The following is a 69,544-nucleotide window of genomic DNA, read 5'->3' on the forward strand; positions in this document are numbered from 1 at the left end:
TGGGAGAGGCAATGTATTGAGGGTAGAGGGATAATTTCGTTGAGCAGCCAGGATGCAAAAGGCTTTGTTTTCCTGCTGGTTCAAGATCCATAAAAATATTTGGAGCAGGGAACAGGGAAGCAAGCCATTCTCCCCACCTTGGGACAGAGCATTCACCTGAGTAAAGGATGCCCCACTACCCTCGGCCCCCATGAACACTGCAGCCTCTTTGAGGTTTCCCGCTGCCACTCCCTAGGAGCTGTGGGAAGTGTGTGCTGAAGGGAGTCACAGGGATGGTTAAAGCTCCATCTGATCTGGGGAGACTTTCCTTAAGCCCTTCCTCCTCTGAGATCCCCCAGAGCCTTCATCTCTGGTTGCCATGTGGGGGAAATAGCCATGTTGAGAACCTAGGTTGGAACATAGGCCTGAGTGACTCAGAATCATCTGGCTATTGGACATTCAGGGAACAGAGATGAGAACAGGCCAGCATGGCCTCTGAGCTGAAGCTTGGATGGACCTGAAAGGTGATGGTGGGAGAGGTCAACATGTACAGGGGCCTTCAAGTTAGAATGAAGAGATTCTGGAATGACTGAATACAGACGCTTGGGAGAAGCTCCCCCCCCCCCCCCACGCTCTTCAGCTTTCATCCAGATTGGGAAATCTAGCAAATCCCTGAAATGTCCCCCAATGTTCCAAACCTCCTTCCATCATACAGATGAGAAAACTGAGCCCAGAAGGGGAAAGGGAACAAACGTTTGTCAGGTGCCTGATGCGAAGGGAGTTCAAGAGGCTCTTTAATTAGCATTGCTCACCAGACCCTCACAGCAACCCTGACACAGGCAGGGAAGGGATGTTTACTTCCATTTCACAACGGAGGAAGCACACTCAGAGTCAGGACCTGTCTTAACCCCAAGTCAGCACTCTCATTCCCTCATCATACTTGCAGCCTGGGGGAGGGACTGGCGGCTGGTTGAAACGTTAATTTATTTGCAGTTGATTTTCTCCAAGAAATGAACTTTTACGTTTTTTATTTTGAACTACTGGGGGTAATGCTTTACTCAGGAAGAAATTCTCATGGTGAAAGTACAGCTAAATCTTTTAAGAAGTTTTACAGAATTAGTTCTCGTTTTAAAAGAGACTGGCGGCATTTCCCCATACAGAAAGGGGATTTTTAAAAAATTCCTTCCTGGGATGGACTCTCGGTAAATAAAATTACACCTGCCCTGCTCGGCCTCCCCTACCCGGCGCTTCCCGACCTGCATTCCTAAAATACAGCGTCGGAAGGCGCTGAGCCCCGCCCCCTACTCCGGCAACCGCCCCTCCCCCTCTCCTACCACGCCTGCGCAAAACTTAGCTCGTCTCCACCCTCTCCCTGGGTTATCCATAGGACGCAGGCGCAGCCCCGCCCCCTCACGCCCCTCTTAGGTCGGGCCCGCCCCTCGAGCCTAGTACCGCCTCTTCCGCGTTCTCGGTGGAGCGATCTGCAGGTAGGGGTGCGCGCGACCAGCCCCGCGGGGAGTCAACTGAGGAGAAGACCGGACAGCCAGGTACCCCTGCCAGTGAAATGGGGCGGGGGGACCTGTGAATGAATCGCGTGCCCGGGACAAAGCAGTTAGGGCCTTCAGAACGGCCCGAGGTCACGACCCGTTTCTGCTGTGGGGGGTGGACAGCCAAAGCGGACGCTTCTTTAGGGCTCTTCTTAGGGCTCGGTCTGAGACCTAGCAGGGCGCCGTCTCTGATGAGCTGTGGGCGCAGCATGCGTGTCCGGTCCGGGCTTAGCCAGTGCCTGGGGTCGGGGCTTGGTTTGTGACAGGTGTCGGAGGTCGGAACTCAGCCTGGGGCCAATTTTCGAGACTCAGTCTCTATCAGGCTGTATGGCTGGACTCAGGCAGTCCAACATCATGAATAGTTTTTCATGTGAGGAATATATCATTTCTGTATACTACCCTGTTTTAAAGTTAACTATTTTCACTGAAAAGTTACTGACATATGCGGGTTGCTGTACAGTGGGGAGAGAAAATTGTATCAGGTGTGGTCTCTCTCCTTAGGGAGTTTCCAGGCTGCCTGTCAGATGGGCAGTAGCAGATCAGAGGCCAGCAAGGGGAACAGGATAGAAGTGTTGGAAGTGCTTGACTTTGGGTCAGGCAGTCTTGGGTTCAGATCTCACCTCTGCCACGTCCTAGCTGTGTGTCCTTGGGCAAGTCATTTCTCCTCTCATAGCTTCAATTTCTCCTATATAAAAAGGGCATAGGATGGTCATTGTGAAGGTTGAATAGGATTACATGAGTCACCTAGTATGGCACCTGTCATGAAATGGGTGCTGAATACTTGATGTGTGAAACAGGTGTGATTTCTAAGAATTAAGTCATTTTGGATTGCGGTACTTTAGAGAGGCCCTGGGAGAAGAGCTAAGGTGACCTAGGTCTTGAAGCTTCAGTGGGATTTATAGGTGGAACTGACCTTGCAGGCTGGGTCAGTGCTTATTGACCATTGCCCATGTGCCCAGCATGGTTCGTGCATATCGGTTCACGGGATCCTCAGCCATTGACCAAGTGCTTTCAGCCCCTCTAAATAGGGCTTGGCTGGAAGTGATGTAAAGAGGAGGATCTAGGGTTGGTTTTTTATGTGGAGCTGGGCCAGCTGGTGCCCCTCCCCAACTTCTCCCACATCAGCTCTTCCCTTTCTGTGATCCGTAGGGTTAATTGTGTTCTCGACTTTGGGAAGCCTGTTATGCTAGCTGATTTTGATGGTTAGAGGGCCTGGCAAAGGAACACCTCTTAAACTCAGATTGCATGAAAGTGAACCATGGCAGAGAGAAGCACTGTGAACAGGAGCTGTTGGATTCCAGCACATGCTTATAAAACACGTGTAGTCTCCTGTTACATGATCCCATAGTAATCTAGTAATTTGATTTCTCTTGCATCCTTTTCATGGGTGCCCATGTGATCTTCCTGAGATGTATTGTATTATCTCTGCTCAGAAGCCTTGGTGGGCCTCATTGTCTATTACATAGAGTTTGAACTCCTCAACCTCATGGGCCGGTCCCTCTATAATCTAGTCTTCTGCCCTGTTTCCCTTTGTTCTCCCAAACCTGCACCCTGTGCCCCAGGCAAAATAACCTAGCTTTTTTTTCCCTTCAGACACTCCCTTTGTTCCCCATGTTCCTTTGCCTATATTCCCTCTTCCTAGAGTTCCGCCTCCTCATCTTTCAAGGCCTGTGTCTCATGTGACCTGTTAGTGAAACTTCTCTGATTGCCCTGCTGGATTAATTGCCCCCCTTCCATCTTCTGTAACAGAGGCTGCACCTCGAATGTAGCTCTGATCACAGTCTGCCTTGGGATATGTCACCCCATGTGTACTCTTGAGTACATTGGTGGAAAGGGACCGTGTTGTTTCATCCCTCCTCTGCCTGGCACATAGTAGGCCTCTGCAGTGTTTGTGGTTGAATGAGTCAGTCTCATTTTTTATTTACTCGCTTTAGTCTTTGTTTTATGAGCTTTCAGGTTCAGAGTGGGCCTGTGTGTTCTTCCTTTTCTTTGTGCCTAAGGAGAACCCTAGTTTAGATCTGCGATGCTCTAATTACAGACATCAAAGGCAAGAAAGTGCAGGAATTCTGCACAAGGCAGGATTCTTTGTTGCTACTATTGTTTTCAGACTCTTGTCTTGCCTTTGCTGTGAGTTTTGTTGGAAGGAGGTAGTGCTCTGTTCAGGAACCTGCACTGAATGTGATATAGTTCACAGGGGAAAGTGCACAGGTGGTTTACTAATCAGTTGTCCTGCCCTTGGCCTTGGCCTTGGCCTTTGCCTTGGCCTCTCTCCTCTGGGAACCAGCAGCTACAATTTTTCCTTGCCAATAGCTTCAGCATCTGGAACAGAAGACTCTGTTGATCATAGAAAAATATACCCAGTTGAAGGTAAAAGGGGCTTGGGAACCATCTGGTTCTACTTCTTCAATTTTACAGATGGGGGAAGGCCTGCAGAGGGGAAAGGACTTGATCAAGATTGGACAAGACATCAGTCAGTGGTGGAGATAGTACTAGAAGTGAAAAGTCTTGATTCTTTTTCCAGGCTAGTACATTGTTAATATAATATCTAACATGTATTGAGCACGCACTTTGTGGCAGATACTGTTTTAAGTGCTTTGTATGTAACATCTCAAAACTCTATTTTGTAGACTTGGGAACTGAGGCAGCTAGAAATCATTCAGATCTACTTTTGGATTCCACAACTCTGCTTTTTTATATGATTTTAATGGCTGTCATCTCCTAACCAGTGGAGTGGAACAATTCTCCAAAGAGCTTACTTCCAGATAACCCTACCTCTATGAATGAGAGATGTCCTGCCGGCCATGTCTGCCTGCATCCTGAAGAGATACCTCGAGAGGAATCAGAGTGTGTTGAAAGAATGGATGAAGGAATGAAGCAAACCAATCTATTAGTGGCCCTTAGTTTAGGAATACTAGTATACTTTAAAAATTGCATATTTATCAAGTCAGGCAATAAAAGCAGAGTTTTAGAATAAACTCAGTCCAGGATCTTTCTGTAAAGATCCCCAGTCAATGGTGGCAAAGATTCAATTCAATACACACATATTGAGCTCTTGCTATGTACAAGACCCTGGTATTGAGAAATACACACAGAGGAGAACAGCACATTTCCTGCCCACCTATAAGTAATTGTCTTCTCAGAGCCTTCTCCCTCCAGTGTAGTTGGGAAGATAGATAAGTACATAAATAACTGAAATCAGACTGACTATAGTAAATGTAGTAAAGAATGTAAACAAAGTAGGAGTTTGGGAAGAGGAGAAATCAATCCCAACATGACCAAAGAGGGTCTAGGAAGGATTCCTGAAGGTGGAAGATTTATGCTGGGCCTTGGAGGAAGTGAGAAGGAGCCATTTGAGCGGGGGTCTGGAGAGAGATAAAGAGAGAGAGAGAGAGAGAGAGAGAGAGAGAGAGAGAGTGAGTGTGTGTGTGTGTTGCAGGAGAGGAATGGAGATGGTGAGGAAGGGAAATAAGCTGAAATGGTGGATTGTGGCCAAAATGGAGAGAGGGGTATGGGAAGAAAAACACTGACATTTATCCAGTCTCTACTCTGCTTTGTGGCTAACAGTATGTTAGATGCATTACACACTAATTTATTTAATCCTCACAATCCTGTAATATGGAGATATTTAGACCCAATTTAAAGATGAAGAAACCAGACCTCAGAATGATTAAAGTGATTTACCCAAGATCAGGTAACTAGTGAGTGACAGAGCTTGGTCCAGACCTGTGAGTGTTAGATTCAGAGACCCATGTTCTTTTCCTTATGCTGCAAGGCTCCAAAGGCCAGCATTAGGGATATATTTACTCTGGCTACAGAATGGAGGCTAGTCTGGAGCAAAGAGTGTCTGAGAATGGGGTCATCAACGAGGAAGCTGTTGGAATAGTACAGTCCAGGCTTAAACTGTGGACTACTGATCTTGTATGGAAGCTACCTGGTCTAAGACTGCTTGATTGGTTTAATATATGAGCATTTTGGCAGCTCCTGTAGTACCATTAAACAGTGCGTTGCCATCTTAAGTAACAGAATCTTAGAATCAGTCTACAGAGGCTGCTGGCACCCTGATAGTTCAGGCACAGACTCTGATGTGAGATTAGCAATTCATTATAACAGTATCTGGGGAGGAAGCCTATTTGGCACATACTGTTCCTTCATTTTCTCACCCTCACATTCAACAAGAATCTATAATGGAGGAAAGAGGACTACACTTGCAGTCAAGAGGCTGGCATTCAAGTCCTTGTTCTGTTCGTCATCATCCATGAGTCTTTGACCTTAGCTTCATTCTTTGGAATATGGGAGTGTTTTTGGTTCACGTCTGAGGTCTCTTCTCTTGCTAATGTCTTGTGTTGCTTTACTCTTCCTGGCTGGGGGCAGTATAAGGAAATAGCTGAGAATATGAACCTGGACTCAGAAAGTATAGGGTTTAAATTGCAGCCTCTCATCCTTCTTAAAAGGAGACAGTAGTTAGGTGTAGACTCTAGAGTTGAACTGCGTGGTTTTGAGTCCTGGCTCTGTCACTTGCTAGCTGTGTGACTTGGGCAAATTATTTTACCTTCCTGGGTCTTAATTTCTTCACCTGTGAAATAGGGATACAGATATTACCTACCTTTTGAGATTGTTATAAGGATTAAGATAGCTTATGTTAAACACTTAGCACAATGCTTAGCACATAGTAAGTGCTCAATGAGTGGTAGCTTTAATAGTAATAATATGAACAATTATTATCAATATCCAGTTAGGTATTGTTTTTGTGGAATGTATATTTCTTAGGGCCATTTTCCCTACTGTCTTATTCTAACATTGTTGCCTTCTTTTTCTTTCCACTGTCCCATCAGGAAAATTTGAAATACAGCCATACCTCGTTTTATTGCACTTTCCAGATGTTGTGTTTCTTACACATTAAAAATTTTTTGGCAACCCAGTGTTGTCAGACGATGGCTAGCATTTTTTAGCAATAAAAAATTTTTAAATAAAGTATGTACTTTTTTTTAGACATAATGCTATTGCATACGTACCAGACTACTGTATAGTGTAGGCATAACTTTTATATGCACTGAGAAACCAAAAAATTTGTGTGACTTGCTTTATTACGATATTCACTTTATTGCCATAATCTGGAACTGAACCCGCAATATCGCCAAAGTATGCCTGTACTAGATTGTTCCATCACTGGATTGCTAAGTGTGATATGACAGAGTGTGCCCGCAGGAAGAGGGGGCAATGAAAAGTCAGTGGCTCATTAGAAAATCTTACCCAACTTGTATTTTCACCCACCTGTTCTCCACAACAAACAGGAACAGGGCAGCATATTCATTTCCTTTTGCACAGCCTTCGACAAAAGTGCTCATCAAAACCCTTCCAATTCACTTGCCAAAAAGTACAGTAACAGTATCTCTGGAAAAGTGGTGCCTAACTTGGTTCTTCTTTCTCTCCAGCTTAAGCCGCTCTGGCCTTAACGTAAGCCACTTTTTCTTGTTCCATTTTCCATGAATATGGAAAAGTTCCTTCTGATTATAAAGGGAGGGTGAGAGCAAGACTTTCTCATGAAACCTTTTGTATACCTAAAGCCAGAATTGAGTTAGGTCTCCTCTTCTCTTCTCCAGGCTAAACAGCCTTGGTTTCTTTTACTTCGCTCTTAAAACCTATTTTCCGTTGCTTGGATCACATTGGTCGTGCTTCTTTTCTTTCTCTTAGGTCTTTCTGCTTCTTGGCAGTGACCCAGACTGTGCTTAGTCAGCTAATAAAGAGTCCAACTAAAACAGTTTAAGGGCAGAATAACTTCAGCTATTTCCATTCACTCATGAATATTTATTAAGTGTTTGGCCCATGTCAGACACTGTGCTAGGTGTAGGGGACCCAGAGGTAGATCAGACAGAGTGTCTGCCCTGTCCCTAGCTCACAGTCTAGGGGGAGATATATAATAAAATGTTTCAGGTGCTGGGATTGAATTATGCACACATGTGGGAAGCTGGAGATTGTTCAGGGCAGTTATGTAGAAACTATCCATTTCACCTCGGTTGTAGGTCAGGACTTCTGTAGAGGAGGGTAAGATATAATGCAGGAGGGGTGCCCTGGGCAGGAGTGCAGAAGCCCTGAGTGACAGCATATGAGCTTGGTTATTCCAGAGACAGTGGATATCCAGCAGAGGTGTTGGAGCAAGGAAGTGCCAGGCTCAAATCTGGCCTTTTGGACCAAAGAGAGAGGTGTCACAAGCTTCTCTCTCCCCCACTGATGGCTTCTGTCTTAAAAGTGGTATGATGGACCCCTTCTTTTTATACTTGGTTTTTTGCTCTAAAACTTCTGTAGAGAGACTAATTCTTGAGCTCTGGAAAAATTCCATTTCCTATACAGCAGGAAATTCATGAATAATTGTGAGGGAGTTGGGTGCCTGGGTGATATAAGACCTAAGTGACAGGCTAGTCTGTGTAGACTTGGTCTGGCCACATTCACCCTTTCCCATTCCTCTACCAGGAGGTGGTATACGAATGAGGAGAACATTCCAGGGCTCATCTGGGTATTAGGTAAGGAATGCTGAGAAGATACAGGCAGTGTGAGAGTCAGAAGTTCTTTCTGAGGAGGAGGAGGAGGAGAGGCCCAGCGGAATTTGGAATGGCGTTGGAAGGAATCAGGGCCAACCAGGCACTTAGAATTCTGGGGCCTGTCTGAAAACCTCCAAATTCTATCTCTCTGCCTTTGTTCTTTGCTCTCAGTCTTTTCCCTCCTGTTGCTCAGTTGTGGTTTACAGAGTAGCTGGATTGCTTTCCAGGGCCACAGCTGATCTGGGGAAGCCATATCCCAAGCTAGAATAATAATTACAATTTATTGAGTGCCTACTTATCTAAGCCAGACATTGTACCATGAACTTGGTTTGCATTAGCTCATCTAGTTCTCACAAAATCCCTGTGATGTAGGTGTTATTGCTCCCATTTTATAGATCATGACAGTGAAGCACAGAGAGGTTAAGTATTATGTCCAGTGCTACCCCATTGGTACATGGTAAGGCCAGACTCTGAATCTAGGCCCTAATGGCTCAAAAGCTCATGTACTTTCTACCTCTCCAGCCCTGGAGTGGCCCCAAGCAGCAGAATAACACAGAGTCCATAGAGGAATTCTGAAGGTTGTTTTTTGCTGTAGGCCTCCTAGAGGTAGAAATGAACAGAGAGGGTGTGTATGTGTTTGTGCACACGTGCACATGTAGAGGAATGGAGCTGGTGAGGAGAGGAAATAAGCGGGGTTGGCTCTAGGGCCTGCAGGCCATATCTGGCTCACCACCTGTTTTTGTATGGACTGCAAGCCAAGAATACTTTTTACATTTTTAAATGGCTGGGGGAAAAGTTCAATAGAAAATTAATATTTTGTGACATGAAAATTATATGAAATTAAAATTTCAGCCTCCAGGAATTAAGGTTTTTTTTTTAAATATAGTCACAATCACTCATTTATGTATCATCTCTGGCTGCTTTCACTCTGCAAAGGCAATATATTGAGTAGTTGTGACAGAGACCATATGACACACAAAAGTCTAAAATATTGACTGTCTGGCCCTTTACAGGAAAAAATTAGCCACCCCCTACTATAGGCAGCAAGAAGGGACCAAGGAGTTTCAACCTGTAGCAAGACTGAAGACAAGGAGTTAAAAGTCAGGGTGTTCAGGGTTGTCCCTGGAAGCACCATGGCCATAGGAGAAGGAGTGTAACCGGAGCTTCTTTGGGCCCTGGAGATGGTTCCACTGGGCCATAAAGGTTTGTTTGAGAATGAAAAGCACAATAGGAAGGATTATTCTATGTGTTAACATTCTCTGTTGAACAATAAAGAAATATTTTGTGGGTGAGTAATTCATTCACATATTTACTGGAGCCCCCTCTTTTTGGTGCTGGAAGTGCAAAGTTGAATAAGATTTGTCCTTGCCCTTGAGGAGTGTATGGCCTCATGGGAGAGCCACATGTGCATGTGTACTGCCAGCTCTGAGTATTATAATGGTAGATGTGGTTTCAATTAAAATGCTGGACAAAGGAGAAAAAAGAGTCAGGGACTATTCCTGTAATTTGTGGGACTGCTTTCAGTAATTTATGATGGGCCTGGAAGGATGAATAGGTGTTATTTTTCAAGGAGCTACATACCAGGCTGAGGGAAAAGCCTGACAGTGGGAATATTTGGAGCTTATGGGGTTGGAGGAAAAAGAGACATTAGAAATGATTTAAAGATTCTGTGGCTGGGTGACTGGCAGGATGATATAATCTGATGGAGAAGAAGAGAAAGGAGAAAGAAGGGGGTAGATAGGGATTGGGGCAAGTCCAGTTTGGGACATGTGATTTGAGGAAATGGTGAAACACATCCGGCTTCCAGTCAGAAAGCCATTTTAGAAATTTTGGCACGAGAGCCCAGAATTCAGATTTAAACTGCATTTTCAGAGCTTTTCCATTGGGATAAGGGGAAGTACATATTCATTTCGTAGAGACATTGGCGAATCAACTTTGACATGTGATAACTAGAACCATGAGATTAAAAATAGCAGTAAACATACAGAAAATGAAGCCATCAAGCGAAAAACTAGCAGTAGTTAAGCATTTGGCATAAAACCTTGTTCCTGTTCATGCCACCTGCTGCTCTCAGCATCTGCTTTACCTTTCTGACTCTGCTGCCTCCTGCCTGTGAGACTTGGAACGCACCACTAAGAGATGGAGCCAGAGCTCATTCATCTCTAAAAAACACGGACAACAGAGAAGTGGCAGCTTTTACCTTCCACGTGAGGCTCTTCAGTGAACAGAGGTGTCCATATCTGTCATCCAGGTCCAGTTATGCCTTTTTGGGTCTGGAATCCCACAACAGAAGCATAGTCTGAAACCTTTTACTCAGACCCTTGTTAAATCTTCAAATGGTTTGTGTCAGCATTTGAAATGCTCCAATGTCTGAATTTAAAGACTGGGGAAACCTGTGATTGCCTCTTCTTACTGGTGTGACATGTAGATTTGAGAAACATAGGTTGATCTTTATCTTCTCTGGTCATTTTTTTTTTTTTTTTGAGTCAGCATTTTTACATCCTTTCTCTTTCTGCTTTCCCAAGGTTTTCATGCCAGGTATGATGAAGCAGAGGCCATTGGAGAGCTGAAAAATGTCTGCTACGTACAGAGGCCGCTGAAGCACTTCCTGTAGCTGAAGACCGCAGCCCCCTGGCAGGAGCATTATTGCATTTGGAATTTCAGGTTTACAGAGGATTCACTTTGCAAAGTTGGGCAGACCTATAGGTACGACTGGCTGCACATTTCACTGAACCTTTTAGATTGCGTCAGGTTGAAATTGCAGGTTCCCACGCTATCCGAAAATAGAAAGCCTTCTTAAGCTGAAGTGGTGTAAAGCAATTACCTTAGGACCCATCTTACTAATGGATGCACAAAGTAAGTGGAGATCAAGCACAGATGCTCACAGTCACAGTTCAAAGCCCTGGCAGCTTGACGCTGAGTGTAGTTCCTCTCACTGCTCGGGCGTGGCTGCCTCTAGAATGTTTGCTGCAAAGCAAATGCTGCACCCTATTTCACTGCTGCCCTTTTTCATAAAAATGAAAATCTTCATATTTCTTGAAAACAGGTTCATACTAACATAGGTCTTTTGTAAAAGCAAAGTTGTATAAAATGAACTTTCCAAAAATGAGGGAGACCTGTATCTGATATTTCCAGAGGAAGGGGCAGGTGGGAGAATCTAATATTCAGTTGGGCAGCTAGGATTAGCTGGGCTGCCTGGCAGTTACTGGGTAGGAAGGAGCACATTTCTACCAGAATAAATGGCAGAGAGGGTCGTAAGGAACACCGTGCAGTAAGTAAAACATACTTACTCCCTTTTATTTAAAATATAAAGGTAAAACTATATCATAACAAAACAAAATCAAATACAGGGGAAGTATAAGAAGTGAAATTCTGTACCCACCCCAATTTCGTTCTCCCAAAGTAACTGTTGTTAATAGTGGCTTGAGATGTATCTTTTCAAGTTTTTCATTTGTTTTTTTGTTTTTGTTTAGTATATGTGACATATATGAGGACATCTTGAAGTGTTCTGTATGACACACTAACCTGAGGTTTCATCACGCCTGGCAGGGTATAAACAATGCCTCGTTTGTAGATTGCTTCGGATGAGGACTGGGTGGGAATGATCTGTGATTTTTCATACCTTGCTGCTTTATCACCTTCCTTCATCTGACGCTTCCCAGTGGCACAGACTTTCCCTGCTCTCCAACCCAACCAGCTTCCCTTCCTGAATTCTCCCCCTTCTTTGATGGTACTGCTTCTCTTCTGGTTACCTGACTTTGGTTAATAAACATACAGTGAGATCCCTCTCTGTGCCTGGCTCCATACGAGGCAGTTGGGATAGAGAGAAACTAGACCTCGTGCCTTCCTTCCACGAGGATAGTGGTCTTTGGCTCCTCCATCATCTCCAGTCATTTCGCAAGACCAGGACCAGCTTTACCTCTGTGGCTTCATTCCTTCTCTCCGTAACACCCCTCGCCTCTTTCTGTTCCTTTCTATCCCTGCCTCAGTGACACGCCTTCCTTTCTTCCTCCCCATTGTTGCCACAGCCTCACTTCCCTCCAGTCCCTCTCCTGCCTCCAGTTTGTTCTGTCATCACAGCTAGTTTGATGGCCCTAAAGCACAGCTCCAGTCCTGCCCAGTCCCTCCCCATTGCCTGGCACAGTGGTTCTCTGCAGACCCTGGGAGCCCTTGAAACCCTTTCAGGGTATCTTCAAGGTCAAAATTATTTTCATAATAGTGCCAAGATGCTGTTTGTCATTGCAAAGCAACAGTGGGCAAAACTGCTGGTGCCTTCACGTGAATCCAGGGAGTGGCACTAAACTGGGCTAGTCGTTGTGTTCTTCATCATGTGATTGCAGTTTTTTTTTTTTTTTAAATGCCATTTTCACTTAAAAGTATCCCGGATGAAGCAATAAAAATTACTAATTTAATCTCAACCCTTGAGTACGTATTGTTTTAATATTCTGCATGGCACTGTGGAAATGTTTGTAAAGCCCTTCTGCTGCACACAAAGGACCACGCTTGTCGCGAGGAAAAGCACCTGTGAGATTGTTTAACATGAATGCTGAACTAGCCACTATTTTCATTTTTCCCTGAAAAAGTGACTGACTGACGGTGAGCTGGAAAGTAGACAGGCACCAAATGTTGGAGGGCCTTGTAGGCCATAATAATAAGCTTGGGTGAAGTAACTTCAGCCTGCCTTTTTCAGCTGTTTATACTATCCTGCTCACACAAATCCTGTCCTTTACTCCTGCCTGCTATTTCTTTCTTTTTCTTTTTCTTTTTAATTGAGGTACAGTTGACATACAATATTATATTAGTTTCAGATGTACAACATAATGATTTGATGTTTGTGAGATGATCATCACAGTAAGTCTCCTTAACATCCATCACCATACATAGTTACAGAATTTGTGTGCGTGATGAGAACTTTTAAGATCTACCCTCTTAGCAACTTTCAAATATACAACACAGTATTATTAACTCCAGTTGCCATGCCGTACACTACATCCCATGACTTATTTTATAACTTTTGACCCCTTTCACCCCCTATTTCTCCCACCCCAGCACCTGCCACCACTGGCAATCACCAGTCTGTTCTCTATCTATGAGCTTTTTTTTCCCTTAAGATTCTACATGTAAGTGAAATCCTGTGGATCATACAATATTTGTCTTTCTCTGACTTATTTCACTGATCCTAATACCCTCAGGGACCATTCATGTTGTTGCAAATGGCAAGATGTAATTCTTTTTTATGTCTGATTAATATTCCATTTGTGTGTGTGTGTGTGTGTGTGTGTGTGTGTATATCTCACATTCTTTATCTGCTCATCCATCAGTGGATACTTGGATTATTTCTGTATCTTTGCTATTATAAATAATGTTGCAGTGGACATGGGAGAGCAGATATCTTTTGGGGTTAATGTTTTCATTTTCTTCAGAAAAATACCCAGATGTAGAATTACTGGATCAGATGGTAATTCTGTTTTCATGCTTGCTGTTTCTTAAGCACACACTTCCTTTACCCGCTCCACCTTTCCTCTTCTCATTCCTTCCACCAGGAGATGCAGCGGCAACTCTGAAGGCTGCTTATGGTCCCAGGATCATAAAAGGGGAAAAAGATGGGCCTGAATCTAGAACTTTTGCCTCTGGAAATATTACCATCCCAGCCCTGTTTGAGGCCTGTTGTGAATCACCACCCCGCTGGCACCTTAGCAGGCCTCATACTGCTTTCACTGTGGCTGAGTGAGACACTGCAATCTATAGAATGCCGCCCAGCCCCACTACACACTAGACTCTGGGGCAGACCTGTGAAATACGTTAGCCCCTTGGAGTCACACTCACAGACTGTCCGTTGATCAGGACGAGCTGATTTCACAGGTGGCTCCTTTCATCCATCATGCATTAAATTTGACTAGCTTCTGTCCTTTCCTTGACCTTGTCACCTCCATAGTAATGATGCCATCAGAAACAAAATCAGCCATCTCATAGGTCAGGCTACTAATGTAGCCTTGTACCTGATACGAAAACTGCCATGAAATAACGTGGTTGGCCTGGCAGGTAGCTCATCCTACGTAACAGTCCAGAACACAAAATACAGAGCCATCTCAGAGCCAAGAGGAGAAACTTCTGATAAATTAGATTTTGGATTAGTATAATAATGGTAATGTGGTAGTAATTCCCTTGTATTTACATACGCTGGAGCAGTGCTGCTCAGTCCTTCTGACATCATAGCACACAGAGAAAATGACATTGTTCAGCCTGATGAGAGGATTGGTATCTCACAGAACATCAGTGGGGAAGCTCTGTGCTAGGGTTTCCAAATTAAAAAGCATTCTTACAGGTGCCTGGCTAACTCTGACTGGCTGTCCCCTTCTGCCTGTCAGCATGAATGTTTAAATATACTGTGATGGTTAAAAGCTTGAATTCTGAGCCAGACTGTCTAGATTTAAATCCCAGCTCTGCCACTAAACTAGCTATGTGATCATGGGCAAATTACTTAATCTCCTTGTACCCAATTTCTTCATCCGTAAAATGTGGACAGTAATTATACTTACCTCATACAGTTGTGAAGATTAAATAAGTTAGGCTATGTAAAATGTGGCATTTGCAAAATGCTTAGAACATTGCCTGGCATGCGGTCAGCACCGTGTAAGTGAGTATGTACCAGAACCCCTAGGACTACTGCTTCAGGGAAGTGAATGTCCTGGGCCAGTCTCCCCAGGTCCCTCCTCACTTTCTCCTCCTCTGCCTCAGATTTCTTAGTCTTGGTCTCTTCCTTAGGAGTGTCCATCCCCCTCTCTTTCATTTCCTCAGTCTCCTTTCATTTTCTCGGTTCTCCATTTGTTGGGTTGCTCAGTCAGCCGCTGACTGAGAAGGCAGCTGAACTGGTAACTATCCTCATCAGCTTACCATCACTACTCTTCCTTCTCTAGAAAGCACTAGTGACCGAGGGAACAAACTCTCACGGGCTGGAAAGTGAATCACCAACCTTGAAAAGAACTCGAGGATGGTTGGGAGAGGAGCATGAACTAAGTTTGCCAAGCTGAGTTAGCCAGCAAAGTCATGTTCCTGGGGAAGAATGATCATCATTGATATCACATACCAGACGTAGGAGCTGGTACATTCTCTATAGGCTTTACTGAAAGAAGGAGAACAGACCTGGTGCCTCTGAGGGTAATGTGGCTCATGCGACTTCATGGGGAAATGGCCTAGTTCTTTGAGAAGGCAGGCTTTGGGGTCACCTTGTGGGGTAAACAGTGGATCAGTACTTGCATGTCAGGAATACCTGTGGCTGTTGTAGTCCCACCAGGAGAGGCCCCTCGGCCCCGCCTCATCTTCTCTGCAAGTCCTCCGGGCCCTCTCCCCGGGCAGGAGCCAGGTCGTGGCTGGATCTGTGTCTTTAACTCCTACTGCACTTCCAGCACAATCAATACCTGTTGACTAACAGGTTTTACAAAGAAAGGAGAACATGCTTCCCTACCCTTATTTGAATGGAGGAAACAGGATAAACTTATGCCTAGGAATGGAAACACATGTATTGATGATGATGATGACACTGTGGTGAGGAGACTGCACAGATCTGCCCCTGCTCACTCCTTCGCTGAGTGAGACACTGCGATCTGTGTAATGCCGCCCAGCCCCACTACACACTGGACTCTGGGGCAGACCTGTGAAATGCGTTCACTTATGCCAAGCCTACAAGCCTTCCCCGTCAGCCGTGAGCTTCCTCTCCGGGTCCACCTCTGCTGATACACAAGTGGCGGGCCCCCAAGCCTTGCCCAAGAGGCAGGCAAGAGCTGGAGGCAGTGGACGTGCTGGGAGTCTCCATGCCAGCTGGGGTCTATCTGAAAACATGAAAGAAGTGCCCCCTCCCTCCTCTGAAATAGCAGACACATGGCCCAGTCCTGTGTCAAAGACCTGGCTTCTTGCTAAAAAGTTAAGAACCTTTTGGGTCCTAGGGCTTTTTTGAGAGGGAGTTTATCAGGAAATTTATAGGCTGAATAGTTTTACTGTACGTTGCCTGCAGGGCAAAAGTGTCCACATTTCTTTCAGTGTGTGCACTTGGTATTTAGAGGGCCTGGGTGACAGGCCTGCAGCTAACACCGAGCATGCGCGTCCTTTCATAGCATTTTGTTTCAGTGCATGTTTTCTGATGCCTGATACATGCCTGACATGCGCCATAACTTACAGGAGATGCAGAGGTGGCTGGACAACAGTCCTGGCCTTTAGGACACTGGGGAGAGCTCAAGGCCAAATGAAACCAGTGCTCTAGTACAGCTGCTGGCAGGGCGCTTGGAGCACCAGCTTCTAGTTCTGTACAGCAACACCACATAGATTTGCATAGATTCCCGAAGTGTTTGCACAAACCTTAACTCATTCTAAGGCGAGAGGTCTGGGGTACTTTTGAGATGGACCCTGATGCCTGAAAGCAGTTCTTAGGCTGAGGGAAGGAGGTGAGCCAAGGACAAGCTTGACTGTGGAGACTTGCTCCCTGAGGAAGCCTTTATCAAATGATTGCACGTCTAATAAGCGAAGGTCTCACAGACCCTGCTAGTGGACAGTCGGTGATGAAATAGAGTGTAAGGACAGGCTACAGACAGAGAGCTCTCAACCCGTTGGTAAGATTATTACACATCTCCATCCCCCTACCCCATGTAAACAAGGATGTTAAGCATGTTTTTTTCACGTCACTGTCTTCCTACATTTTTTCTTCCTAGTTTCAAAAACAACTCTCCTACAACAAGTTTGATTTCCAAGGAAAGTGCTAACCATTTGTCCCTTCTGGCGTGCCCTCTTCCCTTGAAATCCATGCAGAATAGACCAGGTACTCCATCTTTTTGTGTGCGAAGCCATAAAATCTAATGCTGTGTGTGTAGCAGTGCTCAGAGGTCTGCCGCTTCCACAAGAGGCTCCCTCGGCCTTGTTGCGGTGAAGACCAAGTATAAATTGCAGCTAACAGGGCTTTTGAGCTCAAGTCGTAAGTGTGTCTGAGCATCCCCCGTGAACGGTACGCTGCTGGCTCTCCTGCTGCTCCTCTCCATTGCTGCCTTTGGGCTGTTTTGCTTGTCCTTTGGCCCTCCTTCAGAGTGTGGGCAGGGGAAGGGAAAAGAGAAGTGAATCCCAAATCCATCCACTCTGCACTTGGCCCGCAGTGCCCACGAGAAGACAGATGTGGCAGGGTTGCCACTGAACTGCACACAAGGGCAGAGCTAGAGGGAAAGTGGTCCCTCCTTCTCAGCCTGCTGTCCCAATGGCCAGTACCCTCTTCCTGGGCTCCTGAAGATGAGTGGCCCTGTGTTTTATCTCTGTAGAATTTCTTACTGTGTGGGGCGGCTTTTTTCCTTTTAATTTCCCTTGGTGAAGTTGGACCCTTGGGTGTTGATGTTGAAGTTCAATCTTTGAATTCATAGTGTGTTGCAGTCCCCAGATATGTCTTGTGCTTGAAGCTGTTGGCTACAGTAATATCTTGAGATCCTCTGTGTTTTCCTTTTATCCACGTGTTTATCTGTTTTCTGAAGTGTAAATGAAAGTCTGCTGTCATCAGATCCTAAAAATGGAAGGAAGCAGGCACCTCAATTGAGCTGTCAGACACTTGGCTGTTTAGCCAGGCTTTCTGGACTGTGGTGTCGAAACGTGCCATTGTTCTGTGTGCTTTCTCCTAATGGCTGTGTGTACTTGCTTCTGAGAACAGCGTACAGTAGACACACCAGCTCTAATCAATCTTCCTGAGCAGACTTGCCATTTCTCTGATCGTGTTCAGCCAAGGTCCTTGGAGAAGAGAGAGGGCCTTTCCCCTCAGCGGGCAAAGAGCCAGCTTCCATTTCCAAATCTCTCAGAAAAAAAAAATCCAGCAACCTGGAGCCAGTGTTTATTGAAGGTTGGTCTAAAAGTATCTCACATCGTATGCCCCATCAGCGCTCGAGCGCCTCTATTTTAGAAGGATGTAAAGGTTTAATCACCCTGGTGGGGATTTAGACCCAGAGACTTCAGAGAAATCTTATTATTTCTAACTGCAGGCAAAGAGTATTAAGGCTCCTCTCTGGATCAAGGGCATGACATGTTCTGTGAGTAATTTATCTTTAACAGGGGAAGGCCCTTACCAGAGTGTCTTAGAAACAGAACTATGATTGGGCGCTGGTTCATTATTCCTCCTTTTCTCTTTCCCCCTCTCAGTCTCCTGCTTATTATTTCTGTCCCTACCCTTCCTGCCCAATCTGCTCAATGTCTGAATGTCTGCCTCACAAATCCTCCCTTTAACATGGGGAGCCAGGTGCTTGCCAGCGAGAGATAATAATGTTTTTGCAGTAAATGACCACAGCCGGCAGCCTGGGGTAGGCCCGTTAACTACAGGCTTACGAATAGACCCTACCTGCATCCTCTCAAACAAGGAGCTGCAGAAGGAGAGTATGCTCTGGGACTTACAGGCACTTAAGTCTGTGCCCTTGGACATGAAGTAATTTAGGACCATCCTCTTTAGAACCAAACCCACTTCCTGCCCTGTTGTACCTTCACAGAGGCAATCTCCACTAAAGGCCTTTTGAATCACTATGAACGCCCACAGGGACGTTACTGAGCATGTGATCTCATTTGCATGGACATCCCCACCACCACCATGTCCCAGATCCCCCACCACCACTGCTGTACCAGACCCACCTCCCATCTTGCTTAGCTCCCTGGGTCCAGCCTTTCTGGTGCTGAGGCTGGAGGATGTCACAGGTGGGATTCTGTGAATGGATTCATTCTTCTGTTTGGGGACTACAGTTTGATGGCAGATCTAAATCCATGTGCTAATGAGCTTGGTTACAGCAGGCTTCTGCTATCCTCTTTTAATCTAGCCCGTCTGTCTGAGTTCCTTTCCACAGTTAATGACCTCCTATAATGGTTTTGCCTTTAGTTTTGCCTCCTGGGTCAAAACAGATCAATAGTCCTCACAGATATTTAAAAACCATCAGTATAAAACTCCTGGGTATCCCCCCACCTTTTTTCCTTCTGGGTGAGCTTATAGCTTGATCCGTACAGTGATATTTCCCTCACGTCTCCTCTTTTCTCCCAGAGATGGGCAGCAGTGAACCCGTTACCATTGCAGAAAGTGACAAGCGGAAGAAGAAGAAGCGGAGGGCCCGGGCCACTGACTCCCTACCAGGGAAGTTTGAAGGTTGGTACCCTGTTAGGTCTCTTAGCTCCAGTCTGTGGCTCCCCAGGCATGGGAGGAGCATCCTGGTGGCCCATGGGTGTAGGTCATATGATGCATCATCTTAGAACCACCTTCCTAGTTATCTGTGTGACGTACATGAGAAATAGGGGTGAGAGAATTTATAGAAGAGAGAGAGCATGCAGAGATGGGAAAACCCTCAGATGTTGCACAGGCCTCCTCTGAATGGTCTGAGCACTTCATCAGGGGACAGAAAGACCAACCTTCAGAGTCACACACGAAGCAAGATCACCTGGTGTGTTTCAGCCCCTTTTCAGTTGTGATCTTTCCCTCAGCTGTTCCTGGAGGGGCTACTGAGGGGTAGAACAACCATGTAAGAGGAAGAGAGAATACCAAGGGCCATGGCTGCAAATGAAACTTAAATCTTCTGTAGGCAGAGAACTGACTCCTGGAGACTGCAGCGACTTACGCTGTATGAGTTTGGCTCCACCTTAAGACTGCATGTTGTGTTCAGGGGTTATGATGTTGGGTTATCAAACATTTTGAACCCTCTGTGTGAGGCACCAGCTCAGTGCTGGTCCTGTTATCACTGGGCACGTGATGGGATGAAGTGACTCCCTGGACACTTCTGCGAAGGACTGCAAGGATCAGTAGCTACTCCTAGGAGTGACTGAGCCTCCATCTTTTTGTTTCTTTCACTGTGAGACCTGAAATAGCTTCCGCTTACTGCCCCCCTTTCCAACATTGCAGGCACACTAGTGAATTGACTATTTTGTAGAGTGGTCCTAATAAAAAGCCCTTTGTGAGTCAGGGATATTGAACCTCCAGCCACCAACCTGTCCTGACATGTGCAAAGGCCAGTACCTAAGTGTTCATTGTGAAAGAAGCATGTCATTTAAAATACTTAAAAACAACAGCATGCTTTCTAAAAAGCAACTGTGAGACCAAACTATGATGGAACCAAGAAGTTGCTTAGTGTAGGGTTTTGTCTGTTTGTCTGTCTTTAACTCAAATAGTAGATGTGTGTGTATGGCAGCAGGGGTCGGGAGAAGGGGAAGGGACAAAAGTCCCAAGGTTTTTAGAATAGTTTCCAAGTCAGCAAGTCTTTCTCTTTCAATGAACATGAGAGTATTTCCTGTTATTGAAGGATGGCTTGTGAAATTATAGGACATCTCATTACTAAAAGTGATAAAGTCTAATTTCATGGTTAAAAAGTGTTCTGTTCAGTCTGTGGGTTTAAACACTAGGCTGCCTTGAGAGGGAAAAACCGAAGGCCAAGGGAGGCAGCAGCCATGGTGGAGCAGTGGCTTCCTCTGGAAGCGAGTTACAGAGTTTGTGCTGTTTGTGAGCTTGGGGATGTCACATAAATGATCTTTCAACCCAGGCCCTGTTGCTATGTTAGAACCCCTCTGACTCAGCACCCCAAAAACCTCAAGGCATCCATTTGCATCCTACTTCTGTGTCCTGTTTCCTGTGGGTGACTTCTAGAAACCTCTCAGAATCCTCCAGTGACTTCTACTGTGTGACTTCCACTGTGTGTGGTATAAAATAAAACAATGCTTATTCCCCTTTGTATCATCAGTGCCTGGCACACAGCTGGGCACATAGTAGGGGCTCGACAAATGAGTAAACGAATGAATGGTGTTCATTCATATCACACCCCTTCTGTGAGGATTCCCCAGATTCCCTGAATAGATTTAACCTTTCTCTCCCCCCGGCTCCTTTTCACTTGTCCCTCTCTGATAGTACTTACCACTCCCTGGTTTATTCTGGGGTCACTTGTGTACAAGTTTGTCTTCCCCACTGGATTGTGACTCTCAAAGTGTGGGGACTATGCTTTATTCCTTACTGTGTCCCTACTATGAGTCTAATATGCCACCTGGCACATAGTAGGTGCTTGGGAAGAATGCATCAAATTGAACCCTTTCACCAACCTCATCTCTAAAAAGGAACAGGATCCTTCAGCGTGGCTTGGTTGTTGTGAAGCTGGGTCCCAGGCAGCTGGAAGCACTAACAGCTTCCCTCTCGTCACTGAGTGCCTCGGAGTGGTCATGCACCCATACCGCCAGGCCGGGGAAGCCAAGTGACAGGGCTCTTTTTTCCATCTTATCTTACAAAGGGGTGACATCTCATTTTCCCTCTAACCTATTTCACCTCCAGATATGTACAAGCTGACCTCTGAACTGCTTGGAGAGGGAGCCTATGCCAAAGTTCAAGGTGCTGTGAGCCTGCAGAGCGGCAAGGAGTATGCTGTCAAAGTGAGTGTCTCCCCTGGATGCCAGGCTTTACTTTGCAGATAGTCAGTCCTCGCTTGTCCTAAACCAGGTAAATTGTATATTCCGCAGTATGGTGGCTCAATAAGAATGGAAGCTGTAGTCACTGGATTTTAGTTTATGTTTCTCTACTTACGTGCTGTGTAACATTGGACAAATTACTTAACCTCTCTCTCCTTCAGTTTCCTCATCTATATAATGAGTGTAATAATAGAACCTATATAATATTGTTGTGAGGATTAAGTAAGTTAATATATGTAAAGTGCTTAAAACAATGTCTCTAATGAGTGAAGTTAACTTCGGGGAACAGTCAGATCTGGAATTAGAAGGCCTATCTGAGTCTCCGTTTTGACAAACTACTACTGTTTGACTTGGGACAAGTGACTGAACCTCTTTGAACCTCAGTTCCCACATCTCTAGAATGAAGATAATAACCCCTGCCCTTCCTGTCTCATGGAATCATTATGAAGATGAAGATAAAAATGAACTGGTAGAAGCAGAAGCACTTTACAGATGACAAAGTGCTACGCAAGTGATGTACAGTAGCTGGAAATGAGGATGGGCACTCAGCTTTGGGGCAGGAGAGGTGGCTTCCAGCTGCATGACCTTGGAGTGGTTCACTTCGCCCCTCTGTGCTTCCATTTGCTGACTCTTCATGGAAGAAGAGATGGATCTAGAGCAGTGCTTCTCAAAGTATGGTCCCTGCCCCAGCAGTGCTGATGCAGGCCTAGGACCTTGTTAGAGGTACAGATCACCCGGCCCTATCTCAGAGCTGCTGAATCAGAAACTAGAGGTCAGCACTTGCAACATAAAGAAGACTTGCCCGCAGGCTCTACTCTGTAAATTTGAACAAGCTGTCCAGGTGATTCTGGTACCCACCAAAGTTTTCAAATCATCTACCTGAGCCACCAGGTCTAAGCACTGCCTCATCTGAGCAAACTCAGCCAAACTGGCTCCTGAAAGAATTGTTTCTTCTTTTAACTACCTGGTCATAGTCCCAGCTGGATTTATAAAGGAGAACACTTCTGCTAAGCCACGTTCCTTTTTGCTGGGGTGCTGCTTCATATGGTAGCAAGAGCACCAGCTTGATTCCTTTTTGGAAACAGGTTAATAAAAATTATAAGTAATTTTTTAAAATAATGCCTCAGTGTGGTAAAAACCACAAATGTAAATCAACATTCAAAGGTTTGAATGCATTTATGGATGACAGACAGATTTCTTCAAAGTTGCCTCTCCTCCAGGCTCCGTTATCTTTGGTCAAACTCTGGACCCTGGCTTGGCAATTCTTTGGTTTCAGCAGCTCTGCCCATGTCTCTTGTCACTCTTGTCTCTCCTGTTCTTTGAAAACTCCCTAGAGATGGGCTACTTCCCTAGACTGGCCCCACAATACTTGGTTTTATTAGGACTTTCTCTACAAGCAACCGATTGATGAATCCTAGAGTCTCAGGGTGGGTATGGAGTTTCAGGGTGATCTGGTCCTGAACCTCCTCTGTAACTCCTTACTTAGTTTTCCATGTTCTGCCCCACCCCCAATCTCTGGTAGCAGGAGCTCATTTCCTCCTCTGAGAAAAATTTGCCATTGCTGGATAGTTGCCAGCTAGAAAGTTCTGCCTGACTTTGATCTGACCTACTTGGTGAACGAACAAGTTGAATAACTTCTGTGCCCCAGCATCGCACTTCTCTGCTCAGAAAATAGGTCCAGTGGTTACTAATAGATGTGGACTTATTTGGAAAGTTACACTTGGTTGTGGATGTTTGTGCTGCTGGATATTGGAGAAGTCTGAAATGTTCTTCGCAGCAGTCCTGGAATGGAGGAACCAGATGTCTTCCCACTCTGCACATGGGACTGTAAGGCAGAGACAGCTCTGCAGGAGATGTGCTCACAGGCTCTGCTTGCAACAGTCTGGGCTCTGGATGGGTCTATAGAGATGTTCAGAGTCAGCCAGTCCCTGCACAAACCACCTGCTCATCAGTTGGCTCACCATTCCTTCAGTCAGTACTCACCAGCATCTCCAGCGATAGGAAGCAGCCCACAGCATCATAGGAGAGACAAAGCCTCTAGGTTCTCCAAGAAAAGCTGCGTAGGCTATAAGCAAGTAGAGGATAGTGAGGGCTTTGGAGGCAGCTCTGGGCTTGAATTTCAGCCCTGCCACTTATCAGAGCTGTGGGCAAAATGTTTTACTTCTGCCTGTCTTTCAGAATTGTGTTATAAGGATTGACTGAGATTATGTAACTCAATGACTTAATACAGTGCCCGCCAGAGGGTAAGTTCTCAGGAGAATTGCAGAAGTGGCATCTGAGCTGGGCCTGGGAGCTTTGGCTCCTCTTCACTGTACCCTTTATTGCCCTTGCTCCTCCACCAACACTAGAAGATCCATCAGTAGAGCTGGTAAATTCTTACCCTTAAGGCAAAGAGAGATGCCTTCAGGTAGGAGCTGGGTAGAGCTAGCTCTTTGTCTTGCTGGCTGCCTCAGTTTCCTCAGGGCAGCCGGGCAGCAGCCTCATGGGCTCTGGTGGTAATGTACTTGGCCAGAGCCCATCTGGCTGGAAAGCCCTTGGGCCAGTCTGTTGCTTTGCTGACTGACGGAGCCACAGTCCCTGTGTCCCCAAGGCCTGCTCCACCCTGTGCTTGAAACTGGATTTGGTCTGATTTTGGCCTTGTGCTCTCCCAGAGGGCACCTGCTGAGGAGTGTTTTGACCAGGTAGGTGTATATGACAGATTTTATTTTTCACACAGATCATCGAAAAACAAGCAGGGCACAGTCGAAGTAGGGTATTTCGAGAGGTGGAGACGCTCTATCAGTGTCAAGGAAACAAGTGAGTATGGTGTTGGGTTACTCACTGCTTCTCTGGGGGGATGCTTGGCCACAGAAAAGGTTATTTCGTACCATCTCCTGACCCCAGCAGTCAGATCGCACTCGGCTACCCCAACGGCATATAATTCCTTATATCTTTCAATGTTGAAGAGAGAGAGAGAGAGACGAGAAGCAGCTGCAGAAGCAAGGAAGCTAGCTTCGGTTTAGGCTGAAATACTGAAATAGCAGGAATTCAGGCAAGTGAGCAATCTGAATCAGGGCCTGCTTGGGAAAAAGTGGGGGTTTAGTTCTTTCAAGTGCCTGTGGAAAGCAGGCTGACTGAGTGTTGCCTAGTAGAAATCTGTAGGACCTGCTCTAGTTAATAGACGAGGATGATGAGAACTATTAAGACTGCACCCTTTTCTGTCCCTGGCATCATTACGTACGTGCAGCTACTGCTAAGGGTCCTGAAACCTTGTTTAACACTCTTTGCTTGATAACTGGGCCAAGGTGGTCTCTAGCCTGGTCTTAGTCTGCTCACCACCAGCTCCAAATGAGTGGCTCTCCCAATGTGGCTTTAAATCAGGGTCACCTCTAAGACTTCGCTTCCCCCACCCTCCCTCCACAGCAGGGTCAGCAGGGAGCCAGTGGCTGATATTGATGGCTTTGTCATTAAGCTTGGAGGATGGGGGCTGCTGTTGATTTAACTCCAGGCACTGCCTCTACAATCTTCTCTCAAATTAGGCCATTTTGACCATCTTATTTGGACGCCTTCTCGATAGTAAAAGCCTAGTGTCTCCCAAAGTGGTCAGCATTTTTTTATGAGGGACAGATTTTTATTTTCAGCCCTGCAGGTTCTGAGTTCAGCATTACAGAGTCTACTTGGTTTATTTCGTTCTTTAAAAGAAAAAAAGCCCCCAACTCCTCCAATATCCAGGCTGGTGGCTTCCCTACTGAGTTACAAGACGACCTTGTTGGCAGAGCACAGTAATGCTCAGGCAGACAGAGAGTGCTCACCGGGGAAGGCCACAAGTGCTACGGTGGCCGGGAACGCGGCCGTTTCATTAAGCAGCGCTTAGCAGTTAGGGTCTAGCGGTGCCCACGTTAGGCCCCAAGTCTATTTGACAGATGTTTCCATTTTCTCCAGGCAATGTAAATACTGCCCCGTGATTTATGGGCAAGAGGGAGGGCAAGTAATTATTTGCTGCTTGCCTCCAGGACACACACCTACTATTCAGTGTTATTAGCCGCAATTGCTTCCAGTCGGCTGCAGATTTTATTCAGTTTAATGTGACCGGGACCTTTTTTTATAACTCTACCTAGCGGGTTTTAGGGATGGGGTTTGACAGCACAGACTTGGTGAAAACACCAGAGACTAAACATTATGGAAAGATAAGGTGACCTGAATCTTGCTAACACCTTTGGCTGCTTCTCAAACATGGGTCTTTAATAAGCATTCCGATTTCAAGTTGATTTCTGCCCTTTTACAGGGCACTGGGTTTTTTTTTTTTTTTTTCTCATTGTATATTTGTAAGTAGGCTTCAATATATAATACCATTTTCCCTTTCTTCCTATTTTTCCCTATTTAAGGAACATTTTGGAGCTGATTGAGTTCTTTGAAGATGACACAAGATTTTACTTGGTCTTTGAGAAACTACAAGGAGGTACTTACTGTTGAGTATGTGTTTGGACTTCCGATTATGACCCAGGGTGGTGATCATCCATCATGAATCCCAGAGACTTCTAAAATGAGTCAAGCTAATAAAAAGGATGAAGGACTTAAAACTGCCCTTGATTTGGGAGAAGGAAGGCCGCAGGGAAGGATGATAATTAGCATTTTGCAGAGCTTAGAATGTCACCTGTGTGGGCATTCTATAAATGCCTTCTCATTATAATAGGACTCATATACAGATACATTTAGTCATCAATTTATCAATCCATTGTTTTGACACATTTGCTGTTAAATGAAATTAATTATGAGATGGAAGTTCTTGCATACATTGTGAAGTCCAGAAAGGCTCAGCAGAGGAGAGGAGGGTCCCATTGCTTAGGACACAGACCAGGATAGAGAGGAGGGATACAAGGGGCCATCCTTCAGATGGAAGATGCCGTTCTTGACCATCTCCACTACTGCCATTACCCACACACAACCACCGGTATAAGTATTTAAGTTGCTTTTCTGACACGCAGAAGCCTTTTCCCTCCCCATCACTCACCCAATCCTAGGACACATTTGCAAGGTGAAGGTTAGGGATGATGTCTGGAGCTGAGTGGAGGGCTACACGGAGGGGCTTGGGATTTAAAGGAGCTCCATCACTTACCAGCTGTGAGACCTTGAGCAAGCCACATAACCTTTCCAAACAGTATTCTCATCTGTAAATAGGGATAATGACAGCACCCACCTCATTGGAACGCTGTGCAAGATTAAATGAGATAATTCATATTGAAATGCTCAGCTCAGTGCCCAGTAGGCACTAGGGGTTCAATAGATGTCAGCTGTTAATGTTATTAAAACAAGTGGGTGTGCTGGGGGCTGTCTTAGAAGTGTCTCAGAAGTGCTTAGAATGTTATTCTCCACCTTCCCTTTTAACAAGTTTGGAAACAAGAGACTCGCTATAGTAGAGCAAGCCTGAGACCAAGCCAGGAGCCAGTTTTCTCAGAATGTTCCACAGCACGTTGGGATCCTTTGATTGTTTAATCTGGCAAGTGAAATATTTTTCATCCCCTCCCCATGCCAAAAACCAGAGATAATAAGCAAACGTGCCATTTTTAGGACACAGAGATGACACCTTTGGCTCAGAAATACTGGCTTCCAATGGTGAGCACAGACCACATGGAGCCAAGCCATATGTTCATGCCTGTGTCTGCCCTGCCCCACCCAATGACACCAGCACTGTGAGTTATATGTCTAAGATGCTTGATGCAGCTGAAATTATCTGTAACCACATCGCTCAGAGTGCAGGCCAGATTCAGCAGGTGAAGGGAGCGTTTAGTTGGCTCAAGGCAACCCATCCCTCCAGCAGTCGGACCACAAGTCCTGCTGAGGGGACGCCTGCACAGGCTCTGAGGCCAGGCTTACGGGGTTGAACTCCTGATGATACCACCACATACTACTGGTATGTGATCTTGACTTAACCATTCTTGGCTTCAGGTTCCCCATCTATAACTACACAATGGGGATAACTATATTTGGTACATTTTGTACAGCTGCAGTGAGGATAAAATAGTCTGTTTAAAGAGTATCACATAATGCTTGGTATGTAGTAACTGCTCAATAAATGTTAACCATTGCCAACAAAATGTTGATAATAATAACAACAGTAACAATAATAAACGGGAAAGTTCAGGGGGGAAAGCAGTTTTTTCCCTTTTTCTAGACCTTTCCATATCCAGTGAAGGTGTGGCATTTCCATTTGAAAGCATGTGCTCTTGTTTGGATCTGAGATCAGAGGCAGAGGAAGAAAAGTTTCTACAGAGAGGCCCCCATTCCATGTGGACTCACTTTTAGTTCTTTTTGATTTCAGAAGCTAAATCTGCCTCAGTGGCATTTATATTTTTCGGTCACTTAAATAGTTGTTCTCTCTCCATTCTGTGCTCATCACAGACAGGGACAGAAGATAGCCATCCAATGTTGTTTAGTCCAGTTTTGTGCTGGTACCTGCTCTGTGCCAGGTACCACACTTGGTGCTGGACATTTAGTGAGGAATAAGCCTATGTTCCCATCCCAAACTTGTGAAAACTTGGCCTGTGAAAAGTTATACTTACTAGAGCCTGAAAAGGCATCCCTCTGTATCCCCTCCCACCAGGCTCCATCCTGGCTCACATCCAGAAGCAGAAGCACTTCAACGAGCGAGAAGCCAGCCGAGTGGTGCGGGATGTTGCCGCCGCCCTTGATTTTCTGCACACCAAAGGTGAGCTGGGCCCTTGCCTTGGTGGGTGGGTTGGGCTGGTCGCCTCTGAGGACAAGGGAGATGGGCAGGCCAGGTAGAAGGCTGGTCCAGGAGTTGGTGCAGCTGGCAGGCCACCTAGGAGGGTGAAGCGGCAGGCCAGGATGGCTCCTAGGCTTCTCAGATGGACGGTGGGTAGATGTGGGGTTATTAAGCAGGATAGGGAGACGAGAAAGAACAAGGTGGAAAAATAAATAAATTTCATGTTGAACAAGGTATGTGTGAGTGGTGTGTATGTGGATGTTCTTTTCCTTTCCTGATGATTCCAAAATTCATGCATAGTATGACCTAGATTCTAGAGTAAATATTTGGGTGTTATTCAGACTAATTTTTAAAAATATATTACCTGTATCTCTCTTTTTCAAATCTGGCATATATGTAGTTTGGGGGGAGAGTATAGCTCAGTGGTAGATTACGTGCTTAGCATGCACGAGGTCCTGAGTTCAATCCCCAACACCTCCATTAAATAAACAAACAAACCTAATTACCTCCCCCCCAAAATAGTATATATGTAGGTTTATAACTTGTTCACAATAAATGGAAAATGCATTTTTCTATTACCATGGTAAGTTTGAGGTATCTGTTGAACATCATGATGGTAAATAGCTATTGTTTGAATTACACCTCAGTTTACAATCCCTTACCTAGAACTTTTGTAGTAAATTAAATCTTTTTGCAAATTAAATGTTTTTGCATTTCTATAATTATGTTTGACTATTACACACATTTTAAAAATTTGCCTAACAGCATTGCCATGGCAAAAATAAATTCTGGCTTCAACTTTTTACCAACTATGTGCTCCCTCAGTAGTAACACCTGCCTCCTAGAGCTACGGTGAGAATGAAGAGAGACGAATAACATCATGCAGGGGCTAACACTTATATAGCACCTGTTATGTGCCAGGCACTGTTCCAGGCCTTTTGCATGTATTAATTCGCTTACATAATTGCATGTCTCTTATGTATGTGTTGTATACATATAACACAGTGGGGCATAGTGCCTGGCACAGTTCTCCAGTAATGTTATTTTCTCCACGCTCCTCCCCGACCAGGCAGAAGGCATTTTTACTCCTCATATTAATCCCCTTTAAGTAAAGCATCCTGCCTGGTGGGGTGGAGGCGGAGCTCATGCTTTGAGGCTTACCTCTGCTCCCTTCAGTTTTGTGGACGTTGGCCGGCCAGGCATGCTGCTCACGCATCCCACTCTGTGCCAGGGATCCCATGCAGACTGGTGAGGTGTGCACGGGAGGGGACGTTCACCGAACTGCTGGCTTCCTCCTGTGGCTGAGGAGAGCGCTCCATGCTGACGGCGCCCACGCTGGGGACATGATTTGCACATGGGATGAAAATTCCTAGAAGGAGGTGTCTGTACCTTGCACAGCATGATGAATAGCAGTAGTTCTGTTTCTGAAAGCTGGGATGCATGTAGGTAACACCTGCCTGACAGAGATTTACAACTGTTCCCCAAGCTGCCTCTGTAGAGTGCAAAACTGGGTCATGTTTTTTACAAGATGCATACCTTGGAGTGGGGTAAAGGCGGTTTTATTTTTTATTTATTTAATTTTTTTTTTTACAAGAACGCACTACAGGGAACAGAGGCTGGAGGTGTCTTAGGAGTTCTGAAGTGCTGGTTAACATCTCGCTGGCCAGCTGCCCATGTGACTAGAAGTTGGAGGGGATGAAAAACGATTTGCAGCTGAACTTGGCTGTTTTCTAAATAACTTCACACTGGAAAGATGAATTGAGCAAGAATGGGTCAGCCTGAAACAAGTTCCATACTTTTAAATACTGGACACACTGCCGCTCAGCCTCTGGGAAATGACCTGGAGCAGCTCACAATGGCTGGTTGTGCTCACCGAGGCAGGCCCATTATTATGGCCCAGCTCTCAGCTCTCAGACCGGGGCACAACGGGGCCATCGGCACCTATTTGGAGAGTGAGGCTCCACGTGTGGCTCGTGATCCTTCAGTGGGAGCACTTGCTGTAATGGAAAATATCTTTCACTTTTAGTGCAGCAAGCTGCAGCCCGGCTCAATTTGTGCAGCCCGGACCAAGCCGCTCTGGGTTCTCATTCAATTAGGTGACTGATGAAGTTGCTCAGCCTGCTGGCGCTCAGGTTCTTCCTCCCTCATGAATAGCCTCCAGCGGGCCGGCCTCTGCCTCCTGCCAGGGAGTTGGAGGACTGTCCAAGAAGCTGAAGCCAATCAGCCAGCAAGCGATAGTGAAGCAGATTCTGCTTTTCCCTGTTAGCCCGCGAATCCCCTGCTGCTTTCCGGTCCTTCCAAACAGTGGCTGTTTAGCTTTTGCTCAGCCTTCCAGCCCTTCTGTCTCTGTGCCGCCGTACACTCTGCAGGAGGATAGCGGAAAGGGACGTTCCTGTGTCCGCTGCTTGAGCACCGCGGTCGAGTTGGTTCTTCGTCCCTGTTTGAAGGTGGTTTGCCCCCAGGTGCCTTCTTGGCCAGGTCAGCAGCTTTTAATGCCCCGCAGAGTAAGGTGCTGTCTGCAGTCTCCTTCAAGGAGGTCTGGCCAAAATCCAGGAGAGGTTTCTCTTGAGAACAGCACCCTAGGGCCACGGCAGTCCTTGCTGTGCTTCTGGCAGGACTGTCTTGGACACAGAGCACAGGTGAGAAGGGAGTTGGACAAGCTTTGGGAGATTTGTTAACTAACACTTGACCCTCTGAACATTCAGGGAGTCCCACTGAAGGAGTCCTTTTTTTCTTTTCTTTTTTTTAATTGACCACACAAGAAGAAATGAGGTAGAGCAGTCTCAGCCCCCTGAGATGCTCTTAAACAAGGCACTGATTATTTCTGCATTGCTGTTCCAAGCACAGCCATTTGCAGAGCTCTTTGCTCTGCTTCATATCAGGCTTATTCCTAGTTGTCAGTGCAGTGCTGAAAGGGAGGCTGGCTGGGATGCATTTGGCCCTGCTTATCCCAACCAGATTTCTACAGCTCCTGCTTCAAAAGGACTTGCAGAATCAACTGTGCTTTTGGTTTGTGTCTCTGGTTACTTCTGCCTCCTGCAGCTCGTTGATTTTTTAATGTACCATAATTGGGAATTAATCTGTGAACAACAGCATTTGGAAAAAATTAATTGTGTATGGAATGTTTGGTAATTATGTGCATATGTTAACCATTACTTTGCTCTTTGTCATTTCAGGCATCGCTCACCGTGATCTGAAGCCAGAAAATATATTGTGTGAATCTCCAGAAAAGGTATGTGGGGCCTGATTTGGGATGTCACAGTTGAAGCCACCCTTAGACTTTCTCTGTAGATCATTAGCAGCTCTCTCAGCCTCAGGTACCAAGTTGAACTGATTATTATAGACACGTGGGTATGTTATACCTAATGTGTAGTGTTTTTACATCCCAAGTAGGGCTTAATCCTGGGCCCTTTCTTGTTCTTTATCAGCAGTGTGATTGGCTTAAGCCTGAGAGTTTGTAAAATATATGAAACCTACACAAAAGCAGTGTTTTTTAGTCCGGTGCACCTACCTTTAGAGCAGTAGATGTGCGTCAGAAACAATAACTCAGTCTTATGTGAAGCAGATCTCTGCCTATAAAAGATGTTTGTGTTGTGGTATATATGCCAGTTGGCACCCACCACTAGAAGTACCAATTAGGAAGCAAGTTCTTGGAAAGGGTTTCTGCTTCCATTTTTATTTCCAAAGGCGCCCATTAAAAAGAAAACGTTTATACTTGGTGTTGAACATATACAACCTATTTTAAACTTTATTCTAACTCAGTCTACTAGTAAGTGGAAGTGTTTGCATTTCCATAAGCATGTGTGAATTTGACAGACTCTTTGTTAGGCGAGGTTTAGGCCCTGGTGGTTTTGATGGCCCACAGTCATAGCTGCATGTGTGTACATGTGCATATGCATGACACACGTGTCTTGGTCTGGATTAGGGGATAAGGAGTGGCTGGGAGCGAACATTTGAGTCAGCCTGCTACTTACAGCCCTTTTGTGGGGAATACTAATGTAGTTGCTCAAATAAGACCTTGTGACTTCCTGTCAGTGGCTCTGGCATAGAAGCTTTTAATTTATCATCATCATCATTCTGGTTATTAGTAATCATTATGGTTAACATTTCTTGAGCACTTATTTACTATTTATAAAAGTCTCATGAGGTAGATACTACTATTATCTTCATTTGATGGATGAGGATACTGAAGCTTAGATAAAGAAACTGGCCCAAAGTCACTCAGCTGATAAGTAAGTAGAGATTAAAACCAAGGTAGTCTGACCTCAGAGTCCACTGGTGCAATGAACCACTCTGTCGTAGTGCGTCTGGTTTACAGTGTACTTTCATGTCTTTTGTTTCATTTGATCTTCATGGCACAGGTTTGTTGCCACTTTTTATGGTTGAAAAACTAAAATTAAGAGAGACTGAGCGTCAAAGGACATTATCAAGAAAGTGAAGGAAAAAATAAACCCACAGAAATGAGAGAAAATATTTGCAAATCATATCTTATAAGGGTTAATACCCCAAATATATAAAGAACTTCTAAAACTTAAAATCAGAAAGACAACTTAATTAAAAAATGGGAAAAGGACTTGAATAGACATTTCTTCCAAAGAAGTATACAGATGGCCAGTAAGAACATGAAAAGATACTCAACATCCTTCATCATCAGGGGATCAAAACCACAATGAGATACCACGTCACACCAACTAGGATGGTTATAATTTAAAAAATAGAAAATAAAAAGTGTTGATGAGGATGTGGAAAAATTATAACTCTTGCACATCGCTGGTGGGAATATAGAATGGTACAGCCACTATGAAAAATAGTTTGGCAGCGCCTCAAAAAGCTAAACACAGCATCACCATAGCATTCAGCAGTTCCACACCTGTGAATATATGCAAAAGAGTTGAAAATAGAGACTTAATACCAATGTTCATAGCAGCGCTAGTACCAGTAGCCAAAGCTGGAAACAACCCAAGTGTCCATCAACAGATGAATGGGTGAACAAAATGTGATATATCCATACAGTGGAATACTGTTCAGCCATAAAACAGAATGAAGTTCTGACTCGTGCTACGACATGGATGAACCTTGAAACCAGTGTGCTGAATGAAATAAGCCAGACACAAAAGGACAAAGTTTGTGTGATTCCACTTATATAAAATACCTGGAATAGGTAAATCCATAGAGCCAGAAAGTAGATTAGATGTTACTGAGGCTGGGGAGGTGGGAATGGGAAGTTACTGCTTAATGGGTGCTGAGTTTCTGAGATGATGTAACGGTTTTGGAAACAGAAACTAGTAATTGTTGCACAAAAGTGTGTATGTAATCGATGCTACTGAATTGTACACTTAAAAACGGTTAAAATGGCATACTTATATATATTTTACCACCAAAAAATGGGGAGCTAAGTGAAAAAAGAAGGAAGAGTGTAAGGGAGAGAAAAGGGAGGGAGGAAAGAGCTCCCCCAGCAGGTAAGGGCTGAGCGGGGACTCGCCAAACCAGCACTTCGAGTCGCGCTCTGTGCTGCTTCGACCACGTGCGGGTCGTCCCCACGCATGCGCACAGCGGCCCCCTGGCTGGCTCCAGAGGTGGCGCGTGCTGTCTGCGGTCTCAGGTGCAGCATCCAGCTCTTGTGGGCGGGGCAGCTATGTTGATGCCGCCTAGAGTGGCCAGCCATCCCGGTCTGCTCCGGCCTGAGGGGTTTCTGGAAAACAAGACTTTCGGCGCTTAACCCACAAAGGCCCAAACAGGCAAAAACAAGCCAGTCACCCTGAGCCACCTGAGGTGGCCAAGGGCTTTGCGCAAAACTCCTTTGCGCTCCCCTGAATGGGCTCCAAGGAGTCTTTCGGGAATACATACTAACTTCTCTAACTTCTGAGTTGCAACATCCACCATTGGCAAGAGTTCCATAGGTTTGCTCCTTGTTTTATACCAAGTTCACAACAGTCTGACACCATGTAGCGCACACATTTTCTCCTAGTTGGGAAATAAGGAAAGAGCATGGACAAGAGGACACCTTGGGATGAATCTTCAGGTGACTTCTAGTTGACTCAAAGAGAGGAAACATGACCTCCAGATAAAGCTGGGCTTCGGTGTGGCCACCACTTGACTAGGCATATAGTCACCCTGTCCCCTCATGTGCTTTGGTTGCTCCTGTTTGTAACCTTTGCTTCCTGCTTTCCTTTTCAGGTGTCTCCGGTGAAAATCTGTGACTTTGACTTGGGCAGTGGGGTGAAATTGAACAACTCCTGCTCACCCATAACCACACCAGAGCTGACCACTCCAGTAAGTATGGCTGGGCACCTGTGCCCCCTCCAGACCTCCTGTCTCCAAAGCTCTGGAGACCAGAACAGAGGGCTAAGGAAGGAAAACCGAGTGTATCTACCCCACTTCCTGCTGCCTAAGTTGCTGTATGTCCTCACTTCTTGTCTTGATAACCACACCCCTGCTTAACTGCTAATGAAAACAAATTGTATCTATAAGAACAGGCCAAGCCCTGACTCCTGGCCCAGGTGGAGACAGACACTACTCCCAGGCCCACACTTTCACATATGAGCGTGTGGACAGCGCCCATTACCACTGGGGAGTCAGGGCGCATCCACCTTGTGGTGGAGGATGGACTGTGTGGTCTCTGTGGCAAGAACTAAGAGGTCCAGGCTCTCTACGTGGGAGCGCCTGGCTAAGTTACCCTGTGCTTCTCTCACTTCCCATTTCTTGCCCAGATGGTGCTGCTGGGAGCTATTTCTTCCTAAGACATCTCTTATACATACTGGATATACTATAATTATTATAATTCTTTTGAGATTTACATGCTTCATAAGTGAGTTTTCCTAATAACCTTTTTTTAAGACATGCATTTAAATATGCCCATATCTCATTCTAAGCAATATTATTAGAAATGTTTCTGTATTTCTGTATTAGCTTCTCCTATACTGAGCTACCTTGTTCTCAAAGTCATTAACTCTCATTGCCAAATAACAAAGAAAATGTCCTTTCTCCACTCACCATCTTTCTATGAAGTTAGTTATGTGTGTTGGGGGAGGTTTGTCTCTTGGTGAGCCTGAAATAATGAAGAGGGTAGCAAAAAGAATTTGTTTTGTTTTTATCAGCAGTTTTCTATCCAAGGATGGGAGGAAGGAATCCTGGATTCTTGCCCTGGGTTTGCCCCTGATGTACTTGGACAGATCGCTGTCCCGTTCTCATCCTTGGTTTTCCCAACCATAAAGGGGAGAAGTGGGGAGACTGGCTTTGTTCTAAGAGCTCTCCTAGCTTTGATAGTCTCTTAATTCTAAATTGTTATACTTCCATGCTCTAAGCTAGCAGGGAAGCTTGGCAGGACCTCACTTTGAGAAATCCTTGCTTTATGGAATTAGATCTTCCTCCCAGAGCTGCGTTTCTGGTGCACTGAGTGGCCATTTACAGAGAGCCAAGGCAGGGAGAGATTCCTGGAGTTCTTGACCAAGGGTCTCCACCTACTGGAGAGGGACCTGAGAAGATAAGAAGAGAATCTGGAACTGGTCACGTGGATCACGGGGAATGATAAGACTTGGTTTACAGATGTCCAGTGGCCCAGGTTTTCTAAGTGCGTTGGGGGCATCAGGCAAGCTCCCTGGCTGGCGTTCCTGACAGCTTCTTGCTCTGCAGCTCCATCCTCTTGCTTGTGTCTCATCTGCTCTTTGCCATCCCCATTTCCTGTAACTAAGCCTCTCTCTTCTTTGCTGTTTCCCCCTCCCAACCCTGGCCCCCACAGTGTGGCTCTGCAGAATACATGGCCCCTGAGGTTGTGGAGGTCTTCACGGATGAGGCCACTTTTTATGACAAGCGCTGTGACCTGTGGAGCCTGGGCGTGGTCCTCTACATCATGCTGAGTGGCTACCCACCCTTCGTGGGTCACTGCGGGGCCGACTGTGGCTGGGACCGGGGAGAGGTCTGCACGGTGTGCCAGGTGAGCAGAGGGCCTGCTGAGAGGGGGTCAGAAAGTTGTGGGAGACCACGCAGGACTGGGCTTGGTGATTGAGCCTGATCTGGAAGGTAGTGTAGCATGCCCCTTCCTGCTCTGTCCAAGGGCAGCCACCGGGTGAGATAGTGATGATCAGGCGCTCAGCCCAGCGAGGAGTTCAGGGGAGGATTGTTAGATAAGATCATCTCTGAGCTGAGTGATCATCCAGGGGAGGAGTCTTGCCCCAGGGGAGGAGAGGCAAGAAATACAAGTAGAAGGAACAGCACAAGCAAAGACAGGGAGGTTAGAAACAGCTGCATCTGATGAGGGAGGAAGAGGACAGATGAGGATGATGGTGGTGGGAGATGAGCCCGGTCATGTTGGGCCCTGGATCCTACTCGTCGCCCACCTGGCCCTCCAAGTAGCAGTGCCATCCCAACCCGCCCAGGGCCTTCTGTGCGGTTGGATGATTTAGGGGAGAGTAGTGGTTGGGGAAGGGGCACTGGTCTGGGAAATACCTAGGCCACCAGCTGCAGCTGAGGTCGATTGGGCCCAGGTGATTTGAGCATGACAGGCACCCCTGCCCATCCCCTGGCTGGTGTGGCCTCAGGAGGAATCATCTTTACCTAGAACAAGCTCTTTGAGAGCATCCAGGAAGGCAAGTATGAGTTTCCTGACAAGGACTGGGCACACATCTCCAATGAGGCCAAAGACCTCATCTCCAAGCTCCTGGTTCGAGACGCGAAGCAGAGACTGAGTGCCGCCCAAGTTCTGCAGCACCCATGGGTGCAGGGGGTAAGTGCCCGGGGGTGGGGGTGCCCTCTTCAGGCCTGCAGCATGGCCATGAGGAAGCTCTCACACCCTGGTGGCTGACCTCAGCTGGAGGGAGCCATGTAGCAGCTTCAGTCCCCATGCACGTAGAGTGAACTGACTCCTGACCTAACCCCTCACTGAGCCCCTTACCGATACCACTGACGTGGCTCTAACCTTAGCCACAAACCAAGCCCCTAGGTGACGCACACCTCTCTGGAATGGACAGAGGCCTCTGGGAGATTCACACCATGCATCCCACTATTGGCAGAGGCACACAGCCCAGGGAGCAGCCCAGATAGAGGCACCATCCCCTCATATAGAAATGTCATTACTGAGAGCACACAGAAGAAAGGCCTTGCCACCTGCTTGCCGTGTGGCTGCACTGCAGGCACATAGGTCCTGCTCGTAGTGCTGAGGTCTGGGTGCAGCCTGCCTGAAAGGCAAATAGTGATGTTTTCCCCAAAAGAAGGATCCAAGTCTTCACTTGAAAACATTTTTAACTGTCCTCCTCGATTAGTCACAATACCCGACCTCTGTCCCTTCAAGGAGTCTGCCAGACCTCCTGTGATTTACTGTGTCTCCTTAGTCTACTAGGCCCTAGCCAGCCTCAGTGGCCCTGACAGTGGAAGGAAGCAAGCGTTGCTGGCCCCAGTTATAGGTGGGGACCCAGTCCGAGGGTCTCTGAATGGCTCATTCCCAGCTACCTGAGAGTTGTCTTTACTGAGCACCTACCACATGCCAGACACCAGCAGTAGTGGAAGGAGTGAGACCCAGTCCATCTTTGTGTTCTGATGGGGGAAGGAGACAAAGAAGTAAATGACAGGGTAGTGTAACAAATGCTTCTCAAAAGTGCTCAGGGCACCAAAGGACAAGGACCCACCTCTGCCTGGGACAGGGGCTGGGGGTTGGCAGGGAAGGGGGAATGTCTCACAGAGGACATGACCCTAGAGCTGGGTCTTGGAGGGTGATTAGGACTCCACCAGGAAGGGAGGGCTCTCCATGCAGAGGCAGCTGGGGGGGTGCTGTACCTTGCTTGCTCTCTCCTTGGAAGGTCTGGCCCCGCAGGCAGGCGTGGCCTGTCCCTGTGCTGGGCCAGAGCCTGCAGTAACCTGCCCACTCTGTGGCTTGGGTCGGGGCAGCTCTTGGAAGAGGGAGCAGCGCTTACCCACACATCTGTCCTTCCCATTCTAGCAAGCTCCAGAAAGGGGACTCCCCACGCCGCAAGTCCTCCAGAGGTAAATGCTCCTGTCACACCCGATGCCCATCCTTACTTGGCCTTGACTTTCCCCATTCTCTCAGACACAGCGGGGCTGAGGTGAGGGACAGGGAGCTCACCTCTAGGCTCAGGTGTCCAGTTCCTGAAGGGGCTCCTGGCCTCCTCCCCCTCCCCACTCCTCTTCCTCTCCTCCCTCTATAGTAGGTCTAGCTCCCTCTCCTCTCTTTTTCCACATGGATGGCTTCCCCTGCCCTCCAGCATCTTTAAGATCCCACCTCATACCGTTTGCAGGAGAAAAACCTGTTTTGCAGACCCACATGAATCCTAACTGGAAATCACTACTTACAACCCAAACCAAGGTTTCCTTCTACTACTGGCAGTTGGTGAAAATAGCGGGAATCTGGGGCCCTGTAAGGCAGCAGGACCAAGGGTCATGTACAGTACTAGACAGACAGTAATAATGGCCACTGTATAGGAAGCACGTACCACCCACCAGGTCTGGTGCTAAGGGCTTTACATATGTTATATCCATAAGCTTTATAATAAACTTATAGATGAGAAAACTGAGGAATAGAAAGATCAAGTTAACTTACTCAAGGCTACACAGTAGCCTTGGGAGTTGGACTTGGAACCCAGGTTTGCCTGACTCTTGTGCCTTTTAACACTGAATCATGTTCCTAGTGAGCACTGCCCTATTCCCAAAGGGCCAGGGCTAAAGCCTTGTGGAAAACCCTCTGGAATCCTACCTCCTGGCAAGTTTCTAGGAGTTACACAGTTGAGCCCAGTTTGGGTTCCTCTCTTATTCTCTGGAGCTGCATCCAGATGCCTTGAGGCTCCAAACCTCAGGTCCACCTTCAAAGACTGATTCAGCAAACCCATGGTGCCCGTTGCATGCTGGCCTTGAGCTGGGTCCTGGGGACACAGACATAAAGGCACAGCCCCTGGATCCCCTGCCCTGACCAGGGAGAGGGATGGACATGGGTGAGTTTCAATGTGCCGTGGCCCTTCCTCTGGTAGAGCTGTGTGCAGAGCCCTGGGAGCTCAGAGGAGGGGGCTCTGAATAGAAAGGAGCATTTGTCTCAACTACTAAGTCCAGAGGCTATCCTTGAAGCTCAAAGCCTTTCCAGCCCCAGTAAAGTCATATTCCAAATCCATGCAAGAACTTCTTCAGAGCATCCTGGGCTGGCGCAGAAAAATCCAGTAGGAGCGTAGAACCACAGCAACGGGGTAGGGGGGTTGTTGAGCTGGCTGGTAGACCCCACTGAGCCCTGTCTCCCTCTCTTCTGTGCTCCCCACCACCAATCCCTGCAGAAACAGCAGCACAATGGACCTGACACTCTTCGCAGCCGAGGCAATCGCCCTGAACCGCCAGCTGTCTCAGCATGAGGAGAATGAACTGGTCAAGGAGTCGGAGGCGCTGGCTGAGGGCCTCTGCTCTGTGAAGCTTTCCCCTCCCTCCAAGTCACGCCTGGCCCGCCGGAGGGCGCTGACCCAGGCAGACCGCAGTGGAGCCGTGGAATCCTGCCCGACACCCACAGCACTCTGACCGGCTCCAGGCCCCAGGCCTACCCAGGCCTCACCCTGCTAGAAACCTGTGAGGGGCCTGCTCTGCTGCTCCATCCAGGCCTTTTCATCCACAAAGGCTCTAAGGTCCCATCTAGCCCTCCTCCCCATTTCCCCAGAGTCCTCAAGGAAAAAGCTTTTTCCAAAGGGGGTGTCTTTGAAAAGGAAAGCAATCACTTGTCACTTTGCATAATCGCCTGCGGCAGGGACATCTCTTTGCTGGGCTCCTGCCCACCTGCTCACCCGCCTGCCTGCGGATCCAGGATCCAGCCCACTCTCACAGGCAGGCAGCGGTGGCGGCTAGGGCTGTGGCCTTCAGGGAACCAGTCTTGAGAAGCGTCAGATGACAGAGGCTCTTCCCTCTCTGTGCGCTGTCACCCCCGCTGGCAGTGCTTCCACCTTCCTCTGTCCTCCGGATGTCCTCCCCCTTGGCTGAGTGAAGCCATCCCCCTCAATTCAGGGAAGGGCAGGGAGCCTTCTGCATTCAGGAAGCCAGATCAGTCTTCCAGTTGGTAGCACGGAAAAGCACGTAATCTTTCTTTGCCATGACCAAAATGTGTCCCTCATTTATCATCCTCTTCTTTCTTTGGGATTGCTGCAGAAGTCAGTATTATTTTGTTTTTTAATACGTTTATTTTTTCAACCATGCTCTTCCAGCAAAGGTGGGACTTTATAAACTCCCACTGGGAGCCGATGGACTTTCCAGAGCTCTTATGGCTCACTCTTCTGATTATCTATGCATTTTAAAGGTGTTAATCAGCTATTTCCTATTACTCTAACTGGTTTTAAGCTGTTCAGATGATGACTGACTTAGAGACTGGGTGTCTGCCGCTTCCTCCGTCGGGCCTGGTGTGGAGGACGGCACAGATCTGGGGCAGTGAGAAGGAGCTCTGTGCCTGATGTGGAGCTGGACTAGGGGCTGGCCGGCCTCCCTGGTCTGAGCCGTGTGGTGCTTACTGCCGGGGAGCATGAAGGCACATCCAGCATCAGACAAGCTGAGCTGCTTAGTTACCTAAGAAAATCAATTTGCATATGTCAGACGTTTATACAATGTAAGGATGGTATTATACATTGCGCTTATTTTAATAAAACTATTTTAAATTCTAGCGGCCTTCCTGGTGCTCCTTTCTTCACCTGCAGGCCTGAGGAGGAGATGGGCCTTCTGGAGAAGGGCTGAGTCCAGCTTGGAAGGGAAGGGGTGTTGCCTCTTGTCAAGACCTCTAACTATTAGTACCTCATTGGATCTATAACACCAAGTGAAGGAGAGATCATTGCTCCTCTTTTTTAGGTGAGGAAGTGAAGTTCATCAAACATTTGTCAATCTCCTCTTCTGTGCCAGGACCTGGAGATAAGTAAGAAAGCCTCTGCCTTCTAGGATCTCCCCATCAAGGGGAAGAGGCCGTGTCCACAACTATCACACGAGGCGGCTTCAAAAGCACTTTAACACGTGTGCCCTGGACCCAGCCCAGTCCTCCCACCCAAGCAGAACAGAGTCCCCTCTGTCTGAAGCAGCACTAAGCCTTTCTTGAGGCTCCGTTGTGTGCCCGGGACTATGCTTTTCCAGCCAGAGTTGGCAACAAAGAAACATAGTGTCTCGCATCCACAGCCCTCGTGTTTCACCAAGCAGAGGGCTTTTGAGAGCTTTGCCCCAGTAATCCTCAGAACCAGACTCAGAGGGCTGCGTGGGGAGGGCCTTTATCAATTCCCAAGGAGGTGGAAGAGGGAGGTCTGAGTGTCAGGGCAGTAGACTGGGTGCTACTGGTTTCTCCCTGGGATATCAGAGAGCCGAGATGGGATCAGGGGCTTTTGGCTGTGGGGGCGGGTCATGGGCCTGGGCCAGCCATCCTGCCCCACGAATCCTCCCTGTTGATGAGGACGTACTTCCTGTTGACAGTCTTCCCTTTGCAGTAACCCTTACCATCCTCACACCCCTTCTTCACCTCCCCAGAGTAGGAGGGGCTGGAAAAACAGGGCTGCAGAATCTGAGCCCTTTGGCCCAAAGTCTCTCTGTCCCTGGGGACTTGGAACCAAGGTGGGAGTTTTGTCTCTGGACTCCAGCCCCACCCTAGTCAGTCCTGCAGGTTGTCCCAGCAGGGATGTGACTTACAGGGGCCTCCTGGACCAAGCACTCCCTCTGCCTACCCCGTCAGGTCCACCTGGCAAGACCTCTCTCATTCTCCACGGCTCTGCTTAAACAATGCTATGCCTACTTTGGTTTTGCTGGCATTACTGTGCACTTACTAAACTTTCTGAGAAGTTTACAGGCATTATCTCATTTAATTCTCACAGCAGTCAGTTAAGGTAAGGTACTGTTTTACCCCACTTAACATAAAAAAACCAAGCAGAGAAAGTCGGGGGGAAAATAGCTTGCCCACAGCTCTACAGCTAGGAGGACAGAACCGGAGCTCTTCCCAGAGACAGCTGACATCCAGAGCTATGTTGCCTGCGTTCAAATCCCAGCTCTGCCACTTACTGGCCTTGGGCCTTGGGTAAGTTATTTAACCTCTGAGGGTCTCAGTTTCTTACACCAGAAACTAGAGAGACTAGTGCTTACCTCAGGGTGCTGTTGTGAAAGTTACAAATCAATAAATGCGAAGTGTTTAGAGCACTATGTAGTAAGTGCTGACTAAATATTAGCTGTGATGGCTGGGGTTATTTTTATTGTTGTCTCCTGGGGCAGAATTGCTCAACTGGGCCCCCGTGGTGGAGGTGAGGAAACTCCTCCCTTGGCTTGTGTGGGTGGAGATGGGTCTGGGCTTTCTACACGGGCCTGGCCTCTGGCCCTTTGTGGGATCCTCCTGCTGACAGGCGGCTCTGCCCCTCTGGGCTGGGGTCCCTGTCCCCAAGGGAAGGGCCAGGTTGGGGGCCAGGGGCCCCAAGTTCTAGTCCTTCCTCTGCCACTGTTCAGTAGGTGAGCTTGGGAAGTCCCTTGCCCTTTCTGAGGACCAGGCCATGTGCCTGGCTCTACTGGGCAGAGGTGGATATAGCAGACATGCTGGAGGCGGCTCCGGGACCTGGGGCTGTGGCAGTTAGTACCTCAGCTCTAGGGCTCATGCTTGAGCCCTTAGGAGAGGGCTGATCCCAGCCAGCGGGAATGTCCCTGTCAAGGGGACACTGAGGACTGTCTGAGCTCTGTCTGGGGGCCTGGGCACAGGGATTGAGTCTTTCTTCCTCTGGGTGTCCACCTGCCTGAGCTCTGAGGGCTCCTCCTCCCTCCTGGCCAACTGCCCCTCACTGGATCCAGCTCCGCCAACAGCAGTGCCCTGGTCCCATGCCAACTGCTCCAGCTGCTGAGGTCTGGAGGGGAGCAGCGAGAAGCATGGTCCCCCACGGCTGGCACTCTTGTTGCCATGGTAGCAGTTGCCTTGGAAGCCACTTCCCCGACTTCAGCTTCCGAACAGTCTGGGAAAGCTGCCCATCCCTCAGGGGATCAGTGAATTAATCACCCTCTTTTCCAGGGTCCTCACCCCTCAAGGAAAATAAACAGAACTAAACCAAGCTGAGGCCTTTCACCCACTCTTCCTCCCGCACCATGCCACCCTTGGACTTGGTGCTTCCAGGAAGGAAAGAACATAGGCAGGCACCCTCCAGCCCTGGCCCCCACAATGAGACAGAGATTTTGTGACAGAATTCAGTGGTGACCCATGGCCCAGCCACACTGGGTCTAGGGACCTGGAGGACCCAGGCTTCAGCGAGGAAGGCTCTGATGCTTGTGGGGTAGGGAAAGGTGGGGTGGTCGAGCTCTAGAGCCCTGGGTTCCCATCTCATTTACCTGTTAGAGCTGGTGCATCATCCAAGGACAAGCCTGCACTTTATTTTTCAGAGATGACATGACTGATATTGAGGAAAGAATTGGCAAGTCTCCGTAATCAACAGAGGAGCAGGCATCACAAGTTTCCAGTAGCCTTTAGTGACACTCCTGTCATGAAGGAAAGACACAGGCCTTAATTGATTCTTCAGAACACAGTGTCTCCCCCTGATGGTGGGGTTGCCAGTTCCTCCCACTTCAAGTAAGACTGCTAGAGTACTTCCCAGCTGAGCAGGGACTCTGGACGCTGGGTTCCATTCAGGGCTCTGGGGCAGTCATCCCACTTCCCATGCTCGGTTTCCCCATCTGTTCTGGAAAGGAGCTGGGAAGTTCTGTGGTTCTATGAATTTGTAACTGATCATAGCTTAATGTGTCTCTCCTCCACATTTTCTGCTGTGCCTTTGTGCCCTGAGGGATTTACAATGTCAAAGAAAAACTCTAATTTAGAATTTGTCTCCAATTTTTAGAGGGCAGTGTGTTCTGGAATCTGAAACTCATGATGCACAGGCACCCCTGACTCCAGCCCCAGCCATCCCCATCCCCATTCACCAGGTGAGCGAAGTGAGGCCCACAGTGCGAGGTTCTCACCTCAGAGACGTGGCCGAGAGCCTCCATCTTGCTGATGGGGTGGGAGTGCCCTCAGCCTTACAGCAGGAGAGGAGCAGGCACAGGACCTGCCCAGCCAGAGGATGCAGACACTTACTGGGGGCCAGGGGCACTGAGGAGGGTGTTCCAATTCCCAAAGCTTGCCGTCTCAGGAACACGTTTTCATGGACAATTATTTTGATGGCTCCTTCTAAAACTAGTCAGTGGGGGATCAATTATGTGTGACAGTGAGACGGACGGTCATTTGATGCCTAATTAGAGGAATAATCAGACCTCATCCTTCGGAAAGGCACAGAGGATGCTGGCAGTGGTGGCCGTGGCTGGGGATGCCCACCTCAGGGCCTTCCTCTTAGGGGGCCCATCGGTGCTCTGCAGTCATCCTTCCTCTCTCCACACCTTTGAGTTCACACCTGTCCCCACCCAGGCCTCACTCCAGCTTCCTGGCAGTGCCTTCGTCCAGCTGAAGTTCAGTCAGGTGACCCTGGCCTTCCCAGGCCCCCGGCCCCACCCAAGGAAAGCCTCTCATGAGAGACAGAGGTCCCGTGGTACCTACAGCCCTCCTCTTTGCCAACCTGAGGTGGTTATGCAGGCCCTCCCTGAGCTCTGTCTTGTGTGGAACTCACTCCCTGAACCTGACTGAGCAGCTCATCTCCAGGGGAGACAGAACAGGGACAGGCAGCAGCACTCTGGTGTGGGGACATGGCCGCTCAGGTGCCATTAGGAACTGCAGAGTTAGAGCTGCCTGACCAGGGTCCTGCAAGATGAGGGCTCAACAGATGGCCGGGGCCAGGCACACACACCGCAGAAGGGCCGCGGACTAGAAGAGGGGGGTAGGCACAGCGGGCAACCATGGGGGCAGGTAGAGTCAGAAGGCCTCGGGCCTGGCTGTGTCAGACAGCAGACGTAGAGGGAGAGGCAGGAGATCCGCGGAGAGGCCAGTGGAGCTGGTGATGGGGTGCTGGGAACTGTGCTGACCCATACAAGGCAGAGAAGGCAACGAGTGACAGGGGCTGGGACTGTGGTGCGGGATGGGGCTGGGCTGGGCTGGGCTGGGTTACCACTGCCCAGCCTTGAGTTGGTGGAGCCTGTAAGTAGGTCACATGGGCTGGGCAGAGCTCAGACCGGAGGTCAGGAGGTGCCAGCCATGTCCCAGCCTCCTGGGCCCAGCTGCTGACACCCAGGCCCTGCCAATTCCTCTTCCCAACTCTAGCCCCCTACCTGTAAGTGTTTTCTCCTACCCCTGCCCACCCCCACCACTGCTATTCCCTTTTAGCCTCCCACCAGGGGTCCCAGGGTTGCGAGAAGGGCTCACCTCTCAGTGCACTGGCAGCTAAAAGGGGGGTGGGTACCAAGCCTACCTGAGAAGAAGAGGATCACCTGAGATCATCCTCAAACTAGGACCCCTCGGTCCTGCCTGGGAACCCAGAGGTTGATGGGACAGGGAGAGGGGGAGAGAGAGGCAGGTTAGAGAGGGGACTTAGAAGGACACCTCCCCCCTCCTCCTCCTGTCCCAGTCGCTCTTCCTGTCTCTTGAGCCTCGTCCAAGTCTCCGTCCATGCCTCTGCCTCCGTGTCCTCAAGCAGAGGTCCCAGGTGCACCTCCGACTGAAGGAACAGCAGAGTGGGTCCTGAGCACATGGCCAGGGAGGCTCCTCACACCTCTGGCTGCCAAACCCCATGTGAAGCCACCAGTTCATCCTGCCCACCCCACTGCAGGACCAACAGTGGAACCTGGGCTGACGGCCCTAGTGGGCCTCTGGGACCCAGGCAGCAGCTCACATTGCAACCTCATGAATAACTCAGCACCTCCCGCTGCCTACATCTCTAAGGAAGCTGTGTCCTCTGGACCAACCTCCCCCATTGCTTTAAACTTTAATAGGCTAAGGCTCAGTGGCAGCAGAGCAGGCTCCAAGGAGCTGGGGCAAGATGTCCCGGGCAGGGGAGCTCGGGCTGAGAGGAGGCTGGCAGGGTTGGACCCCAGGAGGGCAGGCCCAGCGCTCCAGAACTCTGGCAGCCAAGGCAGGATGTGGCCAGGCAGGAGTCCCAAGAGTGGCTCCCAGCTTCAGGGGCCTTTAGGGGAGGAAGAGTAAGCTGCGGTGACTTGGCAGGGATCCTAGGTCAAGGTAGGGCAGGGGGCCCCTAAGACAGCTCTGGGATAGGGTTGCAGATAAATCCCAGGGTTACCAGCCTGGGATCTTACTGCCCAGAAACTCCCTCACCGCAGGTGGAGCTCCAACAAGGAGACATCCAAGAGGACAGAGACCTTCAGGGCTTTTCTGGAGACAGGCTCCGCTGGCTGGAGTCAGTGCCTGGGGAGACCTGCATGGACATACCCATCAACAGCAGAGACTTCCGCTGCCTGCAGCTGGCCTGTGTGGCCCTCAGCCTGGTGGCCGGCAGCATCATCATTGGTGTCTCCGTGTCCAAAGCTGCAGCTGCCATGGGTGGTATCTTTATTGGCGCCGCCAGTCTGGGTGAGCAGCTGCTGGGCTTGGAGCGGGAGTCAGGGCCGTGGTCTGGTGAATAAGAAAAAGAGGGAAGAGCTGGGTCAACAGGAATTGATTGAGGGGATGGAAGCTGGAGATGTGAGCAAGGCAGCCATCGGGGTACAGCAAGCAAGAGACAGCTTGTAGTGAGAGTCCTGCACTGACTGCAGGGGTGAGGGGTTGTGGAGGAGGGAGATGGCAACCACTCCTCTTGGGCTACTCCAGCTCTGCCTCTCAGAGGCAGTCCCAAGCCCTGGGCTCTTGGGTTAGTGATGAGACTCATAAGCCTGTTGGGGCCAAATTGATGGGGAGGCAGGTAGAGGAGGACAGAGTTCCCTGTGGGGCCCTCCTTGAACCAAGACAGGATCCAGCTCAGACAAGGGGTTTCCTTTTCTTTCCCTGCATGTCCCAGCAGCAGATCTGTCTAGGCATCTGTCCATCTGTCTTTCAGGGCCAGTCCCACTGATATCCCCACAGTGGTGCTGAGTACCATCCCTCACCCCACTCCACCACCCCGGGCCACAAGCAGAACCAGAAGCACAAGGCTGGTGGGCTCTGGGCATCTACCTGTGAACTGAGGCCAAGGGCCACAGACCCCTGGGAGTGAGCAGGGCAGGACCTGCTCTTCTAGGTGAAAAGGAACATGCTAAGGAGCTCCCTAGACCTGACCTGGGGGCCCTAGGGGATGGTGGGGCAATGGAGAGTTGATTGGGGGTGTCAGTGGGCCTGTTTCCAGCCAGCTGAGAAGGAAGAAAGTCAACCTGCTCATCACCCGGGCAGGGTGGAGCCAGGAGCCTGGGCCTTCACAGCCTATGGCCCTTTCCCCAAAGGCACTGCTCCCGCCCCTTCCTGGGGCTGGGTGTGAGGTAACTGCCCCATGCACACACCCACAGCCCCAACCCTGCCCACTCATGCTCCTCCTGTGCACACCCAGGCTCACGCAGCTGAAACTAAACAGGCCCCCCCCCATCACAGAACCCCTCTGGGTCTCTCTTCTCAGGGCTCCTCATCTTGGCCTACCCCTTCCTGAAGGCTTGGTTCAACCTGGACCACATCCTACCTACAACAGGTGAGTCCTCTCTCCAGACCCCAGCACATCCCTCTGCCAAGGACTGTGTGAGACACTGTGTTTAAGTCTGAGGCCCACTGTGCAGTGCTGCCCAGCCCACGTCTGTGACTGGTCCTGGCTGTGTGCTAGAGTTGCTGGGTGTTGGGGTGGGGGGGGTGCAGGCATTGCCATGACTGCAGTACAGCAGATTCCAGCCTGCCACAAAAGTGCCTGAACCAACTCAGAGCACCTGAACTCCCATCTCCCCTGACAGATTCCCCATCTCCCTCAAAGGTTCCGAGATCTCCAGATAACCCAACTTCATCCCTGAACCCCCATAAAGACCCTCTACTTCCCCTAAGACCTTAGAACCCTTGTATAACTCCCACCTCATCTCAGCTCCCCACATCGATGCTCCTATTTCCATCAATCCTGTGGGGCTACATATCCCTAGTTCTCCCCAAGACCCCCACTTCCTTGAAAAATCTGCCATCTTCTCCTTCATCCCTCCCTCCTCAAATCAGCCCAGATCATACGGGAGACTTAAAGGAACACACTGGAGCAAAGACAGCATCAGGGATGGAGATTAGACAACAGGAAGGACTTCCTTTCCCAAAGCTGGACTTGGTTTGAGAATGACTTGGTAACCAGGGACCTTGGGGTGGTCTCATCCTACAGGGAGCCTGAGAATCCATCCCCAGCCAGGGCCAGACCATGGGGAGGGAATATCCAGCACCAACAGCAATAAAGAGGGTAAGTTCCAGACATTCCCAGGTCCATCTTCCATCTTCCTTCTGGGTGAGCAGCTCTGTGGGACCCAGAAACAGCCTTGGGGGATATGCAGAAGGGACTCCCCCAGTCACAGGGAGGCAGCAGAGCTGGGTAGTTCTTCCATGAGCTTAGTCAAAGCCCTTTGTGCTCCCAGATGAGCTGTTCCTCCTGTCCGCAGGATCCCTCTGCTGGGCCCGGCACAGACACTGGGAGCGCACAGCACTGCCCCTGCCCTCAGTCCTACACTGAGTTCTTTCCTCACTCTCCTCTCCCACTGTGGAATCCACCTCTCAGAGCTGGTGCCTGAAATTGGGCATCTCCCTCCTCCTCCATCCCACACGCTAGAAAATTCCAGAGCAAGAGTTTCTCAAAGATGGTCCCAAGTCCCCGGTGTCTGTGCCAGAGGTAGGATGCCTGATACTCAGCAAAAGATCCCATTATTCCAGACAATGTTCCAAGCACTTTATATATGTTAGTTTGTTCCATTCTCAGAACAACCCTGTGAGGCAGGGACTATAATTAGCCCCACTTTATATATGGGACAACTGAGGCACAAGAAGATTATGTAACACAGCTAGGAAATAGTGGGGCCAGAATCCAGGCCTTCAGCCCGAGCCCTGCCTCTAACCCCACACCACGCTGCTGTCCTCTTGAAGGGCCATTTTGACCAGCCATGCCTCTTTCAACTGGGCTGGAACTGCCCCCCGAGACGCTCTCTCCCATTCTATCCCGCTCTGCCCCCGGGTCCTTCTGAGTGGCTCTTACCCAGGATCTGTCTACTCAGGCAGCCCTGTCCTGGTCTCTCCCCCAGGAGCCCGCAGCAGCCTGTCCACCGTGAGCCGAACCCTGGAGAAGCTGAAACCAGGGAGCCGGGGGGCTGGCGAGGGCTGAGATGGGGCTGAGGGGCTGCCCCCTGCCCTGGCCTCTCTTCCCACCCGCCACTCCAATCTCAGAGCCCTCCTGGGTCCAAACCGGAGATGAACCAGGCCCGGAGATGCCAGACCTGCATTCACCAAGGTCATTGGTAACATATTCCATATGGCGGGGTAGGGCCTGGAACGAGATGTTTCTGGTTTCAGGCCCTTGACCTGGATTTCCTCTCTGGACTGCAGCTCAATTTCCTTCCCTTTTTGATCAACTGACTGGACTCTGGAATTTGGGGCCCAGTGATACTTCAGTACCTTGCTCCAGCTTCACCAGGGAAGTGAACCCCAGGCCCACAGGAACCACACACAGGGTCTGAGCCCCTCAGTCCTCAAGGTCTGGCCCTGGACCTCAAGAGCTCACTGGCTGGACAGAGGGGCTGGGCCAGATCCTTTTCTGAACATCGAAAGCCCCAGGCAACTTCTCACGGACAGGCCATGAACAAGAGCAAATCAGACAGGGGCAGAACCGAGACAAACAAAATGGTCACTGCCACGACAGGAGCCCAGATGAGACTCAGGTCTGAAGGCTTCCAGGAGGAGGTGGCTCTGAGCTGAGCCCTGCACTGAGGCTCAGGGCTTGACTCCACTCTTCAAGGCTTTTCAGGATCTGACTCCAGACAAAAATCTCCAGGCTTCTCCCCACCCCCTCACTGCTCCTGAACAAACTAAACACGTTCCAACCTCCAAGCCTTGGCTTGTGCTCTCCTGGATGCCCCCTCCCCACTCCTCTCTATCAAAACCCCCACCTTTAAAGGCCCTTTTACCTACAACACCCTCCTCGTCTTCTTCCACCAGCCTCTCTCAACACTCTCCAAGCATGTTGAAGTCTTCTTTTTCCCAAAACAATTATTGATCCTGTTTAAACCTACTGTATATCACCCTTTTCCAGTTACGATCAGGGCACACAATAAGTGCTCAATAAATGTTAATGGCTTAAATTTAATGAAAAAACAATTCCCTAGGCTTTCCCTGGAAAGCCCCTTCAAGGTCCCACATACGTACAGGGTTTGGAGCAAGGCAGCAAGCAGCTGTGGAGGCAGGTGGAGTGTGTGTGGCTGCGCAGGAAACACTGCTCCCCCCTCTACCCTGCTCCTCATACATCTGAGCCCACAGTGAAGCAGAGCTGCTTGACCTCTACGGCAACATCTACTCTATGTGCCCTCTGGCCTGGTTCGGTGAGCAGAAGACAAACTAAGAAGAGTCTCATTCTTCAAAGGTCAGTGCGGAAGACACCTCTTCTTGGAAGCCTCCCCTGACTTCACTGTGTTCCCATAGCCCCAGGGCTTCCCTCCATCACAAATGACATCACTCTTGAGTGGCTTCTGTCTGTTTCCTCCTCGCAAGAAGAGGGCCAGAGGGCTAGGCACACAGAAGGTACTCACTGGATATTGGAAAACCAAACCAAAAGTGGGAGAGTCAATCCCATGGTACAGATAGGAAAGCTGAGGCTCTGCCTCAGCTCAAAGGACTCATTGAGTCTTGCAGTGAGAGGTTGTGGAGCCAGACCTTGCATCCAGGCCTCCTCTCTCTCCCTATCCAAGGCTCTACCCTCTGCCACCCTCCGCACAGGCCACAGGGACCAACTCCCTGACCACAGTGGGACAGACCTCCATGAAGGGAATCAGCTTGACAAATGCCGATGGGTTGGGGAGTCTTTGTTTCCTCCAGCCCTGGGAAAGACAGCTTCCCCCTCCTTGCATTTCCCTCCTCTCCACCTCCCTCCTGCCTGCTCCCTGCACCTTCTCCTTTCCCTCAACATCACCATCAACAATAACGTGGGACAAGACAGGTCATTGGACCAGCTCCTTCAGCAGTCTGTTCAGTTCTGTACAATAGCCCTGTTCTGACCTCAGCTGCAGTGTGCCTGGCCAGCCTCAGGCTGGGTGGGGAGTGCTTGGTTCAGGCAGCCCCCTGAAAGTCATATCCCCACTGGGCCAACCTGGCAGGCTGACCAGGCTGGAACTGGAGCCTGGGGATAAGACACATCCTGGTTCTTCCCTCCGGGGGCTGGGCAAGAGACTGTGGAGCCTTGAGCCTCAGTTTCTTCATCTGTAGATGGAGGATGAGTGGTCTCTCCCAGGGCCACTGTCAGGATGAAGGTTGCCTGGCACGTGGTTCACATCTGGGAAGGTTTATGAATGGTCAAGTGAATGAATGAAGAAGGAGGTTGGAGGAGATGCTCCTCCAGCTGAACTCCTTCAGGTCCTGGAAAGTCAGCACCTCAGACTCCCACCTGCTCCTCTCCACCACAGTCCAGCCTGGAGGTGAGCCACATGTCCAGCGCTCCCTCCCCACATTCCACCCACAAATAAACCCTTGCAAGTCCCACCAAATCCCACCAGGAGCTGTATAAGGGGCTCATGGCCACACCTCTTTCGAAGGTACAGGATTGGTGAAGTGTGATTGGAGAAAGGGTGCTGGAAACAAGCCCAGTCCCTGGAAAATTTTTCCTGCCCCCACAGCTCTGCCCATCCCTCCAGGGTGGGGAATCCGCTAGAGACTTAGGGCAGAGCCAGTGCGACCTACACCCCGCACACCCCGCCCCAACTCAAGAGCGAGTGGCAATGTATCCATCCCGGACTCACGAAGTCCAGCCTGGAGAGCGTGTGGGCGGCTGGGAGTTCATTGCCAGGTGCTTGAAAAGCGCGAAATCTAGAGGCGCGGAGGGGAGAAGGGCGGTGCGGAGCCAGAACCAGAGAGAAGAGATTTGGAAACGCCTCTCCTCCTGGGGTCAAAGAAGAGCCGAGGGGCCGCAACGACGCTGGGAGTGGCGCCCCGAACCGGCGCAGCTAGCCGCAGTCCCCTCCTGGGGGCTGCTCCCTTGCACCCCCGCGCCCCCGCCCACCCGCCAAGCCTGGGATCTCCAAGCCACCACCTGGGTGAGTGAGGGGGACCAGCGGCCGCCCCGCCTCCCCACCCAGCCCCGCCGGCTGCCAGGGTCTCGAGGGATCCTGCTCCCACTGGGGGCAGGACGGGCAGAGAAGTGTCTGCTGGACCGGCTCAGGCAAGCGCAAGCTCAGGCAAGCGCAAGCTACACGAGAGGAGGAGGCTGGAGGAGGGCAAGGGGATGAAACCAGAGGGGAGAGAATGGGGAGGGTAGCTTTAAGATGGGAGGAGATACTCCATCCAGCCCTAAACCCCAGAGGAACGGAGTAGTGCCCAGACAACAGGTCCGGAGCCTGTAGCCTTAAGCATAGTTCTCTGAAAAGAGATGAGAACCACAGAGAGGGGACACACAGCATGGAGCACGGAGAGGCTGCCTTGGGCCCCTCTGCTCTACTCTGATCCCTCCCCTTTCTTTAACTCAGTAAGAATGTGCCCTAGACTCCACCTCCAGTCCCCACCAGCTGCCCATCACACCATCCCAAGGCCCAAGGTGAGGAGGGAATCAGAGAGAAGTGGGCACAGAGCGACTTCAAAACCAAGAGGCAGATGCAGGCAGGAAGGCCAGAGACCCGTCGGCGGCCCCTCTGACCTGAACCATTGGGTTAGCCAATATTCCCTGGGCACCTGGGGAGACTCAGGCAACAAGCAGGGTGGTCCTGGTCCTCAGGGTAGACCAGTGGGGGAATGCAGACCTGGACACAGGAGTTACCAATCACCGAGGGAAAAGGAAGGCTTCCTGAACGAAGTGACATGCCAGCTGCGCTCTGACGGTTGAGCCAAGAGTAGTCAGGTGAAGGTAAAGGTAACAGGAGCAGCATGGTCACCCGACCACACCTGGTGAGTTCAGCTCCACTCTAGCAAACTGGAGAGCTCAGGAGAGGTTTCAGTAGGGAGAGCTGGAGGAGGGGAGTGGACTGGGGTAGCAGTGAGACTAGAGAAGAGGGGGTGGGTTCTAGAGACAGCAGGAGGGAAGAATCTGCAGGGCCTGGTGACTGGAAATGTGGGGAGGAAAGCCTGAGGGAGGAGGAGGAGCAAGGATGGAGCCCCGGTGTCTGGCTGGAAGTCTGGGCTCTGTGGGAGAAGATGAAGTTTAAGGAGCCTGTTTCTAAGAGGAAGAGAATGTTTCCCAGTGGAGGGTTCAGTGGGGCCAAAGTTGTGGAGAGGTCAGGTTCACTAAGGACTGGACAGTCTTCATGGAATTTAGCAAGAGGAGGCGGCTGGTGGCCTTGGAGCGAGCAGAGGAGCAGAGTCGGAGTGTGGTGCAGAATCCGGATGGGAGTGGATTGACCTTTGAAGAGGAGGTAAAGTAGGGAGTGTAGATAGCGCTCTCAAGAAGTGGGGAGGTTAAATGGACGCAGGTGTGAGGGAGATGAGGGTTTGTTTTGTTGTAAGGAGAGGCTTGAGTGCCTCCAGGAAGAGGTGCAGGCACAGTGATGGGGGTGATGAGCACTGACTAGGAAGGGGGAGGTGGTCCAGGAGCACTGAGCAACCGAGTCACACCAGAGACAGGGATGCACAGATGGCCCGTGCTGCCCAGCTGGTGATTTTCTTTTCACCTACAAGGCTTAGCGGTTTGGGCGCAAACATGGAGGAGGCAGAAAGCTGGACTAATGCAAGGTTGAGGAATTGCTGGGAGCTTTGGCAGAAGAACAAAGGGACAAGTTGCAAGAGGGTAAGTGAAGTAAGGCAGTGCGGGTTCCCAGGTGGAGGCGGTAAGAAGCAAAGGCAAGAGGTTCATGGAGAAAACGTAAAGTTCCAGGATTGCGTTAGGTCAGAGAACAGTTACAGAGAGAGGCACTGTGGAGCTGTGGTGATGGCACAGATTGAGAAGACACACAGCCCAGGTTTGAATCCTAGCTCTACCACCTGTTATCACCATGTCCGTGACCTTGGGCAAGTGATTCAACCTCTCTGAGCCCCCGTGTCCCCATCCAAAAATTAGAGATGGCAATAGTATCTACCTATAGGGTTATAGGGCTTAAGTTTGGGGGGGGGGTTTGCTTGTTTTTTTTTTTGGAGGGGGTAATTAGGTTTATTTTTTTTTTTAAATGGAGGTACTAGGGATTGAACTCAGGACCCCGTGCATGCTAAGCATGCACGCTACCACTGAGCTATACCCTCCCCCCTTAAATGAGGTTATAACATAAAGAGCTTAGGACAGTGTTTGGCACATAGCAGGTGCTGTACAAGTGTTTCTCTAGTGGTAGCAATGGGATTTAGTCAAGAGTAGAATGTCTGGGTTTCTCAAAGGTGGAATAGTTCAGGGTGATGACAAGGGTGATGAGGTACTTGGGGTGACGAGGAAGAGAGTATCTGGTGTGGAATGGAGGAATTGGGCACTGGAGGTGAGGAGCCGAGGAGCTAGGAGCGCACAGGGTGGGGCAGTTGTGCAGAGGATGCTGAAGTCTCTCAGGGGACTTGGACTGGAGGAGAAACAGCCCATCCCAAATCCTTGGAAGGAGGCGGGCAGGAAGGGCAGTTCTGCTGCAGCCAGTCTGCAGTCCACCTCCACACTCCCAGGCAAAGAGAAGTCTCCAGAGGTACCTCCGCGGAGCAGCAGCTTCTTTCCAACAGATAGGCAGGCAACTGAGAGTGTGTCCGGCTGCCTAGCTGCATGTTAGCCTGTGTCTACAACTCTCAGCATGTAATGCATCTGTGTTTGTGTTTCCGGGTATGTCTGGTCACTGAGTGCACATGGGTGATGTGTTGTGCACATGCACTCAGGGATGAGGGTCATGGGGCCCAGGTGTCAGATGCAGGAGCTGCGAAGCCACAGCTCCAGACTGCATTCTCTTCATTCTCTTGTTACCAGCCTGGGGAATCCGTGTGAGCGCGTGTGGGGGTGGGGAGGATTTGTGGGATTGGCTAGGTTTGGGGTATTAGCAGCTCTTTGGGGCTCCCAGGAGGCAGCATTCAGTTGGTAGAGAGCTTCCAGGGTAGTGAATAAGCCAGCAATGAGTAATGGTGATGTGGGAGGTTCCCTGAGGATGGGGGTTTAGCTGGGGGAGGGGGAGGCCAGGAGAGGAGGCTGACTTTCTTGGACTGAAGGGGAATAGAACGGCTGAGGTTCAACAGAGGGGTTCACAGTGGGGTAAAGAGCTCAGACTGAGCAAATGAGGCACTCAGTCTCACATGGAGGACACGGAACCAGTGCCTGATGTTTGAAGCGAAGCCCCAGCCCCTCACCCAGAGGCTGTTGGGCCCTTGGAACAAGAACCTGGGGCCAGGTGGCCTGGCAGCAGCCCCTGGTCAAGCAACTGCTCTTGAAAAACACAGACATCCCAGATCCAGGGACTGGGCTAGGGCAGGCTGAACCGAAGGGGCTTCAGACAGAAATCACCTCTCTAGGAGCTCTGTCTCCACCTACTGAGGGCCACCCTCCTTAGACCCCAAGCGTATTGATGATTAGCTGGATAGTAATAATCAATAACTAATTTTTTAAATAATCAACATCTCTATACCTTCCAGTAAGCAGAAATTCTGGTGTAGCAGAAATAACACAGCTTTTCAATCCAACAGAACTAGTTCAAATCCCAGCTTTACCTGTTATAACTACGTAAACCAGGGCACCATCTTCATCTCTCCAAGACTGTTTGCTCACTGTGAACTGGACTGCAACAGCTCACGGGGTCATAGTAAAGATTAAATGTGTCAGTGCAGGGAAAGTGAGTGCCCCTCCGCCCAAACCAGAACACACACACACACACCAAGCAGCAGGGCAGGGTGGGGGTAATAACTTAATTCCAGCCCACAGCCAAGAACAGCCATATTACAGATAAATGTGCCACTTTTTGAGATCTTTTGATATACTGGCAGTAATTTCTGAAATCGGTTTCCACGTCCACCTTTACAAACCACGGGCAGCAGGATGACAGATTCGGAGATGCTAACCTGGTTAAACCATTCCCTTTACATTCAGACAACTGAGGCCCAGAGAGGGGCCCCTGCCGTTCCAAGTTGCCCAGCCAGACCAACGTCAAGAACCCAGGTCATCTAAGGCCCCACCCCTAGTGGCCATCTCTGCCCCAAACTGCTTATGGCCTGGACTCCCAAATAGAGACCACAAGATCCCCTGGCCGAGGCAGGGCAGGGGAGAGACTGGCTGCATGACCAGGGTCATGGGCAGCTGAATGGCAGTGGTCAGAGCCCTGGCTGTGTGGGGAAAGGCCTGGTTCTGGTTAGGCTTGGCCACAGACTCCCTCCATGACCTTCCTCACTCCAAGCCTCAGTTTTCCCCATCTGGAGATGAAGAAACTGAACGAGGTGACCTCTAAGGCTCATGGAGTGCTCACTGAAGAGAAAGTGCAAATCCTAAAACACAAGATTCAGAGCAAAGACCTTCCCTCCTGCTCAGGCAATGGGGTTGAGGATCAGGCTTGGATAAAGTAGAAAGTGTTTGAAAAATTTGGGATAGCAATCTCAGAGGGTCCTGCTTCCGAAATTAAATACTCCATCCTGGAAGTGACAAATGTCACAACTCACTGGCCAAAAGTAGTCACACAGCCCCACCTAATGACAAATTGGCTAGCAAGTGCAATCATAACCTGTGTTCAGAAGAGGGGAGCAGCAAAAAGATTTAGTGGACAGCACCAATGGCACCCACTGTGGAGCAAGCCAAAGTACCCACAACAAAACAGCACCCAACAGCCCCAGCTAGGGGGCCACAGTCCTCAGATGGGACTGGTGGTACAGACTGAATTGCAACAGCTGAACGACCTCAACACCTCACCTCTGCACACCCCTCATCCCAATTAACCAGGGTGGAGATAACTTCAGAAATAAGGCATCTGCCCTTAGCCTATTCCCTGCCTAGGGTGGAGACTCCGGGAGTAGTCTGTCTTCCAGAGTCAGCTCTGCCTCCCAGAAGCAGATAAAAATCATTTGTTGGCAATTAGGCCCTTGGAAACTTACCCCTGGACAGGTATTTGCTTTAGTTGAACTGAGTGTGCCAAGCCAAGGAAGGAGCAAAGTGAGTTTACCTTCCTTAAGAGACACAAAACACACCCTGTCCTCTGCTGTTGATATTTGAGCAGTGTAAGTGCTAATTACAGGAGCTTACCTACAGGGCCTTGGAGGACAGTCTGTGCCCTGGGCTTCAGTCATTCACCAAGCACTTAGCAAACCTAAACTGTACTGGGTTGAGAGCTCAGGGTTTGGGGTCAGCACACGAGGTTTCAAATCCTGGCACCACAACTGCCAGTCAGTGGTCTTGGGAGACTTGAAGTTTTCTGTGCCTCAATATCCTCATCTATAAAATGGGGATATAACAGTAATACATAATCTCCTATTGTGAAAATTAAATTAGATGGTATTGCAAAGTGCTCAGCATAACAGAATTTAGCAGCCTGAAAGTGCTAATTTCAGATTCTCATCCAGACTTGTTTCCAGCTATGATAGACTAGCTTGTATCAGACCAACTCACTCATTGAGGATAACTAAAAAGGCTGGATTAAACGTTTAAGAAATCTGTTTAAAGGCACTGGAGAGCTACCAAGGCAGTAAGAATTCAGTGGGCCAAGATCTTGGAGAGAAGAGAAGTAACATGTGATTTCACTTTTTCCCTTAAGGCATTTTCCAGTTTGTAGGGGTTAGTGGCCAGGGAAGTCAAAATAGGAATTTAGGGCTTAAAAGGGGGACAGGCCCTGTTGAACACCTCTAGCTTTTTTGGGGAGCCCACAGGGCTGTCCTCTGGTAGTACTGGTTAACCACAGATATAGACCAGACTCAGGAAACCTGAAATACAGCTCCCAGTCAATGCAGTCCCAGAATGGTTTAAGGCAGCCTGTCCCTTGTTTAGCTGCCTGTCAGAAGCAAAAATAAATTTTCTCTGAAGGAAGATAACATCATTCAGAGCCTCATGCTATCTCTACAGTGTTGGGCATTTAATAAAAAATTATCTGGCTTTCCAGAAGATAAGACTTAATGACCCAAAACCAAGAGCAATAAAACAGACAATAGAAACAAGAGAGCCAGATGTTGGAGTTTTCAAACATGGGGTTAAAAAGGTTTAATGTGTTCAAGAAAAAAACATAAAGGGAGTTTTTCAGTAGAAAACTGGAATCTATGAAAAAGAATCAATTGGCAATTCTAGAACTGAAAAGTTATAACTGAAATTAAAAACTGAATAGATGGGTTTTACAGAAGAGAAGACGCAGGTGAAGAGATTAGTAACCTGGATGACAGATTAGTAGAAAAATAACCAGACAGAACCAGATAGAGGGGAGAAAAAGGCTAGAAAATACAGAACAGAGTGTAAGAGACATGTGGGATGATGTCAAATGGTTGAACACGTATGCAATTTGGGTCCCAGAAGGAGAAGAGAAAGAGAATGGGGGAAAAAAATAATGGCTGAAAATTTTCAAAAACCAGGGGTGGAAATCAAGCCACAGATTATAGAAGCACCAAGAAAGAGAAATACAAAGAAAATCTCACCTTGGCACATCATAGTAAAACTGCTGAAATCCAAAGATAGTCTTCTCTATATGCGAAAAGAAAGGAGAGCCTTGGACCCTCCAGCCACCAGGGCCTCCTCCATCCTTGTCCAATATCAGCTTTCAAGAGTCCTCTGTGAGGTGAGGTGAAGGGCCAGAGTCCATCCCCTCTATCAGGGCTCCCTCCATCAGCCTCTCTGTCCCTTCTCGCTGGCCATCTAAAACCTCAGGAGCTCCTCACTCACTCCAGGGCCTCATCTGACATTCGGGAAAGTTAACGTCATTGCTATGCTTACCAGAGCCCAGAGTAGGGATGCTCAGGCCAGGCAGCAGGTCATGAGGTCCTGGTCCCAGATGTTGGGTAAATTACTAGATCTCTCTGAGCTTCAGTTTCTTCTTCTGGACAAGCTGGGGATAGACCAAATGATTTCTAGGGCCTTTACCACTCAGGGGAGGAAGCTGTCTAAATCCCAAGAGCTTCCACCTGCCCTCTAATTAGGAGTACTGATAATGATTATCACTTAATGAGCACCTAGGCACCGTGCTGAGCTCTTTACAGCTATTTACTCAATTAGCCCAAGAAGACTTCCTGGAGGAGAGGAGGTGGAAGGCCTGTGTGTGTCTGGAGGACAAGAGAAAGTAGGGAGGAAGGGAGGATGGCAAGATCCTAGAGGCAGAAACAGGGGCTGGCCAAGATGACGTGACCTCTGACCTCTGCACTCCCAGGCACTGAACATAGCCACAAAACTACTGTGGGGCTGGAAGCCCAGATGGCCTTCCGACGTCTCCCTTTCTCTCTGTACCCACAGGACGACTGTAACGTGTGGGCTGGTCCGGGCGGCAGCAGGAGGGAGCTTGATGAGTGCGGGGCGACCCCAGGTCGATGCCGACCCCGGAGAAGAGCCAGGGACCCCCGGCACGGGCGCCGGCAGGCCGCGCTCAGGCCCGGCTGCCCGGCCCTCCGGCTCAGGCGCTGTTGTGCGCCTGCGGTCTGTGCGTGCTGTTGGCGGGCGTGAACGTGACGCTGGTGGGCGCCTTCGCCTCCTTCCTGCCCGGGCACAACGCGCCGCTCTTAGTGGGGCCGGCGCTGCTGGTGCTGGCGCTCGGCTTCTTCGCCGCCTGCTGCGCGTGTAGCCGCCGCGGCCCCGCGCCCAGTTCGCGCTCGGCGGCGGCCGCGGGTCCCGGCCGGGGCGGCGCCGGGCGGGTGGCGCTGGAGTTGGAGAGCAGCGAGCGCACCGCGCAGGACACCACGGCCGTGCAGCTCAGCCCCGCCGCCTCGGCCGCGTCCTCCGGCCGCTCCAGTCCCGGCCCCGGCCCCTTTGCTCTGGACGCCCCCGCGCCTGCGGCCGTCTACGCGCCACGCACCGACGGGGTCCGGCTCGACCTGCCCCGGGAGCGCGTCGCCCCCTAGCGGACCGGGTTCCCGGCCGCCCCGTCTTACCTGTTCCGGTTCCCTCCCATCAGTGCCATTTAAGAACAAGAGAGGGAAGAGTATAAAAAGACAAGAAAAAGAACTTTTCATACGGGTCCGGTGCTGCGCACAGGAGGCCTCGTCTGTCCCATCTCTGGAACTTCCAGGGGTGGGGTGGGGATGTGGTGAGGGTGTCCAGGCACACCCCCTAAAGGAGGGACTAGTGCCTTGACTCTTCACGTGGGGTCTGCTGGACCCTAGTTTACCTCACTCCCCAGACTTAATGAAACTGGGCTCCTGGACCGTCCCTCCTGACCACCACCACCACCCATGGCATTTGGCACTGTGAGCAGAGCAACTAAGAGAGGGCTAACTCTCAGCAAGGCCGGTGCCCCCGAGGAGGAGGAAGAGAGGGAGGTGAAGAACGTCATTCTAGGCTGTCTCCTGCCCCTGCCTGTTGTGAAAGGCTGCCAGGTCCCCTTCTACCCCTCCCAACCCTCCTTGTCTCAACCCCAACATGACCTTTTGGGATTAATGGGGGGAGGGATCTGATTTGAGCCTGGATCATCCCTAAGGCAGAGCTGGGTTGAGCACACTCCGCCCTTTCTGCCTGACTAGAGCAGGGGGAGCTGAGCTGGGCCCCCACAGGAAGGAGTGGCAAGCAGTCTCCTCTGGCCCTGAAGGTCTCCTGTGTGAACTTCCCTGTGCATTCCCACTGTGCCTCGCACCTCAATAAAGCAACTTTGGAGTCAAGCTGTCTGCCATCCTTCAGTGCAGGAGGAGGGAGGGACTGACTATGGGGCCTCTGACCAGACACCCTGGATTCTGGGGTCCTCCCAGCCCATGGCCCAGTGCTTCATCATCCCAGCACCAGCCACCAAGGACCTTTTTTTTAAACTAATTAATTCAACAAGTAAGTACTGAGCCCTCCTATGTACCCAGCCCTGGAAATACAGTAGGGCAGAGAAGTGTGTGACTGTGAACAAAACACTGTCTGAGACAGTGGGTGCTTCTGAATGCCTGTGGGAACAGGGTGTCAGATGGGGGGCTGGATGAATACACTAGTGTGAATGTGGGTGAGATTGCTTGGCTTCGTGTATAAGATGGGGAGTGTAGGAGTATTTTGGGTGACGCTGCCATCACACATGCGTGTGGGGGAGAGTGTGTGTGTGTGTGTTGGTGGTTGAGGGCTGGGTCACCCGGTAGGAATGGTGAGGAGAGAAGGGCTTTCCCAGGTCTTGCAAAGCCTACACTTTTCTTCTGGCCTGGCTGGGCTTGCAGAGTCTGGGCTCAACCTGTCTTCTGTCCAGGTGGGCAAGGGTGTTTGATAGAGGAATGGGGGCTGTCTTGCAAGAAGAAACAAGGGGGCTAGGGGGAAGACACTGCAACCTGGGGCCAGCCCCTCCTCTCACTGCAGGGACACAGGCAGGCAGTGCCCAATGATGGTGGCACACACTGGCCCACCATCCCTGGCTGGCTATGACTCCCTGCCCACCAGCCCTTGGCTTCAGCAGCCTCCCTTCTTCTTTTCAGGCTGGGCTCTGCTGCTCTTCTGCCCCAGCCCAGACACTTCCCACCAGTGCTGGGGCTCTGCCTCCCTTGCTCTGACCCCCTTTCAGCCTCTGCCTCTCCTGCTGTCTCTCCTCCCACTGACCTCCCTCTCTGTGGGTACTTAGCAGGTCATCTCTATTAATTAGCATAAGTCAATGGCCCTAACCTTTGAAGCGTCTAGCCCTAGGAGCTGACAATCACTTCTCAGAGAACTTCCGCAGCCCCACCTGTGTGTGTGTGTGTGTGTGTGTGTGTGTGTGTGTGTGTGTGTGTGTGTGTGTGTGTGTGTACACCACCTCCTCAGGCTCCAGGCCCGTCTCTTCTGGTTCACTGGTCTGCAGCCTCAGACACCACCTGCTGCCTTTGTAGAGCAGAAGGTGAGAGGGAGCTACTGTCGATGCCACCTTGGGGTGTGGTCCGGACCACCCTTCTCCCACCAGCATCTTAGGAAGAGGCACCCCAGGTTCTAGCCCTGAAATGCCAGGCCCAGCCCTAACTCCTCTTCCACCTGCTGGCAGAGGCCTGAAATTGCACCATCTTCTACAGGAAGACTTCAGATCCTGTCAGGGAGCCTGGCTGCCAGGGAGGATGAGTGAGCATGTGAGAGTTCAAGGCCATGAGCCACAGATGGAAAGTGTGAGTGAAGGGAATGGGAGCAGTGTGGCAGTGGAGGGGGTGTGTTGGGCATAGCTCCTTGGAGTTTTCTTCCCATTGCCAACCCCAGCTGATGGTCATCATTTGTCCCATGTGTCCCCTCCCTCTCCCCGGGCACACCAGGAGATATTTCTATACCCCAGGGCCCACTTTCCAATCAGCCCCATATACCTCCAGGCCTGCACACAGAGGGACTCCTCCCCCACAGTCCTTCAGGTGCCTCTAGGGCAGTCTGTCCGCTGAGAAGGCGGCAAGGCCCCAGAGCAGCCCCACTCTCCTCACACAAGGGGCTGGAGGGTTGCCTGTCCCCACACCTCTGCAGACCCCATCCAAGCAGATTCCAGACCCTAAGCACAGATCTGGGGCTTCAGGAAGACAGGTTTCTGTGGAAGGTAAGGACACAATTCTGACAGCACAGAGGCTGCAAGCTCCCTGACCTTGAGGAATCTGAGTGGGAACCAGCGGTCCCACAGAGACACTGCTGAGGGGTCCTGGGATGAGGGCTAAACCCTCCCTCTCTCACTCCTGGCCCTGAGGCTCAGAACTGAGGCACCAGGGTCTGTCCTCAGAGGTCCAGGGGCTGCAGTGGAGGACACATAGCCGGTCCTTTGAAAAGGAGGGGTGCTGGGTAGGGCCTGGGGGAGCTCAGGGGTGGCACAGTGAGCCCTGCCTCCCAGAGGGAACCACCGATGGTCTGGCCAAGGGAGCCCACTATGGGGCTGGGAACTCGGATCCCTTCCTTCTCTTCCCACTGGAAGAAAGGAGGCCAGCCACCTAGGACCTTTTTTTTTTTTTAACTAATTCAACAAGTAAGTACTGAGCCCTCCTATGTACCCAGCCCTGGGAATACAGTAGCAAACAAGCTCTGGGGGAACTTACGTTCTACTTGGGGGAGAATTAAAGAATTAAATAGGTAAGCAAACAGGACAAAAAGTATTAGCTAGTGGATAGTGCTATGCAGAAAATCACAGTAGGCAGGTGCGACAGAGGGACTTGGATGGCTGAGGAGGTCTTCTCTGAGAGGTGACATTTAAGCTGAACTCTAACTGACAAGAGTCAGTCACGCAAAGGTCTAGAGCAAGAACATCTCAAACTCATGAAACAGCCAGTGCAAAAGTCCTAAGTGAGAATGAACTTGGCCTTCGTGTGTCAGGCCAAGAAAGAAGGGCTATAGAGACAGGGGTGGGAAATGAAGTGGGAGAGGGCAGGGAGGGGATGTATCGCTCAGCTCACGTAAAGCTTGGTAAGCCAGGGCGAGGAGTTGGAATTTTATTCTTCATGAGATGGGATCCACTGGAGGGTTTTAAGCAGGGAAGTGACACGATCTGATTTATGATTGTACAGCTCGCTCTGCCTACAGTGTGAAAAATAGTGTTGAGGGACATGAGGGAAAAGAGGGGCGGGGTTAAGGGGTCATGGCAGTGAGAAGTGCTTAGGGCTGGGACTGGAGTGGTGGCTGTGAGCTGGACAGATTCTACACCCATTTTTGAGGCCTCCCTGTTGGGGGAGTTTAAGGGAATGAAAGAGAGGAATGTGGGAGGAAGTTCTAGAATGTTGGTTTGAGCAGCTGGGCGTGTGGTGGAGGAAAAGCAAGGGCTGTGGTCAGATGAAAGTTCTGTTCACCCGGTGGAGCTGTCCTGTCGGCACTGGAGCCGCAGCCCTGAGTTCTGGAGGGAGAGCACTGGGGAGGCAGATTTAGAAGCCACTGACCTATGGGTGGCGGTTAAGCCATGAGTCCAAGTGAGGCGTATGAGGAGAGATGAAGACAGAGAACCAGGACCCAGAATAGTCTAACCTCTGAATCTAGGGGAGAGAAGGGACCCAGAGTTGCCTGGTTCTGAATCTTGCCCAACCTTCTGCTGATGCCAGTGCCGTTCTGATGAGGTCGGTGGACTTGGAGGTGGGGATCAGGGAGAAGTGAGTGGAACAGGAGATTCAAGAGGTCGGGACTTCCAGCTTATTCAGTGCTATGCTCTCAGTGCCTACCTGGCACAAGGTAGGTGCCCAATAAATAGCTACTGAATGACTGAATGAGTAAAAGGTGTGAATTTTATCACACAGCTAATATTCCAGGTCTCCCACAGTAGGAATTATCAAGATGTCTGATTCTGGACAGGAAGGGAGAAAAGCTCCTTATGTGTGTGGGTGTTTCCCTGGCCAATTCCTGTTTTCTAATGTGTGAGAAGGTAGGGTAGATGGGCATTGATGGATTCGCCTGATGGCCAGGCTCCCCAAAGTAGAAAGTGGCCAGATAGATAGGCTGACTAAGGAAATCGGCATTGCTAGGGAGTGCCACCAGAGGGCACCCTGGGCACATGACAGGGGACAGAAGCGACTCAGACCACAGACTGCACAACTTTGCCTTTTCCTCTTCTGAGGGTCCAGAGCCTGAGGAATGGGAAGTGGGGATCGAGTGTACATAGAGGGGGTGAGTGTTAAAGTCACCCAAATTTACCAAGTGACCCAACCCGGGAACCTGAGCTTATCACAGAAGGAAGCCTGATGCTGGACACAGACTTAGCCTTTATCAAGGTCACAGGTAAGTCCTGGTTCTGGTCACAAACTGAGCCCTCACCCCTGTCCATACTGAGTCCTGACCGAGCTTGATCCTGACCACATTCTGAGCCTTGACCCTGCCTGGTCCATAAGCTGAACCCGGATCTTGATTTTAGACTGAGTTCTGGCTGGAACTCTGACCTGGGCACAGACTAAGCCTTGATCATGGACAAACATTAAGCCCTTATTCTCATCACAGACTGAGCCCTGACCCTGATCCATGCACTGTGCCCTGATTCTAATAACAGGCTGAGCCTGACCCTGGTCCCAGAGCCCTGAATCTGGTCTCACCTGAACTCTGACCCTGATCCCTACATTAAACGCTGAACCTGGACTGAGACTGAGCATTCGTCATGGTCACAGGCTGAGCCTTGATCCCTGAGACTTGCTCCCAAACACCCCATTGACTTAAGGACCTTCCAGATGAGGTTCTCAGGCCAGGCTTCACCTCCAGAAGGAAGTAACTTCTGGATCTCTGAATGTTGCATCCCTGAGAGGCTCGACAGAGAAAGGCTGGCTCTAGGCTGTCCGGAACACGACTGAGGAAGGACAGCTGGGCCTTCCCCAGATATCCCTAGAGCTCCAGGTGGGGCGTTCCCGCCTGCCTGTGCGTCTGGAAGCCTGCAGCCTCGGTGCCTCTTCCATCTGCACTCCTGACTGTGGAAACATGAGTAAGTCCCTTCTGCTGTGCTTCACCCCATTATCCTTCAGGGAAAATCTGGGGAGAAGGTGACTAGGCCAGGACTGAGGGCCCCGTGTCCCTACCCTGTGCCCTGGCAGGAAAAGAAGCCTTGACTCTGGCCGGTCATGACAAATAGGCAAGAAAAAGGGTCATGGCCAAGGTGGCACTGGCCAGGCCTCAGCCTCAGGTAGGCAGCGGCGGGTGAGACAAGAGCTTGGAGGCGTTAAGTAGGAGTCCCAGAGGTCCCGGTGCATTCCAGGGGTCTGGTGTACGCGAGGGGAGGGAGGTCTGCACGGGACCACGCGGCCCCTCCCCAGGGCACACTGCCCAGGTCGGGGCTGGCCCCAGGGTCTTGCCCCTGCGGGGCCAAGCCGGCCTCTGCCAGGCCCTCTGCCTGGCTCACCTTGGATGGCACTGGGGCGGGGGTGGGGGCCGAGCCCGGCGGGAGCCCTGGCGGGGGAGGGGGCGGCTCGAGTCAAAAAACGCTGACGCCGAAGACAATGAGCTCTCCGAGGCTGAGGCAACTCATTTCGTCCCGGCCACGCTTTATTAAATTCTCATAAACCTGTCAGAGGGGACAGGGCTCGCTTCAGTTTACCTCATTAGCCCGACACAATGACAGTGGGAGGGGGCAGGGGGAGGGGGCGGCCAGGGGAGGCCCTCGCTCAGCGCTGAGAACCGAGCCAGCCGGGAAGATAATTGAATTAAGTGGCTTTTGTTAATGGTTTTTAAGACTCCGAAGTGTAAATAACATTTAGGGGCTTCCTTTTAATGGGACTGGGATTTTAGAGATCAGGGGAGCTTAGGGGAGGCCCAGCCCCAGTCCCTGCCCCACCGCCCCACCGCCCCACCGTCCCACCTCAGGGGAGCTCCGGAGGGGAGAAGCTCCGGGAAGCGGTGAAGTTAGGTGGGAGGAGCGAGGGGAGGGGCCAAAGAAGGTGAGACAACTTCCTGGTGGGTCTTTGAACAGAGACCGGGAGAGAGGGGGTATGGGGCCAAGCGAGGCCGGGGTTGTCTCTGGGGACCTGTCCAGACAGACGGTGCTGCTGTTGGACAAAATGGCCAGGGGTAGCTCTAGGGTGTCACTGAGGCAATGGGTTGTGGGTGTCAGGGGACCTGGCCTGCTGCGGAGCCAGTGTTCACTCCTCAACGAGAGGTCAGTGGGACTAGGAGGTTATGGCTGTATTGCTTATTGAATTGCCAGTGGGTGAGGGCCCCTGGGAGACTGTGAACCAGGCCCTTCACAGGACATGTGGGAAGGTGGGGGTGGTGGGTGGACTTGACCCCAGGCTTCCTGAAGGAGCCTGGACTTGAATTGAGCTATGAGAGAACCTGCAGATAGGGGTGGGGAGCTCACTTCTCTAGGGGCACAAGGCCTGGGGAGCTGCATGCAAGGAAACAAGGCCATGGACAAGCTGCTTCGGAATTCATCCCTTGGTTTTCCTCAGTTACAGCTTCTCCCTCCCTGTAGACATGACCAGGTCTGGGAGCTGGCGGGCTGGGGCTGGAGGTGAAGGGCTCAGGGCTAAGTCCCAAGGGGCTGGAGGTGTGGTGGGGCGGGGCTGGCCCTGGGCCAGCCGACAAAGGGTTAAGGCGTTAATCGCCCTGCATGCGACAAAGGGAAGTGAGTTTTCTGATCCAGAAAGGATCAGTCCCTGGGACGCCCCATCAGGCCCTTCAGCGTGAAATTACACCCCAGCGGGGGTGCTCCCCTCCCCCACCACAACCCGCCTAGTCCTGGCATAGGATTAGGGCCTGGAGTCATCAGTTTAATAGACCACCACCTCCCCTCCCTACCCCTTCACCCTAAGAGCCTTGACTCCTGCCTCCAGGCCTGCGCTAACCTTTTTCCTTGCCAGCGGTCCACCTGGCTGTGGATCTGATCTGTCGGGTCCTCTCTGGCCTCATTCTCAGTCTGCTCATTCCATTTGTCTCCTCTACTGCACCCTGACCCCACTCCTTATTTCAGTTTCTTCCTAACCTTTAATCAGCTCCCCAAACATATTTGTTTCGGTGCTTATCAATTTATGATTTGTCTCCCCACTAGCACTGAGTGCCCTGGGAGCAGGGACTGTCTCATTCAGCACTGCATCTCCAGCTCCTGGCCTGTGTCTAGCACATAGATGGTGTTCAATAGACATTAGTTGACTGAGGCCCCTCCCATCTACCTCACAAAGACTCAGGGGTGGTCCCTAAAGTCTAGACACTAGTTAGTACTCAAGACCGAGAGGAGGGAGCTGAAGCGCGTGCCAAGACAGGGCCTTGTTCTCAGGAAGAGACAGGGGCCCGGGCTGCAGCCTAGGCCTCAGGCCCAGCCTCACCTCTAAAGGAAAAGGGCGAGCCCCTGAATGGCCAGAGGGTGCTCACTCATCCTTGGGCACCATCCCTGGAGACCCCTTCACCCCACTTCCTTGCAGCTGCTGGGCCTTGGCTACACAAGCACCTCCAAGCTCCATCTGCGCCCACAGCTGGGCATGTAGTCCAGCATGGGAAGAGATCCTGGATAGAACAACTGAGGAAACCAAAGAGTGAATCACACAGAAGGGAAAACTCAGCAGGCCATTCAGAAACAAAGGCAGGCGCCTGTGTAGACTCTAGACCCCCCTCTAACCTCTACACAAGAAACAGAGGCCCAAAAAAGGGCTTGCCTAAGGCCACACAGTGAGGCCAGACAGGAACTGGGCTCCCAAGGACCCAGGCAGAGCCTGTCCCTCACGCTGCTCCTCCCATTCTGTTTGACAAGTGCAGTCTTGGTTCCAAACCAGCTCTGAGCCCAGCTCTGTCGTGCTAAGTCCTGCTCAGCGGGTTCCATCTGGGTGTGGATAAGGACTGTACCTGGTAGCCCAGAGGGGTCAAGAGAGAGAGGGCTTCCCTGGACTCCCGGCCCAGAGTGATCAGGCAAGGCTCTCTGGAGAGGGTGCATGTGGGTGGATTCTGCATAGTGAAAAGACTTTCCCTAGAAGGATAGATGGCGGGAAAGGGCACAGTGAGTATATGAGGTACCACACGGTCCACTTTGGTTGGATGTCCTAGAGCAGCGAATAGATGTGTTCTGCATGCCCCACCCTCAACCCCCAGGCCAGGACTGATGAGAAGGAGGCAGGTTTCAGCCCAAATGAGGAAGAACTTCCCACAGTCAGACCTGAAGCAGGCTGCCCTGCAAGGTAATGAGCTCCCCGTCCCTGCAAATTTGTGAGCAGGGGCTGGGTGTTAGTGACTCCTGCCTGAGTGAGGACTGAGCTGGAGGACCCCTGAGGATGTCTGTTCTGAGAAACCATAGCAGGACTCCCCAGACCCACAAGCCTGACCCTCCAGTAGACAACCCCCACCCAGCCCTTGTCCATTTGCTTGGCCTTGGCAGGATCCTGGTGGCTGGAATGGGGGAGAGGGGGATGAGAAGGCAGATAGAAAGACTCCTTTTGCAGTTCCTGCTACTCAAGGTTCTGCCTGTACACCTGTAGCTTCTACCCAGTCCAGTCTGAGAGGCTTAATTCCAAGCCTGACTTAAACATAGGGACTGAGGCCCAGAGAGGGACTTCTCCCATATCCCACAGTCGGAGAGGCAGGCTGGGGCTTGCTAGCCAAACGGTCTTTCTCCAGGTGGCTTATCAAGAGCAGACTAAAGGCAAGTCTGAATGAGGCAAGCCTTTCAGGCGTCATGTCAGCCTGGTCTCCAGAGGGGCTTTGTATACTGGGGAGGGACCCCAGGGCCGAGGATACCCTGCACCTTCTAAAAGAACCAAGATTCCCTTTCATCTTTCCCATGTTGTCAAGCATCCACGTCAGCCTAACCTGCATTCTTCCTGAGGCGCTGGGGCTCCTCCTGTTTCCTGGAGTTCTCTCCTCCGGGGAAATCTTAAGGTAAAAAGAAAAGAGTTCCCGCCCTCCTGGCTGCCCAGCACCTTTGCATGGAGGCAGGGGAATGGATGGAGTGACCTCGGCAGGACCCAGGCTTCCAGGCCTGCAGCTTGCTCATGCGGGAATGGCAACAAAGAGCAGCTTTGTGAGCACATG

At 50.0% G+C, this 69,544-nt stretch overlaps 3 protein-coding genes across 6 annotated transcripts; all 3 read left to right on the forward strand.

Moving 5' to 3' along the window:
• Nucleotides 1-1,384: 1,384 nt before the first annotated feature.
• On the forward strand, nt 1,385-40,821 carry MKNK1 (MAPK interacting serine/threonine kinase 1). 4 transcript variants are annotated; one of them, XM_045513615.2, is made up of 14 exons: nt 1,385-1,526; nt 10,588-10,768; nt 16,765-16,871; nt 19,101-19,202; nt 21,360-21,457; nt 24,210-24,289; nt 25,858-25,931; nt 28,074-28,178; nt 31,373-31,428; nt 34,374-34,469; nt 35,935-36,129; nt 36,754-36,918; nt 38,128-38,171; nt 39,464-40,821. In XM_045513615.2, exons 3-14 carry the CDS (start codon nt 16,856-16,858, stop codon nt 39,696-39,698), a joined length of 1,266 nt encoding a protein of 421 aa, XP_045369571.1. In that variant the 5' UTR covers nt 1,385-1,526; nt 10,588-10,768; nt 16,765-16,855; the 3' UTR covers nt 39,699-40,821. The 4 variants fall into 4 exon arrangements, with proteins under 4 accessions (XP_045369571.1, XP_045369585.1, XP_010949248.1 ...); XM_045513621.2 differs by having other exon boundaries at nt 1,393-1,466; XM_045513629.2 differs by lacking the exon at nt 38,128-38,171 and having other exon boundaries at nt 39,464-39,689.
• A 5,234-nt stretch (nt 40,822-46,055) lies between these two features.
• KNCN (kinocilin) lies at nt 46,056-49,324 on the forward strand. Its single transcript, XM_010950937.2, has 3 exons — nt 46,056-46,602; nt 48,341-48,415; nt 49,245-49,324. The coding sequence occupies exons 1-3, from the start codon at nt 46,452-46,454 to the stop codon at nt 49,322-49,324; spliced, it is 306 nt and encodes a 101-aa protein (XP_010949239.2). The 5' UTR covers nt 46,056-46,451.
• Nucleotides 49,325-58,255: 8,931 nt separating this feature from the next.
• On the forward strand, nt 58,256-60,137 carry TMEM275 (transmembrane protein 275). Its single transcript, XM_074376540.1, has one exon. The coding sequence runs from the start codon at nt 59,560-59,562 to the stop codon at nt 60,085-60,087; it is 528 nt and encodes a 175-aa protein (XP_074232641.1). The 5' UTR covers nt 58,256-59,559; the 3' UTR covers nt 60,088-60,137.
• The last annotated feature ends 9,407 nt before the right edge of the window (nt 60,138-69,544 follow it).

The sequence above is a fragment of the Camelus bactrianus genome, chromosome 13 (genome assembly GCF_048773025.1).
Source record: "Camelus bactrianus isolate YW-2024 breed Bactrian camel chromosome 13, ASM4877302v1, whole genome shotgun sequence".
NCBI lineage: Eukaryota > Metazoa > Chordata > Mammalia > Artiodactyla > Camelidae > Camelus > Camelus bactrianus.

Bases quoted from the DNA above. Each gene is read 5' to 3' on its own strand.
- MKNK1 (XM_045513615.2), top strand. The intron at 21,458-24,209 runs GTGAGTGTCTCC...TTTTTCACACAG, and splicing joins GCAAGGAGTATGCTGTCAAA to ATCATCGAAAAACAAGCAGG. The intron at 36,130-36,753 runs GTGAGCAGAGGG...ATCTTTACCTAG, and splicing joins AGGTCTGCACGGTGTGCCAG to AACAAGCTCTTTGAGAGCAT.
- KNCN (XM_010950937.2), top strand. From the start codon at position 46,452: ATGGACATACCCATCAACAGCAGAGACTTCCGCTGCCTGCAGCTGGCC. The intron at 46,603-48,340 runs GTGAGCAGCTGC...CTCATCCTACAG, and splicing joins TATTGGCGCCGCCAGTCTGG to GGAGCCTGAGAATCCATCCC. The intron at 48,416-49,244 runs GTAAGTTCCAGA...TCTCTCCCCCAG, and splicing joins CACCAACAGCAATAAAGAGG to GAGCCCGCAGCAGCCTGTCC.
- TMEM275 (XM_074376540.1), top strand. From the start codon at position 59,560: ATGCCGACCCCGGAGAAGAGCCAGGGACCCCCGGCACGGGCGCCGGCA.